This window comes from Dermochelys coriacea, chromosome 9, assembly GCF_009764565.3.
Source record: "Dermochelys coriacea isolate rDerCor1 chromosome 9, rDerCor1.pri.v4, whole genome shotgun sequence".
Taxonomy (NCBI): domain Eukaryota; kingdom Metazoa; phylum Chordata; order Testudines; family Dermochelyidae; genus Dermochelys; species Dermochelys coriacea.
This window is the reverse complement of record NC_050076.1, coordinates 77,681,125-77,753,213: the sequence shown is the minus strand read 5'-3', so window position 1 is coordinate 77,753,213 and position 72,089 is coordinate 77,681,125. Positions and strand designations below refer to the sequence as shown.

At 41.2% G+C, this 72,089-nt stretch overlaps 2 protein-coding genes and 1 long non-coding RNA gene across 7 annotated transcripts; 2 read left to right on the top strand and 1 right to left on the bottom strand.

The window, feature by feature from the left end:
- Nucleotides 1-36,675: 36,675 nt before the first annotated feature.
- LOC119861282 (putative P2Y purinoceptor 10) lies at nt 36,676-49,138 on the top strand. Of its 5 annotated transcripts, none has more exons than XM_043492928.1 (3): nt 36,689-36,831; nt 45,543-45,649; nt 45,771-49,138. In XM_043492928.1, the coding sequence occupies exon 3, from the start codon at nt 45,815-45,817 to the stop codon at nt 46,793-46,795; it is 981 nt and encodes a 326-aa protein (XP_043348863.1). In that variant the 5' UTR covers nt 36,689-36,831; nt 45,543-45,649; nt 45,771-45,814; the 3' UTR covers nt 46,796-49,138. The 5 variants fall into 5 exon arrangements, with proteins under 5 accessions (XP_038272173.1, XP_043348863.1, XP_038272171.1 ...); XM_043492929.1 differs by lacking the exon at nt 36,689-36,831 and adding an exon at nt 43,596-43,613; XM_038416245.2 differs by lacking the exon at nt 45,543-45,649 and having other exon boundaries at nt 36,676-36,831.
- A 6,731-nt stretch (nt 49,139-55,869) lies between these two features.
- On the top strand, nt 55,870-66,316 carry LOC119861346 (putative P2Y purinoceptor 10). The gene is made up of 2 exons (XM_038416382.2): nt 55,870-56,336; nt 64,306-66,316. Exon 2 carries the CDS (start codon nt 64,359-64,361, stop codon nt 65,457-65,459), a length of 1,101 nt encoding a protein of 366 aa, XP_038272310.1. The 5' UTR covers nt 55,870-56,336; nt 64,306-64,358; the 3' UTR covers nt 65,460-66,316.
- On the bottom strand, nt 65,615-70,898 carry LOC122455932. Its single transcript, XR_006274460.1, has 2 exons — nt 69,567-70,898; nt 65,615-69,387 (listed from the first exon to the last, which is right to left on the bottom strand). It is a non-coding gene; the product is annotated as an uncharacterized LOC122455932 (long non-coding RNA).
- Between the last annotated feature and the right edge of the window lie 1,191 nt (nt 70,899-72,089).

Sequence of the window (72,089 nt, the reverse complement as noted above, 5' to 3'; positions counted from 1 at the left end):
AGGTTGACCTTCAGATCCCAGGGTGAGCTTCCATGGATGGCATTTAATGATCTTTTCATCTGTAAAATGGGCTAATTTGATGCAGAAAGACAAACATAGCATCATTTCTGAAGTGGCTTTTTTCAGAGTAGAACCAGTTGAAATAATATTTATTAAACTTAATGCTACATGCAGTTGTCTTTATGAATCTTTAAATGTCACCCTAATCATATTCGATGCAAGGTGCACTAACAGTACTAATTTACGTAAGATATATGAATGCAAGAGGGAACGTCGCTGGTTTCCCCTTCAGGATTAGGCAGTTTCTGTGTGCGAGTTTTCCCAAAGACGCTGAGAAAAATCTTGCATTAGCACTTCTGTCTGTAGAATTTTGGCTATAAACATGTAAATATTATATATAATTTTATTTGGCATCTTGAGTTTTTGCAGTGTTCACTATTATATTTGTATAATGAAGAGGGAACACAGTTTGAGAAAAAATGTGGGAGTATATTCAGCAAAATAAATTAATATGAACACACAGATTAACCAGAACAACATTTAAACTGAAGCTTTTCTATAAACCATTTGAAAAAACAACATCCATCATGCAAACAGAATTTCCTGGACAGCATTAGCATGGGAATCTGGTCATTCTCATCTTGTTGTTTTATATAAATACCGAAGCCTTTTTTTGTGGTAGCACTTCATTTGCCTTAGGTCTCCAGGACCAAGCAACACTTTCTTTGATGTTGCTCTTATTCATTAAACCACTTCTGAAAGTCGGCATCATATGACCGCAGAAGTCAGATGATGAACTATCCAGAGTGGTTGCCAGAGAGAACTCATTTGATGTAGTTTATTTCCTTTACTTCCCAGCTGTCTGTCTGTCAGAGGGCAGTAGAATCAAACACATACTACACTAAAGGATCATAGCAGTGTGTTTGAAGGTCAGAGTACCATTTTGTCATCACTTGTGTAACACATTCATTTTTTCCCCCAGGATGGATCTCTGGTTTCCCCATTTCACTCCTTCTACTCCCTATTTTTGATGAATTGCTGGGGGGTGTTTCCTGTGGAGTTTGTCAATATCACTATGTAAACCAGAAAGAGGATGCTCCATAATGATAGCTGGAGATTCCTCCAACGGCAACTATTTTAGTTCTTGGCCTTTTAATTGATTTCAAGTGGAACATTGGCAAAGACCTGGCCTGAAGACTGGATTCTATTGTTCAATGAATTCTGAAGACTGTTCCAGAAATTGGATGGAATGTTACCCAAAGTCAGCATTTTGCATATGTTCTCTCTGAAAAGTGAGCTAGCAGAAAAATGACTGACCCTAAAGCAAAGATTGACCCTGAGCAGCTCTTCCATAGGGAACCTGCATTGCACTTGTAAGTTATACCAACTTCTGTGATCAAGTCATCTAGGAATAAATGGCCTTTCTGAATTATTTCCATTTTGCTAAATTCATATTAGCTGCAATAAGACTACCTGAGAGAATGCTTCACACTGGAGAATCCCATTATTCAGTGAAAAAATCAGTGAAATTAGAACATAGTTACTGAGATCATTCCAGTGTTGCCTTTTACAATAGTGTCTTTGTCTGGATGATACTCTTATACATAAGCAGAAGCACATAACTTCAACTTCTGCAAAAGGAACACTGGTGAAAGACATCCAAATCCCTGCACTTATTTACTGGTGTCAGAACTATAACATTTCAGTTGGTCATGTCAGCAGCTTTATAATATTGACAAAACGTAACCTTCCCTGTCACACTTCATATGGACAGATTAAGACGAACAGTAAATCATCAGAATAAGATCTCTAGTGATTACTGATGTCAGGTGTGATTTTGCAAAGTCCAGTACTAAACCTCCTGGCTCCAATTCTGCAAGGCTTGAGCATGCAAGTATTTAGATTTACAAATACACCCCTAAAGAAGGGCACTTAAGTATATACTCAGAATGACCTTGACATAGGGTTCAAAAATATAACAAAATTAATATCCAGCGGTAACTAAAGTGTAGCAGTACAATTTCATATAATCCACCATCAGCAAACCAGGTGATTTAAAAGCTGGAAGTCATGTCGCCCGTCAAACAATTCCGCACATTTTCAATCACTTAATCAAAAAGATGAGCTATGCAATAAGGACTTTTTTCTAGAATCCAATTCAGGTGCCTTTTTCCTAATCAAATTTTAGCAAGCAACAATGTGAGCACAGGTAAAGCCCTCCCTCCGCACTCCTGTTTGGAAAAGAGTCCTTCTGGTCTATCTGCAACATTCAACCCTCTTCCTTACCTCCTGCTTGATTAATTGGCAGGATGACAAGGGACACCTGCCAAATAAACCAACTCCTTAAACTCTGCTAATCCAAGATATAGTGCCACAGGAAGTGCAGAAGTGTTGGAGGACGTTTCCAGTGGACCAGCTGGTGTAGGGTGCTTGCAGCCCGAATAAGCAGAACCCCCCTGAATCTCAAAGGGCCTATCATACACCCCATCATACCAACCCACCACAGAACTGAACTGAACTGAAAAATAGAGTTGGCCTATAGCATTCAAATAACCCTACAGTTTTTTCTTGCCAAGTTTGTATATGTATATCAATACTTGCAACAGAATAAAGTCTGAAAACTGCTGAATGTTCCTTTTGTTATCCTGGTCACTTGGGGACATGTATCAATCAGCACATAATTCTAATGTTGGCAGGATTTTGCATTTTACATTTGCAGGTCACCTTGAATTTTCCATTTTTGCATGAGCTCATCCCAAAGATTCCCAGTCTCTCACACAAGGTGTTCAAAACGCTCTTCACAGCTCAGCAAGGGAAGGAAAACTGCACAAATATCTGAAGAAGGGACAACCCTTCCGACATGGTAATCACCATTCGACCTATCTCAACCATGCCATGTGACTTACATTTTAAATATCAAGTAATATTCACAACAAACTGGTTATGTAATCCAACCAGAAAGTAAAATAGATGGCTGAATACATTTGGATGACAAATAGATTCATGATCTTCATTTGCTCGCAGATGTTCTGCAAGCCAAAATTAATCCCAGTTTCGGCAATTACATCCTCCCTTTTTAAAAGCCTCCTGTACAATATCATCAGATATTTTTCACTTCCTATCCTATGTAGCTTAGCTGTTCACTAGTAACTAGTAGCCATATTATACTCTAGAGCACTACTGGCTCGAAAGTGTTCATTGGGGCCCCCTTGTCTATGCTCTGTCACTAAACTAAAGGTTGAAGGGAGAGTTGTGTGATTTTGTGTTGCCTCTTTTCTTGGTAATGCTTGAGAAAAAGCGTTGTTCTTTAAATAGAAAAAACAAGTCCCACATCCTTCCTGTGTGCAGGCTCATGCATATTTAGGACATAGAGCTTATCAAGCTAAGATGGGGTGAAATATCAGTAGGAGCTCATTCTTAGTGCATCATCAGTGCCCTAGATGCAGCTGCATTTCACTGGAGGGCAAGCTGATTCCAATATATTATCATAATTAAATAACAGTATTGCAATGGCATCTAGAGACCTCGATCAGGAATTGGGTCGCACTGTGCTAGGCACATCACACTCAATACAGAGGGATGGTTACTTCCGTTTGAATGGGCTGAGTAATTAAGGGCCAAGTACTGCTGTCCTTGCTCAGGCAAAATTCCTATTGATTTCAGTGAGGTTTTGGCTGGGTGAGAACTGCACAGTTTTAGAGAAGGCAGAACAATATGTTAAATGCTAAAATGGAATAGCTTTGGAGGAGGAACTCAGACTCCAGGGTGCAGATAAATAAGATACTTAAAAAAATAAAACAAAGAGTGCCTATGTGTACTTACGGAAATAAGTGATACCCATAAAAACACCTTTATATCCCCATTACTGCATCCACACTAAGGGCTTGTACCACTTTAACATCTGCTTCAAAACCAATATATTAAGTGTACAAAAGATGGGTGTAGATCATCCCTAAATAAAAATCAGTTTTTTAAAAAACGCTTAGGTCTACACTTAAAATGTATTCTAGCCTAGCGATGTTGGTTAGGGGTGTGACTTTTTTTAACTGACATACTTATACTGATGTGTGCAAGTAGGACCTCAAAGAAATGATCATGGATGTGAACAGATGGGAAGATCCCACTCAAGACCACAGCCTTTGGAAACAAGAGCTTAACAAAGGTCTCTGGAGTTACAAGAGGAAGCAGTCCAGCTTAGCAGAGGAGAAAAGAGCTTGCAGAAGGCAGAACCCAAAAGGTTGAAACATCACCTTTAGATGTGGCAGAGATTATCTCTTGTGGGTCTCTTCAGCCATGTTCGTGGCTGCCGTAAAACCAACTGAGTAAATTCTTTACCTCTCAGGGGCGCATACCCATGGTCTCTTGAGATTGAAGGATGCCTACTACTACTACTTATACTGGTATAACTCCTAGTGTAGACGCATTTACACAAGCATGGAAGTGATTTTGCCAGCGTAGCTTATCTTTCTCAAGGAACTGGTGTAAGCTATGCCAGCAGAAGCACTTTTATACTGGTATAAGTGGTGTCTACACCAGAAGGGCTTGCTTGAATATTTTTATGCCAGCAAATCTTTTCTAACTTAGACAAGGTCTTAGTTAAACCAGTGCAAACTGCTGTGGACATGCTACAGGCATGTCTACATTATGGGTACTATAGCAGCACAGCTCCAATGCTGCACTATGCCACTGTAGTGTTGGCACTTCCTTCATTGATGGAAGGGTTTGTGTCTGCTGGTGTAGATAATCCACTTCCCTGTGGGGTAGTAGCTTGGTCAACAGAAGGATTCTTCCATTGATTTAGCTGCATCTACACTGGGGATTAGATTGATTTACTAAGAATCTCATGGTGAGTGTGTGTATACACACACACACACCACTGCATCTACGGTAGGGGATTGTGTTAAGTTTGTATGTGTAGACAAAGTCAAAGAGAACATCCAAGGTAACAGTGACTTGATACAAAAAAGAAAGTGCTGAATATTGTATTTGCTTTGCATAACCCTTGTAGGCCAAGCTCCCATTAACTTCAGCTGGATTTTGATCTGTACAACAATTGCAGGATCGGACTTTCTGACTAACTAGATAGATCCATATGGTTCAGAGAATTTTTGATACTAAAACCTCCCATGTACTATGCAAGCTAACACGGTAGTAAAGCATCTAAGACTGTGTGTAGATATAGAAGTTGTACCGGTTTAAGTTAAATAGTATTTTAAAAACCAATTTAGCTAACTGCAAACTCCTTGGTGGACACTCTTTGTTCATTTCCAATTCCTAAATCAATTTATGCTAAACCAAAATAATGTTTTAAACCAAAATAATGCCCACCCAGAGGTTTGTGGTGGGTTAGCTAACTAAAGGTGTGAGATTTAAAGCAGTGCAATTTTTTTCATTTAGGCAAGGTCTAAGGAATAATGCAACTAAGCTACATTATATCAAAGTTGGCTTCTTTAGTCATTTTAATTACTGTATGCTCTGAGGCATAAATCTCTGTTGGTGACAATCCGGTCAGAGTCATCTAAACAGCTACCAGACAGAAATGATTTCAAGTCACTACCAGTCTGGTCTAGATTCCAACTGATAACAATCCATCCAATCCAGGTGAATGCCGGTGCATATAATAACTTATACGCTGAGCCATGCACTCACCTAACAAGATTATGAATCATTAGGTACAAGTGTCTCTCAGGACTGTGGTACCATGGAAGCAATATAACGGGTCTGGTCCCTTCAGAATAGTTTCAAGTAAATTTGTAAAGAACTTATGTGGTGCTGTCAGCCTGAAGAAAAAACCTAAGCATTTTGTTGACTTTAATGAGCACAGATAGCTTGCTGCCTTCACAGTACTTACAGGTTAGGACGAACCAGACATCATCACACATGGTCATTAGGTAAAAGAATGTTTACTGGTTGTGTCAGCCTTAACTTGCTCCATCAAGCCTACACTTCAGTGCTGCTCTCAGCAAGGCACCAGATTCTCACGTTATGTCTACACTGCAATAAACCACCTGCAGCTGGCTCAGGATCACAGGGCTCAGGCTGTGGGGCTATAAAATTACAGTGTAGACATCTGGCTCCAGCTGGAGCCAAGCCTCTGGGACTCTCCTCCCTCACGGGGTTCCAGAGTTCAGACTCCATCCCAAGCCTGGATGTCTACACTGCAGTTTTAGAGACCTATAGTCCAAACCCTGTGAGCTGAAGTCAGCTGATACAGGCCAGCGGTGGGTGGCTTATTGTAGTGTAGACATACCCTAAGGACTGTTTCAGAGCATGCAGGGGAACCTTCCCACCCAACCCGCAGATGGCATAAGCTTTTCTTTAGCACTCACATTCATAGATATAAGGATCATCTCACTTATCCAACCTGACCATGTCCAAATAAGAAAGTCCTCAAAATGTGAGCTATAAAGAAAAACAGAGCAAGAGGTTTAAAATAACCAGACCTTTATTTGTTCACAGATAACATTTTCTATAATCTCTCATGATTCCGGGTTTGTGATATGACTCATTTACGTGACAAAAAAGATGTTTGTTTGTGCCAACATTAGAACTCAAATTGCCCCTAAAAATGTATGGGCCTGATTCTTCTCTCCTACCAGGTTTACACCAGGCTAAATCAATGGAATTATTCCTATTTACACCACTGTCAGAGTCAGAATCAGACCTGCAATCTCAAAGAATGTGCTTCATATAATTCAATGTCATTTTTAGCTTCATTTTTGATTTCAGATAAAATAAAATTTTCAAGAGCAACTAAGGAACTTACACTCTTCTGAAAAAATATGCAGATTTCCTTTGATGGGATCACCTTAACTACAAGCTTGAATTTTAAATGGAACTAGTCAGAAGACAGTAATTTTCCAAACCAGTGCTGTGATGCAGGATCCCAGACTAGATGAAAGAATCAAACCCCCATCTCATCCATTCCCATGAGTCTGTAGTATGACACACTTAGGTGTACATTAAGCCATCTGACAATAATAGACATCTGCTTCTTTGTGTATGCAAGTTAAACAAGCTCATGCACCCTAAAATAAAACCAACCAAGCTGCAGAAGCAGTCATTTCCCTATCTAATTTCCTGCTAAGAAGCTACAATTAGTTGGCCACGCACCATGGCATTGAAAGCCCCTGTTGGTTTGCTGTAAGTGAAGAGATTTAGTTAGTAACTAAGGAAGCAAGGAATTCCTGTTTTGAAAAAAAAAATCAAATGGGACAGAAAAACAAATTAATAATAGTGTGCACATTTTCCCTTGCACTGCAGAATAAATGCAATGCTATGAACTACACCTTCTTCCTCTGCATGTCCATCACACTTTCCTTCCCTTGGCAGAATCAAGTTTAAATAAAGAAACAGCAGCAGTAACTCCGCAGCAAACGGAACCTAAATGGGTAAAGATAAATACAAGTAGCTGAGACCTTCAGTGAGGTGCAGGATACCAAATTCTTTGTGAGAAACGGGTGCCAAGCCACTTGAGCTACAGATTAGAATTGGCAAGGATTTCAAGGAAGTCACATGTCTGGCTCTGGGACTGGGATAGCGTATTGTGGTAATGAAACAGCAACCAGAGATACAATAAAGAAAAATATATATACCAGGATGATTGTGGGATAAGGGGGTTATATTTCTACAAGTCTCCTTTTTAATGCAATAAAAGCAAGAGGCTGTAAGCCAATGTATACAAACATGCAAAATAGGTTAATAATAATGTGAAGAAATCAATTTCTATTGTTAAGAGTTCAGTTAGAATTATCCTTCAACACCAGAAGGCCTCATTCTGTCTACATAAATGCTCAAGATTAGGTACTGTTTTTCTGCCCGTGTTTGCAGAGAGTCCAGCACAGCAGGTCCCCAATCCTGACAGGAGCTTTGGGCACTAGTGTATTATTATTATATTTGTATTGTGATAGCGCCTCTGAACCTCAGTCAGAGATCGGACTCCCTGTGGTGGGCACGGTACAAACACAAAATAAAAATGGTACTATCCAAAGAAGTTTACAATCTAATAGAAATGTCAAATATTTTATGTATATTTATTATTTAATAGCCCTTGTAAATTAAAATAATGTAATTGGCTGGTGATGATTATACCAACCCCACTTCCAAACATTATTTGCTAACAGTGACTACTTCCTGTTTTAGGCCTAGAGGAAAACTCTGGTCATCTCAGAAAGCACCATGCGGTCTTATAGAGAGTATAGACAAAATCTGATATTTTAATGGCAATTGCTGATGGTATTTGCCCACAGCTCCCACTCTGCTAGATATTTCACTTGAGGGTAATGCTGGAGATTGTAAAGCGGTTCCTCATAACATCAACTCAGTTTCCATAGCTCCAGCTCAGGCAGTAAACCCTCATCTGATAAAGTTAAATACACAGCTGCAGCTGGAGCAGAGTGAGACCAATGGTAGAACCTGGACAGGATATATATATATTTTTTACTAGCTTTGTTTCATTTGACTGCTATAGAAAGGAGATTGAGGGCTTGAGGATATGGTCAGAGTTTGTGTTTACTTCCTTTTGTTGTAGGTTTTAAGATGCTAGGGATGAGGTTGCTACATTTTGTAAAAGACAGTTAGTCAAAATGTTTTGTGTTTTCTTTTAAACCTATGTGAGAGGAACCGGTTGCTGTGGGGAAGGCTGAATGAAAGCACTGCACCTGGATCCATGAACGTGCCGGAGACAGTGAATGGACAGTGTCTGGCAGCTGCCTGCATCATTGGAATTATTCTGACTGGGCTGAAGTACAATCCTCTCACAAAGGTTTTGGAGCTGCACTAAATGATTTCTGGCACCTAACAATGAACTTCTGTCCAATGCTAGGAATTCAATGGAACCAATTTTAACTACAAATGTGCACAAGCCTACATGCAGGATATGAATATTTAGGAGCATTTGAAATCAGACCTGCTATCCAGATCCAAATGTTGCTAATAATTTATCTTTATCGTGGGCTGGAACCAAACCCCCAGACTGGCGGGGGCGGGAGGGGGGAGGAAAGAGGAGCGTGATAGTGTGTGTGTCAAAACCAGGATCCAAATTTTGCAGCTTGAAGTCATCTCTAATTCTGATTAGTGATAGAGGAAGTTGTGTAGTCTGACACTTCACAGTGCAGAGGAACTTAAGGTCTATCTTCAAATCACTTAGTCAGACCAGTATATTCCTGAAGCCTCAGGACTATGTTTTCCAAAATCTTCTCTCTCTAATCAATATTGTAATGATGAAGATCAACCACTTTGCAAGACTTTACTTCCCTTTTATCGTCATTCAAAAGTGTAATGCTTGCTACTGGATGTTAAAATGAGAAGTTCTGTTGCAAGAACAAGCATATTAATACTGAATAAATGCTTAATAAAATTGGCACTTCAAGATCTGTCCTAGGGCATCTACATGTACTTCTGCTTCAGTTTCCTCTTTCAGAGTCACCGGTAACTTCACCTGAGCTTTCTTGCCTCAGATATATCCTTTCTTGGGGCCAGTATATCGTAAAAACAGAGCAAAACAGTCCATAAAAAGCCCCCAACATAGTCCATTTATCACCCCAGTGTATATATCCCATGAAATGATGTCAACACACAACACTGCCTTCTGCCACATGTGGCTCTATCAATCCTCCACTGTCCATCTGCCAAGGGAGTAATCCCAGCCCTTCAAGCTAGAGTGCAACCCCACTCTTTCCAGTCGGAAACCATCCCTCTCTCCCTGTGGCCCTCTTGTTCCCCTGGGTCCGGGTTTCTAGCCCTGGTGATAGTAGCAGATAAGTCCCTCCACTGCTCCCCTGCCTTCAGCCCTCGACTCCCGCTCAGAATTCAGCAGGCAACTCCTGCTGCTGCTTTCTGGCCTTCAGATCCCCTCTGGCTCAGGGACATCAACAGCAAGCCCCTCTCAATGCTCCCCTGTCTTCAACCTTCTCCCAGGAACCACATACAATCTGCCTCTTTTCCTGGCTCTCACTCACGCATGCAGCTCTGCTTCATTGGATTTCTCTCCTTCCCACTCAGATTTTCCCTGATTCTTTATAGTCCTAGGTGCTACCCTGCCCTTTTAATTGACCAAACTGGGAGTCCCTGTCTTGGCACAGGGAAGCTAAACCTGCTTCATTTACAGGGGCCAGCCAAATGGAAAATCCAGTTTCATATATTGCCTGGTGGGGGTGCTTTGACTCTCACATATAGGCCAGAATCACCTCTGACTAAAGAACGATTCCCATAGCAATCTCCAGAAAACGCTTGGGTGTATAAGCAGGGGAATCTCGAGTAGGAGTCGGGAGGTTATACTACCTCTATATTTATCACTGGTGCGGTTGCTACTAGAATACTCTGTTCAGTTCTAGTGTCCACAATTCAAGAAGAGTTTTGTTAAATTACAGAGGTTTCAGAGAAGAGCCACGAGAATGACTGAAGGATGGGAAAAGATAGCCCTATAGTGAGAGACACCAGCAGCTCAATCTATTTAGCTTAACAAAGAGAAGGGTAAGGGGGGATATGATCACAATGTATAGCTCTTACAAAGAGAACAAAAATTAGACAGTGGGCTCTTCAGTCCAGAAGTCCAGTTCTTCTTTAGAACAAGATCTAAAAGCTGGAAGCTGAAACCAGACAAATTCTGACTGGAAATAAGATGCAAATTTTTAAGTGAGGGCAATTAACCATTGGAACCACTTACCAAGCATTGTGGTGGATTCTCTGTCAGGGTAATGTTAAAATGCAGCATGGATGTTTTTCTAAAGGATAACACTCTAGTTCAGACAGAAACTAGGCAGGGAAGTCCAATGGCCTGTGTTATGCAGGAGGTCAGACTAGCTGATCCTAGTGAACCCTTCTTGTCTGATGATCTAGGAATCACTACAGCCCTTCCGCAGCCCAACACTTCACATAGAGAATCCAGGCCTCAAAAAGTGATAGACCAAAAAATGAGTGACCTCAAATCAAGATCATGAAGGCAGCCACGGCCCGCTTAGCTTCTAAGGAAAAGGACTCCTGCGTTGGTGGATAGCCCTGGTGTCTGAGTCATTATATTTTGTGCACTGGGAGCATTAAAGGAAAGGAAGGAAGAAAGCGACATCTACATCTGGAAAACATTGTTCTAACTGAGGCAGTGAAGGATAAATTACAACAAATGGGAGGTGGGTGGATCCAGAAGCAATATGTATATTAATCTGCATCTGCTGGATCAAACTGCAGTGGCGGCCTGGAGACATTGTTATAAAATGGTTGCCTCTTGCTAGCATGACAAAGGGAAAATAGATCCACATTTAATCCTATTGCATTCCAAGTCACTTACAAACTATGTATATTATATTCCATTCCACGGTTCTCCAGAAGGAATGTGTTTGTACACAAGTGATCACTAATGAAGGAGGGTATTTGAATAAAAGCCAAGTCCACTTCTCCTGCTTGAGCCGTCATCAAATCATAATGCAGGGCTTATGGTATTATAATGGGTTGCCATGGAAATTTATTATTATGAGTTCACATCAGGACTGCACCAGAGACACATGTCATGGAGAGACCATTGTTTTAAAACACAAATATTTGTGATGAAAACTTTCAAAAAGAGGTAAGACAAATGACGAGTGCTACATGAAAACAAAATGGGTTTATTTCAAAATCTGGTCCATTACAAAAAGATTTCCCTCTGGAGGAAACCCTCTATTATAGCAACTGCAAATCCTGTGCCTGCCCTCAGCAAATTCATTTACACACCTGCACTTCACATGGAAAACATTCCTTGTGGTTCCTGTTGGGCAAGACATACTTTTCATTGGATTTTTTTTCAGGTCTTGCAGATTTTGTGTGTGTGAATCTGGCTTTAATTTTTTTTTTGTGTGTGTGTATGCAACGGAGAGCCACACAGGATCACATTGATATAAGTGTTCTCTATTTTAAGTCCTTACAGTCAGTTGCACAGGCGATGACTTTCCAATTTGCTGGGGGGGGTGCTTGACCCCCGGCTCTCTCCTAGGCCATGCTCCCACTCCATCCCTTCCCCCAAGGCCCTGCCCCACCTCTTCCTGCTGCTGCCCCATCCCCTCTCCCAAGGGCACCGCGCCCTTGCTCCTCCCCCCCGGTGCCTCCTACACACTGAGAAACAGCTGATCACGGCAGGTGATGGGTGTGGGGAAGCACTGATTGGCGGGGCTACCGGCAGGCAGGAGGCGCTGGGAGGAAGGGGGGGGCGAAGGAGAGTTGGCTGGTGATCCCAGCTCCAGAGCACCCATGGAGTCGGCACCTATGGTTTGTTGGTTGGGCTCCCTTCTGGAGTCACAATGACCTGCAGGGGAAAAGGCAGGACAGATAACAATCTTGGAAATGAATCCTCCAGGGAGAGGACTTGGATGTTCTCTATGTGCTGAAGTACTGATATTTATTTTATCTATTTAGATTTATACAGACTGTAATATATGAGCCCTCATCCGCTGCTCTGGTCACCCTAGACAATTTTAAAAACCCACTAAAATAAAGAGACCTGTCAATTCTTCCAACTCAAATATGCAGAAATAACAAATATGACTGCCTCGATATAAAGCCATGGTGCACCCACACCTTGAATACTGCATACAGTTCTGGATACCCCATCTCAAAAAGATATATTAGAATTGGAAAACATACAGAAAAGAGCAACAAAAATGATTAGGGTCATGGAACAGCTTCCGTATGAGGAGAGATTAAAATAATGGACTGTTCTGCTTAGAAAAGAGACGATTAAGGGACAGATATGATAGAAGGTTTATAAAATCATGAATACTGTGGAGAAAGTGAGTAGGGAATTATTTACCCCTTCACATAACACAATTATCAGGGTCACCTAACGAAATTAATAGGCAGCTGGTTTAAAACAAACATAAGGAAGTACTTCTTCACACAATGCACATGTCACACAATCAATTTGTGGAACTCATTTTCAGAAGATGTTGTGCAGGCCAAAAGTATAAATGGGTTAAAAAAAGAAGTAAGTTAGTTCATGGTCAGGGACACAGCACCATGCTCTGAGTGTCCCTAAACCTCTGACTGCTAGAAGCTGGGACTGGATGGCAACTGGGGATGGATCACTCAAATTACCATGTTCCAATCATTCCGAAGCATTTGGCACCGGCCACTGTCAAAAGACAAATTACTGAGCTAGATGGACCATTGGTTTGACCCATTATGACCATTCTTATGAAACTGACCCCAGACCCAGCTCTCCTCAACACCCATCTCCTCATGAGCCTCCGAGAAAAGGTGAGCCTTGTAGCATATTTGGAAGGCCAACGCGCTCAGGCTGTTATGATGAAGGGAAACAGCGAGTTCCCAAAAGCCCACGACCCAATCAAGAGCACTGTTGCATATGTACAGTATTTCAATACCACTGCTAGAGCTGGTCAGAAAATGATTATTTTTCCAGCCAACATAAAAATGACAAAAGTGGAAAAAACTTGGGGGCCAACAACTAATTTTTGTGTCAAAACCCCAAGAACTTTCAGATTTTTCCATGAAGCAGACACTTTCTGTCAAATATTGTTTTGTCAAAAACTGAGTTGTCACAGAATTTGTTTGACCAGATCCTAATCAAAGCCTTTTGGAGTCAGATATTGCCTCTTTTCCAAAGCTACCGAAAGGAAACAGGTCATTACAATTACAAACCTTCTAGTCTGGAAGCAAGGAGCACTGATTGTTCTGTCAGTTCTGTGCAGTGTCACAATAAACCCTTAACAACTAGGACTGTGTCTTTTGTCAGGGCCCTTCACAATGTCCTTGTCGGTTTTACAAAAAAGACAACCACACCAAACATGTTACAGTGTTACAGCCCATGTTCTGTGAACTCCTGTAGACTGGCCACCTGAAGAAACAACCAATCATCGACTGAGCTGAAAGGGTGGCTTCCCCAAAAAGAGCTGGTGTATGCTAGCCCCTTATTTCTCACACACATACACAGGCCCTTGAACTATATCCACAGTGGCAAAGAAGAGGCAGGGGTGTTATGTGGCAGAGGAAAAGTTGCGAGAGATAAGCACACATGGGTTCTGTTTCTCACTTTGAAAATCTGGTTCTCTTACTGTTGTGATCGGCATGTCCAGAGCATGAGCCAGTCGACATATTGGGAATACTTGTTGATGTTGAAGAGGAGGGGGAGATGTGTCTGATTTCACATTTTTGCATTTCACTGAGGTTGGGGGTGGTAGTGGGGGGGGGGGGAGATGAGGTGAGGAATATCACTCTGGCCTTCACAATTTCTTGTGGTGCTCATTATGACAGAATTAGAATAGATGCAGACTAGTATAAACAACAGGGCCCACTCTGCACACAGAACTGCCATTGACTGCTGCTTGCCTTTCTCAGTTTCCTTTAATGCCTCTGGGGTGTTGTATTTAACACTGTAGCAAACAAGAATTCAGAGCCCATCTATTTGAGGGTTTGTCTAAAGGGGCCCACTCAGAAAAATAATCTGAATTAAGAATAAACCAAATGAAGGCCACTTTAATTCTTCACAAGAGTGTCTATACAGAGGTAGAACATGGTTTAACTAATCCACTTTAAATTCATACCTTTGGTTAATTCAGATAAATGTTCCTGAACCCCATGTAAACAAGCCCTAAATCTCCCACTATAACACATGAAAAAATTCCTCTCTTTTACACTTTACGGACAAAAATCATGACATTTAGCAAAGTGATTGAAGTTTTCAGAATTAGGCAGTTGTACATTTTTTCTCAATGACATGAGGTGTCAGACTCTGGGCACGAAGGAGCATGCAATGCAGGATGACAGCACTGGCTGGTATCCATGGAAGGGAATTCCACTCCACACATCAAGTGGAGCAAGGAGAGGTCAGGTTCAAGGGTCATCCAAACACACTCCTCCTTGTCATCTACAGGTGGATCCTGAGAATCAACACATTCATCAGGACTGAACATGACATGGACTTGACAGATCCTTCACATTCCATGAATATAATTAATGTCATTCATCCACACTTAGGGCACTGCCTACAGTGTGCGTGTTGGAGGGGGATGGGGGGGGGGGAAGAGATCTTAAGACTTTCCTTAAAAGCCAAAAAAGTTTTATTGCCTCTGCTCTACCCGTGTTCCAGCCTCAGAAAATTCAGCTGGGTACTGCCACAACACAAACATCTGGAATCCCTGTGCTTGACTCTTTGCTCCCCAACCTACAACTTGAGCTGCTAAAAAATTGAGCTATATGCATTACCCCTGCTGTACATTAGGGATAGTGGCTGAGTTTAGGTCTGGATTAGCTAGTACGTGTTAGCTAAACCTAACCCAAACTCAGTCTTTAACCCAGTGAAGAAAAATCTGAAGTGGGGTCTGGAAACCTTGCATTATTACTGTACTTGCAAAAGCTGCAGACAACATTTGATGCAAGTGGAGAACTTGTATGCAACGGAGAACCACACAGGATCATATTGATATAAGTGTTCTCTATTTTAGGTCCTTACAGTCAGTTGCACAGGTAATGACTTTCCAATTTGCCGGGGGGAATGCCCGGGGGGGGGGGTGCAACGCAAGTAGAAAGGATAACATACCATAAGCTGCCTATGCAGGTGACAATGCATCTGATTTATTGCTGTGGATGCCTGGCATGTGCTCATTTGAAGGACAGGGTACGGTAATATTTGCCAAGTGTCGTTGAAAGGACAAGATTTCCCATGCTGGTCCCCGTCTCAGCAGCTAGGAGGCAGGTGAGCAGACAGCCAAGTCTTTCTTTTACCTCCCCCTTCACATTCCTCTCACTGGTTCCTATGCCCTGCAATGCTGCACAATAGGGGAGTAGGGAGTCAGGAGGAGGTGAGCACTGATTGCCTCACACTCACCTGACCACTTTCCAAACCTGAGTAACAGGAGGGAGCAAATACTTCTCCTCCCCTGGGGGGTGATGATGGAAGCGGAGAGACCCGGAGAGTGTGTGTGAATGAACTGGATAGTCTGGTTTGGACAAGTCAAGGGAAGGGAAATAAGAGGAGAGGGGGGATGGCTGAGGAGGAGAAGTAGGAAGAAAGATTATTAGCAGATGGTCAAAGAGACAATGGAGAAGCAGAAGGAGATGGTTTGGAATAGGAGGAGGAAGGTAAACACTGGAGTAGGGGACTGGCCAAATCAGAATAATCCACTTGCTGCAAAGTTACTCCTCCTCTGTCCAGCATTGTACACAGGTTACCACCTATTACGCTAGTGACCAGGAACTAGAGAAGGAAGAACACATCGCCCCCAGGGGCCCAGGAAAATCAGTGGGGCCCAGCTTCTGCTGACACCATACCTAAGAATGGATATCAGGCTAGGAGTGCAACCAATTTACAGTCTCACAACTCCTTCCCGTGGCAGAATTGCTCGGCTGCAGCCTCCCATTGAGATCAATGTAAAACTGCAAACACCAGCTTAGGGTTTTGTAGGACAGGTTACATTCTGCCCTCAGCTACACCTGGATAAGCCCTTTGTCTTCAAACTCTACCCTCATTGGCTTTCAGCAGAATTGCAGAAAATTCACTGAGACCAGGATTTGGCCCTACAAGGAGAATTTACTTTAACAAATCTATTAACAATTCACAAGTTAGACTAGAATCCAGCTCACCTTCCCATAGAGCCTAGAGGTATGAGTTCTGCAGAGTTAACAGGAGCAAAAAACCAGTGGTTAAAACCATATTTTCATCCCCAAGTGATTCTGAAAACACAGGGAGCTCTGCTGACTATGGAGGTGCCATTTTACATACTAGCTTTTCAGTGCGGAGCACACTTTCACCAATTTCAATATTATTAGATGTTTATGTTGCCGTCACATCTACAGTGCAGACAGATCAGAGCCCCAGTCCCATTGTTCTAGGTGCTGTACATACACACAGAAAATAGCCTTGAAAGATCTGCTTCTTGTAAACTCACTGCCTTCCCTAAATCCACCACGGACAGTCTCAACTTTCCCAATACTGCCACATGGATCTAGAAAGGTTAAGCATTTTAAGGTCTCCTGAAAGGCATTGGGCATTTAGTGGAAGCACCAGACTGAGCAAAATCACCAGAATTCAAAGCCGTAGCCGACATCATAGCAGAAAAAGGTCCATTAAAGTTAGGAGTAAGGACTGAATCTAGGGATGGCAGGAGGAGAAGTTAGGAAAGGATTGTGTCTTTGGACACAGGAGATGGTTATTAAGTACATTTGTTGGGGAATAAGGTCTTTTTAGTGTATATTTCATGTCAACACTTTGTGAAAGGGATTTGATTTTACATGCATTGAGTTTCACATTAAGGACTATAGGAGCTTGTAGTTTAAGTGAGCACTGCCCTCTTGTGGTCGATTTGACAAATGGAGGGAGGAAGAGTAAGAAAACTCAGTTAAGGAGTTCAGTGGGAGAAATAGCACATACTGTTGTCACGGATACTGTTTTGCAAATACTTCCAGCCATTTCAGATCATCAAATGGCTCTAGCCTTTAGAGACAGAAGGAAAAAATGCTCCATATTTACTACTCCTTATATCCATTCATTCCCAGAACAAAACCCCCTCATCTCAGCCTGTTTTCCAGGAAAGATTTAACATGGAAGTGTTGCAGTCAGTCAAGTGTCCTATAACTGAGGTCATTTAGTTTTACAATGCACTTACTAGTATGCACAGAAGCATAATGGCCACAGGCTGCATGCTTCCTCCACATTGGCATTAGCATCCCTTGACCAGGCAGAGAAGGAGTAGGAGCTGCCGCTGCCACCCCCTAAATCACTATTGCTGCCTTCCAGAGTTCTAACCTCACTCAGTACCTTCTCCAAACTGTCCCTTCATTCCTTTTCCCACCCTGCTTTATACATGGCAGCTGGGCTCACTAGGGTAATGAGCCTCAGCTGTGTCTGCTTCCCAGCCACCTAGCCTCTTTGCAGTTCCCCACACTGGCAGAACTGACTGGGCAAATGGAGAGTTTGCCTTGCTATATCTAGTAATCCTGGCTTTGCTACCCAGGCACTTTACAGGAGCCAAATATTGTGATGATGGGGCCCCATATTGATGTATGTGTAATAAACCCTGTCATAGTCACAGGCAACTAACACTATGTTGAACTTGCAAAAACTCACAAAAAGGAACCCAGTTTGTAGGGTAAATTGCTCAGCTACTGCCAGAATATTTATTGAGAAAGTTGGTGCAACACACTGTGTAAAAAGTGTGATATCAAAACCCCCAAACTGAATAAAACCACACTGAGTCAGCTGCATTTAAATGAGCCTAAAGTAGGTGATTTTTGACATCCTGGCAGGAAAATGGACCAAGATGCTTGTATACAAAATACTTAAAAACATTCAGAAACAGGGCCTGATCCAATGCCCATTGAAGTGAATGGGAGTCTGTCACTTAACTTCAGTGGGCATTGGATGAAAGCCATAGTGCTGTTTGTTCTTTTATACTCCAGTGGAAGCAGATAATATTAATATCTGAGATATAATTATTAAATAACAGCTATTTTTATTAGGGTTGCTAATTAATTACAGTTAACTCACATGATTAACTCAAAAAAAGTAATCACGATTAATCGCAGTTTTAATTGTACTATTAAACAATATAATACAAATTGAAATTTATTGAATATTTTTGGATGTATTTCTACATTTTCAAATATATTGATTTCAATTACAACACAGAATACAAAATGCACACTGCTCTTTATATTTTTTTATTACAAATATTTGCACTGTAAAAATGATAAAAAAAATAGTATTTTTCAGTTCACCTCATACAAGTACTGTAGTGCAATCTCTTTATCATGAAAATGCAACTTACCAACGTAGATTTTTTTGTTACATAACTACACTCAAAAACAAAACAATGTAAAACTTTAGAGCCTACAAGTCCACTCAGTCCTACTTCTTGTTCAGCCAATCACTAAGACAAACAAGTTTGTTTACCTTTATGGGAGATAATGCTGCCCACTTCTTATTTACAATGTCATCAGAAAGTGAGAACAGGTATTTGCATGGCATTTTTGTGGCCAGCATTGCAAGGTATTTGTGTGCCAGATCTGCTAAACATTCGTATGCCTCTTCATGCTTCAGCTTTCGGTTCCCCCATATTCTTTAACTCATCCTGCTAATACATGTGACAACTACTAACTGCCTTGTCTTCACTAAGAGTTTACCTTAAGTTAGAAGAGCTTTTTTTTCTATAGTGAAGACAAGGCCTAAAAGAGAGCTTGATACCATTGTTCTTGGTGGATTGCTATGGATGGATGTGATTTTGGAAATTTGTGAGGAGCCCAGCTGCCACACCAAGAGGCACTCAATCAGTAACTCAAACAAAATAAAGACATGAAAGTCTTTTCTCAAATCTTCTGGGAATCATTTGGCAAGGACCAAGGAATAGAAAGGCTCTTCTTGCAAGACTGCCTGCCAGAAGTCAGAGGGTGACATAATAATCCCAGAGAGGCAGGAGGCCATCACAGTAGTTTTATCTCTTTAAATATTTTCTTCATTCCAAGATTTCATCTGCTTTTTTCAAGCCAGCCCACTGTAGAAGTATAGCAGCTAATAGATCCTGACGAGAAGGGTGAGAATTTGGCTTTTAAAAGCTCTTGGTAGGAATATAGGAACTGCCAGATTGGATCAGATCCTTGGCATATCTAGTTCAGTATCCTGCATCTGACAGTGGCCAGCACCAGCTACATCTGAGGAAGGAGTAATAACCTTGCAGTGGGTAGAGGTAAATGAATTTTCACAAGAAATCTTCTGTCTTGCCAGGAGAGATTCACCAAGTAAAAATGGCTGAACACAATGATGTATGCACTTGAGTTACCCTTCTAAAGAAAGGACTGAATCAGGAATGTTAGCCAGCTCATCAGGGAATTTGCTACATAGAAACTGCATGGTGATAGTTTCTCTGCCACCCACTGAGTGCTGTTGAGAATGACATGATTCCAGGAGCTGGGGCTTCACAAAAGACACCAAATATCCTGAGAGTTGACAGTGCTGCACAAGGAGCACCAGCTGGATGTTTTCTTCTCAAGTAGCCTGAGTAGTGCAGATCATCTGGCACCCTGGGTGCAAATAGGTTGGAACAGCTCCTTTTCTGGAGGCAGAGCAGCACTAGGGCCTGTGGCAGGTTCTGTGGAAGGATCGGATGCTAATAGGTACAATGCTCATATAACAGACACAGTTGCTGAGGAGACACAATTTATGCTGTAGGCCCTGGGGAAGGATGGATTGCACTCACTGCTAGGCTCATGGCTTCATTAACTCCTGAAAACTCTCCACTTTAGACTCTCAGGAAAAGAGAAAGAAAGGAGACAAGAAGGAGGTGTTCCTGCTATTACTGCCTCTGCAATTATATTTTAATTGAAGAAAAACAAAACAAAATAGGCAGAAAGGAGAGAAAGAAATAGGACAAGAAAAAAGGAGAGGATGAAGGAAACAAAGACCCACAGGACCTAGTTCTGCTCTCAGATACTGAGGGGCAATTTACATTGACTTCAGGGCAGAACTGGGCCCATAGCTTAGCAGATTTTTAATGTCTTTATAGTCCTTCATTTCAATGAGCATCTGCAATAAATCCCTGGCTGCATGGTGCAGATGACTGTGTGAGAGGGTGGAATATGTCTGGTCTGGGGAACTGCAGTGAAATTGAAGCTTATTGTTACCAATAGTCGTGTAACTAGGTTAAAAGGATGTAAGCCTTTACAAATTCAACTTCCTTCCTCTTCTGTGTGGATATTTTGGGCAGAGGAAAGTCCTTTTGGCTGGAATTTGAAACTGAAATATCACCTACTTAAAAATAGCAACTCAGAAACAAGAAGCATGTAAGAAATCACAATTTAAAAAAATATCTGCCCAGTTAACACAGTTACATAAGAATGGGCATAGAACCCAGAGCTTTTAAAAATGTAGGCAACCAGCCTGGCACTGCCGTGTGTAAAATCATTGCCTGTATCACCAGGGCCAATCAGAGGGGGGCCAGGAGGGCCATTTGGCTTGGGCCTCAAGCTCAAAGGGGGCCTCAAATTTAGACACTTGTTAATTTTTGGCATTTGATAAGTTTTGCAACTTGTTTTTATGCGCATCCCTATCGGACCAAAATGTGACACACTCTCTCAGCTTAGAGCTGCAAATTTAAGCAAATAAGAGATGTGATTTGGTAAAAGACATAATTTTTTTGTTAACTGATATAGATTTTGTCATATTAAAGAGTTTAAAATGTTCATAAATAGTAATAAAAATATATTGGTTCTGATGGCACAAGATTAGACCATGTGTTGTCATTTTTTAATTTTTATTATGGCTAGGGGCCTCAAAAACTGGAAGAGACCTGGGCCTCTCTGGACTTCTTAGAGGGCCTGCACATCACACACAAGAAACAAACCTTCACAGGAGGCAGTCTTAGCCGAAACCAGTGATTCAATGAGCCAGGCAACGGGTCTCCAGCTGGTCCGAGCAGGTCAGGGTTGAGGCATGCTTTGTGCCCCGTGTTTGTGCTGTACCTCTTCTGCAGTGTGGCTGTCTGTCTGTCTTAGCATCTTTCAGCAGCATTAAATTCAATCAGTATTTTCAAAATGATCATTAGAGCATTAAAGGCAGCAAGAAAGTAAAAGCCAGTTTTGGAGCAGAATTCACCCTGCTGAAACTTAGAGCTGGTAGGGAAACGGGACATATTCTTTGCAAACATTTTTCTTCCAGTTGAAAAATCTCCAATTTCTAAAGCTGTTGACCAAGTCTATTGAAGATAAAAGTCTTGGATGTAACATTCACAAGATCTCTCTCTCTGCAAGCAGAGGGGATCCCCATGTCTCTGGATGATTGAGCCACTAAGAAAAAGTGTAGCCACTAACCTAAAAGTGCCATGCCCCTGTGTGGCTGACATGTTGATTCCCTATGTCAGCCAGAAAGCAAGAAATGGGCTGAGGAGCCTCAGAAGGAATCACTGGAGTCTTCACCAGGGAGGTGGCATGCAACTCACTGTGGCCATCTCAGCCAGGAAGCAGCTTTCTCATCGCCCTCTTTGGTGATCTAGTGGGGGAGGCTCCTACACTACAGTGCTTTCTCTGATGATCAGTTTCCCACCTCACTCTGTGGTAGTCTTTGGAGGGTAGTCCCCCCACTTAACTTCCTTGTGATCTGTGAAGCAGAAGCCATCCATTAGCCTTGGGCAATCTCAAAAGAGAGGAAAGCTATCTGCAGCTTTCTGTGGTGAACTGGGAGGGGCCAAGTTAGCTTAGCCCTGGTTTACACTACGAGTTTAGGTCGAATTTTGCAGCGTTAGATCGATTTAACCCTGCACCCGTCCACACAACAAAGCTGTGTCGACTTAATGGGCTCTTAAAATCGATTTCTGTACTCCTCCCTGAAAAGGGGATTAGCGCCGAAATCGACAGCACCGGGCCGAATTTGGGTTAGTGTGGACGCAATTTGACAGTATTGGCCTCTGGGAACTATCCCACAGTGCTCCATTGGAACCGCTCTGGACAGCACTCTGAACTCGGATGCACTGGCCAGGTAGACAGGAAAAACCCTGCGAACTTTTGAATTTCATTTCCTGTTTGGCTAGTGTGGCAAGCTCATCAGCAGAGGTGACCATACAGAGCTCATCAGCAGAGGTGACCATGGAGACCCAGAATCACAAAAGAGCTCCAGCGTGGACCGAACAGGAGGTACCGGATCTGATCGCTGTAGGGCGAGACGAATCCGTGCTATCAGAACTCTGTTCCAAAAGACGAAATGCCAAAATATTTGAAAAAATCTCCAGGGGCATGAAGGACAAATGCTATCACAGGGACCCGCCGTAGTGCCATGTGAAACTTAAGGAACTTAGGCAAGCCTACCAAAAACCCCAAGAGACAAACACCCTCTCGGCGTCAGAGCCCCAGACATGCCGCTTCTATGATGAGCTGCATGCAATTCTAAGGGGTGCCCCTACCACTCCCCCCCCATATGTGGACTCCTGCAAGGGGGAAGTCTCATGCAACAGGGATGAGGATTTTGAGGGCGAGGAAGATGATGAGGATGGGAAGGTTGAAGATAGCGCACACCAGACAAGCGGAGAAACCGTTCTCCCCGACAGCCAGGAACTGTTTATCATCCTGAATCCAATACCCTCTCAACCCTTCCAACCCAGGCTCCTGGACTTTGAAGGCGGAGAAGGCAGCTCTGGTGAGTGTACCGTTGTAAATATAATACATGGTTTAAAAGCAAGCGTGTTTAATGATTACTTTGCCCTGAAGACTTGGGATGCATTTGCAACCAGTACAGCTACTGGAGAAGTCTGTTAACAAGTCTAGGGATGGGGCGGAAATCCTCCAGGGACAGCTCAATGAAGCTGTTTTGGAGGTACTCCCAAAGCCTTCACAAAAGGTTTCTGGGGAGGGCAGCCTTATTGTGTCCTCCACTGTAGAATTCAGAAGGATTCTCTTTTTCACTGTTCCATAGTGCCTATTGGTTAGGTAAATGGAGGACTTCAATCTTCAATGCTCTCTGTCTGGTCCCCTTTCTTAGCATTAAATTCCATCATTGTCTTTAAAAATTGCTCCCTCCTTTTTATTCTGTGGAATGTTCAGGGGGACTTGTTTTCTTACATCTCCTTCATGAAACCAGTCTACAGTGCACAGTTACTTCTTATTCATCCATGAACACTTATGCTCCAATACGTCTGTTGGTCTATAAGATGCCACAGGACTCTTTGCCGCTTATTTATCTGGATTGTTTCATGATCAAACACACCATCGGTCACTGGAGAAACAAAGCTTAATAAAGGGAATTAAAAGTTATGTTTCAGGGCATAAACTGATCCTGATGGGGATCTGGAGGAATTCCCCTCTCCACTCCAGTGTATAACATCACACAAGTAGACAGGTACATTGTAGGCTGTTTGTTTTTTCTTCCTTTGAAGCATCAGGCATTGGCGTGTGAGGCAGGACACATGCAATGAAGTCTGATTCACTATGGCATCTCTGTTCTACCTTCATCTAATGATTGTACTCTAATAGAATAAACTTGAATTTCCTAATATGGTAAATATCTACTGCTCTTTCCAGGTGCTCGTTAAACAAGAGCATTAGTGTGACTGCTTTTTACATTCTAACACAATTGTTTTATTTATTAACTAGAATTCTCAATCCACGTTGAGAATTCACATTTTACAGAGAATTCTTTCCCAGGTGTCAGGCTGGTGGGTCTTGCCCATGTGCTCAGGCCCTAACTAGTTGTCATATTTGGGGTCAGGAAGGAATTTTCCTCTGGGGTCAGATTGGCAGAGACCCTGGGCTTTTTTTGCCTTCCTCTTCAGTATGGGGCATGGGTCACTTGCAGGTTTAAACTAGTGTAAATGGTGGATTGTCTGTAACATGAAGTCTTTAAATCATGATTTGAGGACTTCAGTAACTCAGCCAGAGGTTAAGGGTCTATTGCAACAGTGGGTGGGTGAGGTTCAGTGGTCTGAAATGGGCAGGAGGTCAGACCAGATGATAATATTGAATTTCTGACAAAGTCTATGAGTCTACGTTGCTGTACATGCTCTGACCACAGTTCGGTGGTCTGCTTAACTGTACAGTAGTTCTCAGAAAAACAGTTGTAGCAAATGTTTGCCAGATGCAACACTTTTTCAACCACAGTAGATCACACAGTGAGGTGACTTTGGTAGCCAAAGGTCGTATCACAGAGTTGCATGGCGAAAAGATGTACTCTCAATTTTTCTTTTTTTCAGAGATGCAGCAGGCATGCTGGTGGGAAATGAAAGTATGGGGGAACTGGGTGGCAGAAGGTCTTAAAAGTTACTAATAGACATGGGAGATAAACAATTGGCTTTTGCTTTGTGACAATTATACAGCAAAACTGGAAATGTTTCACGAAAGCTTTGCAAGCAAGAAAAATAAATGAGAAAATGAGAAAAGAGTTAGATTAAATTAATCAAAGTGAGATGTAATTTACCGGTCTGATCACACTAAAAGCTGCTATTGGACCCATGATTAGCATTGGTTTGAATTTAACTTATGATCATGAATCAGCAGTGGTGCCTAAGAATTTAGGGCCCAATCCAATAGCCACTGAAGTCACTGGGAATCCCTCTGTTGGCTTAGATGGGCATAGGATCAGGCCCTTTGTTTGTGTCTGGGATGTTTTGGGATGCTTGGGTTTGAGCTCTTTTTCCCCATCATGGTGACAGAGCTGAAATTGGAACCCACATCTGATTGGAGTGATGAAATGCCCATCTTCCCCAAAAGGTCATAGAGTCCCACTTTTGGGTTCAGACCCATCTGTATTCAGGGTGGTTTCTGGCCTGTTACATAAAAAAAATTACCTCTCTTCTCCTCCTAAGGAGAACACACAGTGAAATGAACATAAGTCAGTGAAATATCTCTTCTCACAGTTCTGGCATGATCAGCAGTGTGACCAGGAGGTACTTGCACTGGGCATGCACACAGCTACACAGTGGCACATATAGTACATGCTGACAGCTACATAGTTAAGTAGCAATGACCTGTGTACTAAAAGCCAAATGCATTTGCATTTTTGTATTATCTTTTGTATTGCTTTTGTATTATCTGCTCCTCTCTCTAAGGGCTCCAATCTCTCAGCAACTTCCCCCTCATTTAATTTTAGCAACCCTTTGACAGTCCTTCAAGGAACCACTATTTGCATTATTATCAGCACTCTAATTATAGGCCCTGATTTGGGAAAGCCCCAAAGCATGTACCTAAATCCCATTGACACCAAGAGAACTATCCTGAATAGTTTGAAGCCAATGGAATTACCTAGGAATAAGGTACTGCTCATGGTGAGTAAAGTTGTCACAATATGGCGCCTAATTAATCATATGAGATGTAAGTATGTATTGTATATGCTGAAAACCATTTGACAAGAACACATTTTTAGTGATATGCCAGGAACCATGGCCTAAATTTGCAAAAGTGACTAGTGATGTTGCTGCCTCGATATTTGCATAGTCAAGTAGGGGACATTTTAATTAGGTCTGATTTTCAGAGAGCAAGTGCTTGATACTTCCTGAAAATCAGGCCCCTTTAATGTGTCTTACACTAAGTACCAAACATTGTGATGCCCAAAATCAGTTGTCACTTTTGAAAAAAAATCAGGCCATGATACTTATGGGCCATAAAGGTTTAAACAAATCAATAAAAGGGCCAAGTTCTGCCCTTGGGTGCCTGCAGATCTCTCTGATTGGCTTTGGTGGATGTTATACATGTGCATTCCAGAGGCAGAATTTGGCCCGTTGTGTTTAAGGCCATGTCTACACTATGGGGACTATCGTGGCCTAGCTATGGTGCGATACCTATGTCGACATGACCCCATAATATGGATGCAGCCTACACCAACAGAAAGGTAGCCTGGCCCTGAGAAAAAGCTGGGATAGAGAGATTTGGGGCTGAGTGCTGGCTGGAAGAGTCTTGGGACTGTGAGCAAACCTACTGTTTGGTTCTTACTGTGTTCAGGGACACAGGACTTTCTGTTCATTCTTTGTAAATGAACAGGATTGCATCAGATACCTTGCTCCATCATCAGGGTCTCCTCCTAAGTGAAACAATCCACAGAGCCCTGAACTTGGTTAATCACTTAGATCAAAAAACGGTAAAATGTTTAGTGCTTGGGGCCAAGTCTGAAACAGCTACAGTTTTCCAACCTATTAATTATGTGCAAGTGGAGTTTGCACATGACTTTGACAAAGAAACCCCAGAATTACACCACAATGGCTAGATACGGCGCTATTTTCTTATGAGTCATACAGCTAGCCAGTTAGTATTATAATCTAGAGGAAAACCCCCTGAGCCAGTGCAACAGCAGCTTGAATAGGGTAAAAAGAACAAACCCTCCCCTGCCCCAAACCTAGCTACTGGGCTTTTTTCTTTGTTACCTAGAAATAATTTAGCGTGCATGAAGGCAGTAGACAAATGTATTTAGCAATGGTCAGAGTCTATAGGGTAATATGATTTCACAGCCAATACTGCAGCCTCAGAAATGTGGGGAAATGAATGACAATGCTGATCTTCTCCCTCCCTTTCTCTTTTCTTTTGTTTCCTTTGGAGATGTGCCAAAAGTTAAATTGACCCAGTGGTGTTGCTCAGAGGTGTGAAAAATCCACACCCCGAATGAGGGAGATAAGTAGACCAAGTGCCTGGTGTAGACAGCACTAGATCAATGGAAGAATTCTTCCATTGACCTAACTACCAGGAATTAACTATGGATTAACTATGGTGAGGGAAGAACCCCTCCACTGCAGCATGTTAAGTGTAGATGTAGCCTTAGAAAGAATAAAAGGGCGTGGTAAGCATGTGTGTGTGTGTGGAAACGAGATAGGAGAGAAGGTTTTAGAACGCCAGACCCCCATTCCACCTAACCCCTCTTCTTCCCTAGCCGTCTCTCCTTCCCTCCACTCCCTGTTCATGTAGGTCTTCTCCTATTTTATGACTGTTACCCCGGCCCTAACGTGGTGTGTCTATGTAGTATTGTCTGGTTTTCTATTACCTGGTCTTGCAGCCTTGACAAGTTATAAAATTGTGTACTTACATAATTCTATTGGAGAGCTGTCACCCATGAGGTATTTGGAAATATATACGAGCTATAAGACCCTTTTCATACTTTTCATTGTCTGTTTCTTTATGAAAATAAAAAATTAATCACCAAACATTTAAAATATTCTTTTGTTCTCCAAGGTACTCATAGGAAATAGGTACCTTCAAAATACTTTTCATTATTTTAAATTATTGAGTAAAGCTCACAAATAAGGAAGTGAAACACACGGTGGGTAGGCATTATCCAAATCCAGGGCCAACTCAATTTTAATTATTAATAAAAACAGACATGTATGTATACAGGGATGGATGTTTTTGAGGGGGAAAGTCTCAGCCATAGTACAACCTACTGTTGACATTATCACCATGAAAAGTGACCATTTTATCTTAGATGGCTTGGCTCTGGATTCAGGTGAATGGTGCTCCATGTGTAATACCAGAGGGTGACACATTTCATTGTTTCTGGAGGCTGAGCTCACTGCACACAACAGGGGCTTTTTGCATTCCTCCAACCCCCCTCACTTATGCCAGAAGTTCTGTGACTCTCCAATGTCACCCCCCACCATACCATTATCCCCTATTCCTCCCCTCTTGCTGGGGTTCTGTGTTCATCCCATTCCCCCATAGTACCTTCCCATATATCATTCTTATTTCTTGTTTTTCTGTATGGGAGATAAACTCTATTGGGAGGATGGGCAGAGCTAAAATGGGTGTATTGGTATTCTGGAAGGTGTTAATGGCTACAATCAACTGGTTCCTTTATCTATAGACAATTATAGAGGTGATTGAAGCTGCTGGGTCTGCTAACTAGATGCCAGGGGCACCATGTACCCCCATTTTCCCCATCTGGTTTTCTCATTTTTCACCAAAATCAGTAGGATTCTACCTAGAATATTTCTTGAAATTTTGGAATTGATTGGATGTGGCATTCACAAGGTATCACATTACAGAGACACAAACAGAGAAACGCTATGAAGTTGTGTGTAAGTCCTTGCTTCGCATGGCCAGTCAATGTGTTGTATATATAGGAATGGCTCAGAAAGGACAGGGTGTATCCCTGCAGTCTACCAGCAGGATCTGTAGGCACAGAGTGCCAGTGCTGCACAAATATCTGCTGTGGAATTCTCCTACATTAGCCACAGAAATTAGCCATTAAAATCATGCAAATTTCCGGTGGCCCAGTTTATATGTTATTGTGTGGGACAGTATTGGGTTAGTCAGCCTTTCACTTCAAGGTCAGGGCAGTTCAGTAGTGACTAGACATGGGCTTCAACTCTAAAATTCAGATACAGTTTTGAACACCATGAAACCTGGGAGTGTTTGAACTCAGAGATTTAAATGTTTTGATGAAAAAAATTAAACCAGCTTTAACCTTAACAGACTGCAACCATTATTTTCAAATATACAGATGCTAATAGGCATATTACAAAAATACACCTTCATACTTGGCACTGACTGATATTTATGTTGGCAATCTCCTCCGAGAGGCTAGGAACTTAACTACAAAGGAGTGATAACTTCCCTTTCATCCCAAAAGGTGGTACATGCAGTTGATGACAAAGGCACATTGGTGAGACAGAATGGGAGACCTGCCTAGCTATTGCTTGTGATGTATCATTTCTGTGCACAGAGACCTTCCGCTTCTAGAGGTATAACTCTGGCACCAGTCATAAACATGGTCAATTTACTAATCCTAATCTGTGTATGGGTGCCCCAAGTGGAAATGATCAGACTCAATAAAATGGGGGCATTGCTGTGGTTTTAAAGAGTTTGCTCAGATGTGTTGGTGATGGGCACGGCACAAAATGAAGATAGAATATTCAAAAATAATATGAATTTAATGAATACACTTTTGTGTCTCAGAGAATGGGGACCCAGTGAAGAGAGTATATTGTTTAGATTGCTCCGAAAATTTGAGCTTTATAGATAAAAATAAAAATAAGACACTATTTTTAAATAAAAAGACTAACAAATTTATTAGAGCATAAGCTTTCGTGAGCTACAGCTCACTTCATCGGATGCATTTGGTGGAAAAAAAAGTTTTTTTTCCCACCAAATGCATCCGATGAAGTGAGCTGTAGCTCACGAAAGCTTATGCTCTAATAAATTTGTTAGTCTCTAAGGTGCCACAAGTACTCCTTTTCTTTTTGCGAATACAGACTAACACGGCTGCTACTCTGAAACCAACCTATTTTTAAATACAATCTGACCACTGTAATACGGTAAGGATAAAGATCAGAAAATAAAAGGATGTACATAAATGAACACATATCACCTCCAGATGTCAAGGGCATGTTCTATAAGTGCTCTGTGTGTAGATAAACTGTGGAACACTATGTATTTAAACAGGATATTGAAATGTCGTACTTCCTCCCCAGGTGTGGCTTGCAAAAGAACAGAGTCCCTGATGAGCAAAGCAAGGCAGAAAAGACAATTGAAGTAGTGATTCAGGGAATAGTGGAGCACTAATGAAGATAGAAACTCTTATACTGAAGGCCAACTACAAGTCAAGAAAGCCAATAAACTACTCCTCTTGCTAAGAAACTTGAGTGCCTCATCCAGACACCACTGTTGGGGCAGACATATTTACTTGCCCCTTTCAGCACAAAGTAGGAGTAATCAGATTTTGTGAGGCAAATGAGCTGGGGGTGGCAGTGAGGGAATTCAGCCCCAACACTGAATGCAAGCCACTAGGCTACAACTCAGCCCCTTTGTAGCTATTATTCCTGCCCCTCTGCACCAGTTTCAGAACACCCAGTCCATGTACTTGTAGATTCTACAGCTACTCACTGAGTCTGTCCCCAACCCCCCTGGACCCATTTGCCCAGAGACACCTCTGAAGATCTTAGATGGGCCTGAGGACTTGTGTCAGCCAGCCACTATTTGCATTCTGGTGCTCAAACATTCCAGACTCAGTCAACACACACGGAAAGATTCAGTCTTGCCTTTCTGGGTGAATTTCAGCTTCAGAGAATTACAGAGAAAGTTAAACAGAGCATTATAAAACACCGCAGTTTAACATTCAGCTTTACCATTCAAATGTTAGGCCACTCAGATATTAAAAATTATATATTACAATGGTCTTTAAATTTAAAGATATAATCTAAAGAAAACTTGGTTACCTTGGACTATTTTATGCCCTGCGTGATTCTCCTGTCTTTTCACAGATTAACAACAAAACCCATGTTGGTTTGTGGCTAGATGCTTTGGTGTGTTGATGTTGCCAATGCCGGTTTTCAGTTTTCTTAGTGAAATCTTGTAGCAAACACAGTTGTGTGCAAAAAGAAAAGGAGTACTTGTGGCACCTTAGAGACTAACAAATTTATTAGAGCATAAGCTTTCGTGAGCTACAGCTCACTTCATCGGTGCATCAGTTTTCCCCAGTGAATCAGTCTCTCCTTGGAACCTTTTACTGAATGGGAACTGTTCAGAATAGTGCTTGAAATATAACTATTTGCCTTTGAACTCCTTATCTTGGGTGTTGCCTCAATTGGTTTCTCTGTGAATGCTTTGCTTTCTTTCACCAGGACTGAACTTTTTGCTGTCCTTAACAAGAGATTTTCCTTTTTAAAACCAACCTGTTCCATTTGCTATTACATTTTGTTGGTTAGCTGCTGTTTGCCCATTTTCACTAGTGTGAAAATCATGACATTAAAAAAAATCGTATGTCCATTCCCAAAGGTGCAGGTTATTTGATGTTATGCAGCAAGAGATTTTGGATGATAAGATGTGGCGTTCCCCAGGATGCAATCTGGACAGCTGAACAGCTGTTTCCCCTCAGTTCTCCAACCGGGTTGCTTTTTACATTGCTTCTCTGTGAGAGCAACTACTTCAGGTCTCAAATATGCTCAAATAAATTTGATAGTCTCTAAGATGCCACAAGTACTCCTTTTCTTTTTGCGAATACAGTCTAACACGGCTGCTACTTCAGGTCTGTTCACACACAGCCTCTAGCATGCAAATCACTCCCAGATATACTGTCTAAGTGCTCTGGCCAGCCACTCTGGAATTACCCTGCAACACCAGCAAAGTCCCAAACTTTCCCCCAGAAATGTGCATCTTGTCTGCCCAGCCCTCTCCTGGACAACACAAGCTCATGTAAAGTCCATCATTTTATTAATAGAAAATAATATGCATAAATCCTGTCATCTCAAAAGGCATTTCCCAAACACTTCAATCCAAGCTCACTAGCTTAAACCAATAAAACAAGTTTATTAACTACAGAAAGAAAGCTTTAAGTAATGAGGCATAAAAACCAGAACTGGTTACAAGAAAACAAAAATAAAACACAACTAATACCTAACTTAACAAACTAAGTGAATTCAAAGCAATAGTCTCTCTCACCACATGCTTTAGCACTCTTACTGGCTGAATGTTTCTCAGTCAGGATTCCTCCCCCAGGCCAGAGCTGTTTCCTTTGTTCTTCCAGGTGTTGTGGCTGCTGTGGATAGAGAGAAAAGGCAGAATAATTTGTCGCATTTGATCCCCATTCTTATACCTTTTCCTCTTCTTTGAGAATCATTGCTAGCTGGGGCTCAGGAGATAGAAAGTCTGTGGGGACAGGAATCTCCAGCAGTTTCTTTTCCAAGATGTAAATTTCTTGCTTATACCCTTTTTCCTGCCAAAGTGTGGCCACTTAACCAGGTGATGGTCCATTTGATTTCCTTGACACCTGGCTCAGGCGTCAGTTTGCTTTTTGTCTCTGAGGAACTGGTTTGTAGCTGCTTCCCTAGGTTTAGAATATGTCTTAGTAACATCATACAGTAGAAAGAAAAGGAGTACTTGTGGCACCTTAGAGACTAACAAATTTATTAGAGCATAAGCTTTCGTGAGCTACAGCTCACTTCTATGCTCTAATAAATTTGTTAGTCTCTAAGGTGCCACAAGTACTCCTTTTCTTTTTGCGAATACAGACTAACACGGCTGCTACTCTGAAACCTATCATACAGTAGAATCATGTAACTTTATGTACAATGTGGTCAGATATATTTTACCAGGACAATAATGATCAGCAAATCATGAGTTTTCAAATGATACCTTACCAGGCATAGTTTGAACAACATTTATCATAGTCGTGAAAAAGGAGTAGACATAGGGATACAGACTGTCACATAAGCATGGTCAAATAAGGTTTAATAAAGACCCCTCATGAAACTTCATCTATTTTTAGAATCCAATTTAGAACCAATCTTTTTCAGAGAATGTATATTATGTGTTTTTCCCACTTCCAGTTTCTGCCCCAAACCAGAAGTACCAAAATACCACAAATAAAAAACTCTTCTCATGGTGTGGTAGTTTTGTCTGGACCAGACTTCTTGTGAGAAAGCCTTGCTCTCCAGGTCTCAGAATTTTCATCCCAATTCTGATGATTCAAGATGCTTAGGTGGTTTGAATAAGTCTGGATAAGCATCCAAGATTTTGGGCATTCATCTGAATCTAGCTCAGACTCTGAAGCATTTGAAGTTTGTCCTGTCCATAGTTACTATAAGAGATAAGTATTATTACTACTTACAGAACAGTTTTTATATGAACAAATGGCTTTGTGATACTTTATAGCTAGGGCCCTACCAAATTCACTGTCCATTTTGGTCAATTTCATGGTCATAGGATTTTAAAAATAATCGATTTCACGATTTCAGATATTTAAATCTGAAATTTCACAATGTTGTAATTGCAGGGGTCCTGACCCAAATGGGAGCTGTGGGGGAGTCACGAGGTTATTGTGTGTGTGTTGGGGGGGGGGGTTGTGGTACTACTACCCTTACTTCTGCCCTCCTGCTGGCAGCGGTGCTGCCATCAGAGCTGGTTGGCTGGAGAGTGGCAGCTGCTGACCAAGGGCCCAGCTTTGAAGGCAGAGACGCTGCCAGCAGCAAGAAGAAAAGGAGTACTTGTGGCACCTTAGAGACTAACAAATTTATTAGAGCATAAGCTTTCGTGAGCTACAGCTCACTTCATCGGATGCATCCGATGAAGTGAGCTGTAGCTCACGAAAGCTTATGCTCTAATAAATTTGTTAGTCTCTAAGGTGCCACAAGTACTCCTTTTCTTTTTGCGAATACAGACTAACACGGCTGCTACTCTGAAACCTGCCAGCAGCAGTGCAGGAGTAAGGATAGCATGGTATGGTATTGCCACCCTTACTTCTACACTGCTGCCTGCAGAGCTGGGCCCTTGGTCAGCAGCCACCACGCTCCGGCCACCTAGCTCTGAAGGCTGTGCAGAAATAAGGGTGGCAATACTGTGACATCTCTAATATAACCTTGTGACCCTCCCCGCAACTCCCTTTTGGGTCAGAATCCTCAATTTGAGAGACTCTGGCCTCCCCCATGAAATCTGTATAGTATAGGGTAAAAGCACACAAAAGAGCAGAGTTCACGAGGGGAGACCAGATTTCACGGTCCATGACACATTTTACATGGTCGTGAATTTGGTAGTGCCCTACTTATAGCACCTCTTGCTATTCACAATAATTTGATAAAGTGTTTATGAGAGTAAATTTCAAGCTATGGGCATTTGTTCACTTTGATTATTCACTATCCATGGTGTTTGACTTAACGTAAGTCATGAGTTTTTGTGTCTGGTTCCTAACTGGACAACAGTAACTTTTAAATCAGAAGAGTAAATTTTTTTCCTTCATATGTTAGTCCTCTTGTTCATGTGAAAATATACATATCTGCGTAAAAAAACTGCTATTCCCCAAACACTTACATGAACTAAAACTCATTAATGTTGTTCCCTTTTCAATAAATAAAGCATGCACTTTTAGTCTTATATTATGGAAAGCAACACAGAAAGCAAGCATGAATGTAAAATCAGCATGAAAGAGAATGCAGAGTGTTCTATCTCTGGATGATTCCCTCACCTTGAATCCCTGCCCGCTAACAGAGTCAGATTGACTTTGTGTTCTTCTTTGCATTAAAAGCAACAAGAGCTTGTATTGAACAATTATATATTTTTTATTTAAGCTAGAGCCTACTGCAAGCTCCAGCCTGCTACAGTCTGCTCTACCTCCTGCAAAGGAGCCTGGGCTTCTGAGACTGAGCTATAATTCAAGACACAGTGTCTATTCAGCTATTTTTAACTCTGTAGCATGAGCCCTGCAATCCTGAGTCTGTCTATCTGGGCTCTGAGATTCCCTCAGTGACTAGACACACAGCAAAGTTAGTGACAGAGCCCAGGACTTAGACCTGTTAGTCGCTGGATCACTCAACCACTCCCTTTATATTTGTACGACTGTAAGTCAAACAATTGCAACTGTAATTTATCTAATGTCTTTTTTCTACAGAGAGGTTTGCCTTTGCCCAAGTAAACCAAGTCCGTTAGTGACAAACGTGAGAGGTCAAGGAGGAGTTATAACTATAAGCATGCAGACTGTAGAGCATGTGAAATAGAGCTGATAACATCTGCATTTCACAAATTGTTTCTCAGTTTCGGTAAGTGAATTATTTCTAAATAGCTGTTCCAAAATATTTTCTGCTTAGTATTCTGTTCTACTGGGTATTCTGAGGTCATTTAATTTAAAAACCAACTTCATTGGAATTCACCCAAAAGTAAATTTGTTCCCACTTCTCATGAGGAACTTAATAAAACCAAAACCAGGATTTGCAGACAAGTCACAGTACTGTCCAAAGGATTGATACCTCTCTTCAACCAAGTCATGCAAATAACTGCAAAGCAAACTTCTTACAATAAATTTCCAGTTCTTACCAACCTTCTCAACAACTCTTTGAAACAGAGAGGTTTATAAACCAGAGATCTATGTGTTAAAGGGTATTAGTGGAATTACATGCCATTACTTTTAGCTCTTTTTTAGTCTCAGATAGTAAAGCATCAGTAATGGCAGAGTTGTTTACAAAGCCACAGTAATTTATAATTCAGCCCAGTTCCCAGAGCAAAGGTGTAGTATGTGTGCTGTTGGTTGAAAGGGGTGTGGCCCGCCATCTGCAAGGCTGATGTGAAGAGGGAGGGATTATTCCCACCTCCTTTGCATAGCTCCGTCTTTGGGGTGATTTGCACCCCGAGAGCACAAGGAGGAAGAATTGTACTGGGGACTCAGGTGAGGCGGGGGGAAAGAAGAGGAAGGCTTTTGCACATTCATCCTCCCTTGTATATGTATCAGGTATAGATACAGTATGGCCCTTAGACTTCTGAGCAGACAGATCAATGACTAAGTTGTTGTTCCATGAGAAAACAGAACTTGGGATGTTCTCGCCAGTGCTCTAATGCTGTGCCCTAAACAGGATGCAGAAAGAGAATTTACTGCTGACACATAGTGACAGTTACATGCTACAAACCACAGGTCTGATTCTGCAGCACCTGCACAGACAAAACTCCACTGACTTCCCAAAGGGACTGCATGCTTGGGCCCTCTGACACTTTAAACTCAGTGATCTTGGGTGAACTCCTGGCCCCACAGAAGTGATGGGAGTTTTGCCATTTACTTCACTGGTGCCCGGATTCCACCCGTTAGCTTGATATATTTCAGGATGGTTACAGATTCTCATTTCTAGTGCTGGGTTGCCACCATAAATTTAAAACTGTTTTAATTTCTCTGTTTATTAAGGTTGATGGGTCAGCTCCTGCTCCCACTGAGCTGCTGGGAACTTTGCCATTGACATCAGTGGGAGCAGAAGTAGGCCCTGTACATAACAATCACATGGAACAAGAAATAAACACTGCACAAACAGCAGGGACAAATACAAGGCACTAGCTGGATACATTCTGTGACTAGGTGCCCCTGCCCCCCAAAAATAAATACCTCGGGCCAAATGTTAACTTCACTTTGGAGAGTGAGGTGAGGCCCTGGGAACTCTGTAAACATCAGCTCAGAGTTAGGCCTGTAGAGGAGGGCAGGAGGTGCAAATCCCAGCCTCAGGGACCTACAGGGGCCCTCCTGGCCCACAGAAGAGCTTTCTCCCTGGGTGATAGCTCTGCCTGGTCTTCCGTGGCAGTCTGGCTCCTGGAAGGGTGACATTGGGAGGCTTCACAGGAACAGTCCTGGAGAGAGAGCTCATGAGAGCTAATGGAATAGTGTAGAAGTTAGTGGGAATGAGAGTTGTGAGCACAGGCAATAAGCACTTTGTACAGGTTACCACAAAGTACGTGAGACTGACACGTCTTGATTTCAAGCGCATATATAGTCTGAGTTGTGTGCACCAATTCTAATGTGTGCTCAGTGAAATTTGTTACAGCAACATTGGATGCGGTCACAGTCTAACCATATGTCAACCAGTCAGTGGCATCATTATTGAAATTTTCTTAGATGTAAACAAGCTTTCTGTATTGTGCGTAGAGTCATATTTTACTTCCTCTTCTAACTGCACAAGTCTACAGTTATCAGCAGGATTGCGGTGCAATAAGGTAAGGCTGTTTTTCAAGCTGTCCCTTCATGTATTAAAACAAAAACTAATGAACCTGCACTGTTGGAATATGCTACATTAAAATAGTGCTTTTCTTGTGCTTTTCATTGTGGACATCCCCTTGTCAAAGCAGGAAAATTACAATGAGATAAGCTTGTAGTAGCACACTTTGTTTTACTAACTTTATAGTGTAAAAAAATATTTGCAGTGAATGTTTTCTCAAGATAGCTTTTCCATAAAGATAAAGATACAGACAGAGATTTCAGAAGCACAGGCAAAAACACTATGGTGATTTGATCTGTTTGCATACCACATTTTTGCAAGCATGGAAGAGCTAAAGTAGTAGCTGTAATAAACCACTGGTGTCAGAGAGAGTGAAATTTTATGCTTTTGCAATTAATAATACCTTAATTACTATCAAATGTTGTTACAAGAGGTTAGTTTGTTCTGTGGTGTAATTTCTGAGTCAAAATCAGTACAAATCTTTTATTTTTAAATTGTATTTGATGATAACGGAAATTCCAGCAGACCTCTATTTCATCTAGCAAAGGATTTTTATTAGACGGAAAATATTTCTTGTTCTAGCTGTTGTTTATATGTAATCTGTGATGCTTTGTAATTAAATTGTGAGCACAGAATGATAGCGTTCCTTTGAGCTGGAGATGGAAAACACAATGTGACAAAAGTCTAAAGGGTGCAGATCAATGTTCTCAGAGACTATCAGGCAATTGCCACTGATATGGAAACTGCAGCATAGATTAGGATTGCAATTATTAAACTGGATTAGACATAGCTTGATCTCTGATGGATGCATTTAAATCATGCTTTTTAAAGCTTGTTTATTTAAGACTCCTTAATACTGTGGCAATCGCTCCAACAGGTGGCTAGAGATCGGAGGGAATTTAATACTGCAATCCTCTGTCTGGTGACTGGTGACTAACAGTTTGTGCATCCTGAAGGTAACTACAGACAAAACGCAGCAGCACAGCTGGGTTCCAAAGCTAAGTAAATGAAAAGGAATTCCTCTTTTGGTGAGTCAGTAAGCATGCAAAGCCAGTCTTGCCACAGACTCAAGTGGGAGAGACCTTTAGCTTTAGCATGAGATTTTAGCATATGAAATAAGGATGTTGGGTTTTTCTTTTAAAAAACCATAAAGCAGTGGTTCTCAACCTGTGGCCCAGTCAGCACAAAGCTGCGTACCATGTGAAATCCTCCAGGCCATACTGGTAGTATTGGATATGGCCCATATAACACATTGGGGGTCATGTATGCAGCCCACAATAGTAAATAGGTTGAGAACCACTGGCATAAAGTCTATTGTTGAAATATGGCTCAATGGATGGTGCTCAGAACTTTAATCCTGTCAGAGCAAATGGGCCAAATTCATCCCGGGAATAACTCCACTTCATACAATGATGAATTTGTCCCAGCATGGTAGAAGTGTTATGGCAAGGTATCTGGGAAGGTGCATGCACTTGTGTGGGTGCTGAGGGGACAGTGGCACAAACTTTTCCCTATCAGTATCAGTGACCAGTGGAATAATGGAGATGCATGATTGATGAGGTAATATATTTTATTGGACCAAGTTCTGTTGATGAGAGAGACAAGCTTTTGAACCACACCGAGCTCTTCTTCAGGTCTGGGAAAGGTACTCCTTGTGTCACAGCAAAATGCCAAGTGGATCAGATTGTTTAGCGTAAGTAGTTCGCACATATTGTAAGGGACCAAATAAGATAGGAGTAGTCCATTAACAATGGGGGTAAAAACCTAACTGGCTCCAAGACTGATCTTGATAAGTTTAAGGAGGGGTTGGTGTGATGACATTGCCTACAATGGTACATAGCCGGTCTGTGACTGCTAGTAGCAAATATCCTCCAACAGCCGGTGATGGAACACTAGATGGGGAGGGCTGTGATGCTCTGTACCTCAGGGGAACTCCCTGTACCCCCATGTTAATCCTTATAATATGATTGTGTGGTATCCAATGCAAAGTTTGTCATGTCAGGTGTCTTCAGAAGGCTCATGATGCACTGAGCATTGTTGTTATAGTAATGTTATAGGTTGTAATTTCATGTATGTAGTTATGAGGCTGAAAATGTGTCCTCATGGCTTAAAACAAGCCCAGGCAAAAACTCTTCAAGAGCAGAGGGGCAATTCACTCCTCATCAGGGCATGTATGGGACCATCCCAGCCCAGCCTCACAGGAACAAAGGACACTGGCCTAGGCAGCAACAAAGGATCTGTTGCACTCTCGAGTGAGTCACCCCCCTTCTCTTGGTCATTTTGGGACTACGATGAGGTAATGCTTATCTGCCTCTGAAGGCGGGGAGGGGGACAAAGCCAAGAGGAAAGAAAGGACATGATAAAGGGAGAGACATTTGCATGCTCTCTCTCTCTTCCACCCCCATCTATAGACACCACCACCAAGTGACTGAAGCTCTGATCAAAGGGGAGAGCCTGGCTGAAGGGCAACCAGCCAGCCTGTGGTGAGAAGCACCTACGTTTGTAAGAGCAATGAAAGTGTTAAGATCATCTTAGAATGCATTTTGCTTTCATTTCAGTGACCAAACCTGATTTGTTGTGCTTGGCTTATAATCACATAAAATATATCTTTTGTAGTTAATACATTTGTTTGTTTCTTCTACCTAAAGCAGTGCATTTGGTTTGAAGCATGTCAGAGACTCCCCTTGGGATAACAAGCCTGGTACATATCAATTTATTTGTTAAATTGACAGACTCATATAAGCTTGCAGCATCCAGGGCATAACTGAACACTGCAAGACAGAGGACTCTGCACTTGTCCATGTTGAACCTCATCAGATTTTTTTTGGCCCAATCCTCTAATTTGTCTCGGTCACTCTGGACCCTATCCCTACCCTCCAGCTTATCTACCTCTCACCCCAACTTAATGTCATCTGCAGACTTGCTGAGGATGCAATTCATCCCATCATCCAGATCGTTAATGAAGATGTTGAACAAAACCTGCCCCAGGACCGACCCCTGGGGCCAGTTCCACTTGATATTGGCTGCCAACTAGACATCAAGCCATTGATCACTACTTATTGAGCCCGATGATCTAGCCAGCTTTCTATCCACCTTATAGTCCATTCATCCAATCCATAGTTCTTTAATTTGCTGGCAAGACTACTGTGGGAGACTGTCTCAAAAGCTTTGCTAAAGTCAAGATATATCATGTCCACCACTTTCCCCATATCCACAGAACCAGTTATCTCATCATAGAAGGCAATCAGGTTGGTCAGGCATGACTTGCCCTTGGTGAATCCATGTTGACTGTTCCTGATCCACTTCCGCTCCTCTAAGCATTCCTTCTTCCCTTTTTTAAAGTTGGGCACTATATTTGCCTTTTTCCAGTTGTCCAGGATCTCCCCCAATCGCCATGAGTTTTCAAAGATAATGGCCAGTGGCTCTACAATCACATCAGCCAACTCCCTAAGCACCCTCAGATGCGTCGCATCCAGCCCCATGGACTTGTGTATGTCCAGCTTTTCTAAATAGTCCTTAACCACTGAGGGCTGCTCACCTCCTCCCCATACTGTGGGTCCCTTCTGGCATTAAAGTCTATGAGTTATGAGTCTCTCTAATTTCCTGGGACCAATATGGCTACAACTACACTGCCTAGTGGAATAATGGAATACATTAGTGGACATTTGATTCATATTGACACTTGTGTCCTAATGGGCATCCAGCTATGGTCATTTAATTAGGATAAACTGCAAAGAATGGGACAGACAATCCCCATAAAGCTTGTGGATATTCCAATACTTAGATTTATCAAGCCAACATAAAACAGATTCTTTATTACCTTACTGATTACTCAGAAGTCAAAACAACACAGTTCCCTTAAAATGATCCAGCCTCATGCCTCCATCCAGGTACCCACATCAAATATGGTGAAAATTTCTGTAAATCTTATTTCATCATATAAAAGAAAAGGTTCTACCAATCCCAAAGGATCAGACACATTACCTCCCAGGTTATTGAATGTTTCAGATCTTACCCAAATACACGCTATCACCAATTCTTATTAACTAAACTAAAATTTATTAAAAAACAAAAGAGAAAGAGAGTATGGTTAAAAGATCAATATACATACAGACATGAGTTCAATTAATTGAGGTTCAGATTCATAGAGAGATGGTGAGCTTTGTAGTTGCAAAGAGTTCTTTCAGAAATAGTTCATAGGTTATAGTCCAATGTCCAAATCTCATATTCAGGGCATACCAGCATAACTGGGACCTCAGTCTTGCGACTCAAACTTCCCCTGATTGAAGCCTAAGCAGATCTGAGATGACAAAATCGGGCCCCAAGGATCTTTTATACAGTGTTCTAGCATCCACTTGACCACACAGTTCTGGTTAACCAATAGGCTTTTGATGTAATCTTTTGCTTTCTAAACACTACCAGTAATTAGTTACACAAATTAACACAGGTCAATTTATCCATTAGGCAGTCTATTACAAACTTCAAATATAGACAATGACATTATTTTACCCAAGATTCATCCAAATGTTAATATTCCCTTTTGATCTCTGAATCAGTGACAGACAGGAATTGTCTGTTTCCAGGTGACACCTAAGATACATACAATTAGTATTACTTCTAATCCGATGAAATGAGCTGTAGCTCATGAAAGCTTATGCTCTAATAAATTTGTTAGTCTCTAAGGTGCCACAAGTACTCCTTTTCTTTTTGCGAATATAGGTTTGGATTTCAAAGTTCTAGCCTATTTAGCATGAATGGCTCTAATTATCATTTGCACACCTTTCTAACATGACTTTAAAGGTGAGCTTTGGGTCATTCAGCCTGCAAGCTGTTAACCCTTTCTAGCCATGCGTCACTACACTGTAAGACATACATATTTATCAGAGCTAAGCATTCAGCCAGAGGAAGCCTCCCTTTTGATTCAGCTGTAGAGCTTTTCACTGCTGACTGTGAGGGTTTCTGTTTTCATTGTGACCCCAGCAATGTGCAAGATACAAGAACACTCACAGAGGGGCAATTCTACAGGGAGGATTTTGCAACATAGTTAAATCAGTTCTAGTATCTGGACACCACTTGATGACCCCCCAAAAAACAGCAGAGTCAAGGAATGACAGTCCTACACTTGTTGGTCTCAGCTTGACCATTCCTTTTTTGATATTGCCATGGAAATAATATTTTGCAGACTTCCGTCTACAAGTAACCAGGTAATAGTTTGTACCAGTACAGAGCATTTCTTTCCTTGTTACCATAGTCTTACAAATGCAAATCAATTAAGCAAACATCAATATTGTATTTATTCATTATTGATTTTATTGAAATGGCATGTTCTGAAGAAAATGATCCAGTAGGAATTTGTTTTAGCAGAGGCTTTCACTGTCCTCTTGTGACTTCCAAACTACTGTGATATGTCTTCATTATAAGGGAAAAAAGATAATTGAATGGAATATGTTAGCTTGCCACCTGTGCTATGCAATATACTGTTGGTGCCCTTGCTTTGTCATTAGCTTTGTAGTGAGGGTCCAGTCCTGCCAGGTGTTTAGCAGGATCCTTCTGTATTTTAGCTTAGAGGATAGTTTTAAATAAAGTGATTCATTATTGGCAAGCCTAGTGAATTGGTGTGTGAGAATGCTCTATACTTGAGCATTGTTATCATATAAATGTTACCCATGATTTTGCACTCCCAATCATTTCACTCTCCTCAGTCCATATTTCATCATATAGAGCCTGACCCAGAGCCCACTGAAATCAATAAAGAGCCTTTTACAAGCCCATCGTTCAATTGCTAATTTAATACAGATGTTTAATTTTTATTTTTTGTCAACCACATTTTAAGGGTATTTTTGTAACCATGTGGCTGTGGCCACAATGATTCTGATTCAAAAAGAATCTATTTAATTTCCCTAAATCAGGACTTTCCCCTAATTATAACATCAAGAAGTTAGGGGATTTTTCTCTGAAATTATTCTGGTATCAATTGTCAAAAATCAGAACAAAAGCTTTTCAATTTGGGACAATCCCAGAAGACATTAAGATACACAAAACCAATAAAACATAATTTAAAAGTAATCATACCATATCTATCTAGGTGTCTATGTGGCCCTCAACACCATAGTATCTCAACACTTTATTTTCTCTTACCAGAGTCAGAAATCTCTCTCAAAGAAAAGGCAAAAAGAAATGAAAGGTTGTCTAAATCTGACACCATGTGGCCAATTAAAGAACAGATTATAGGGTGGGATGAAAACTATGGCACAAAAAATGCCATTATTCTCTAACCATCAGCAATGCTAGACCTGCATCATTCTGCACCTATATCTTTTATCTGAGAAAACACGATTCCAACCAGCCAAGAAGCAACTCAAACAGTAAGAAACCCTTTGAGGGATAGGTATTTTTTCATATCTGGAATGCTTGTAAGAAGGTATATTTTGCCATTAGAAAATGAAGGCTGTGTTACTGGAAATCACTTGTGTAGACAATGCTTTACTGAAGCAGGGATGATAATATGTTTTCTGCTTATTTAATACATGGGTTCTTTTTAAGACCTGCAGTAGGAGTGGTCTCACTGGTGAGCCAGGAGGTTGTGCTTGATTACATCAAAAGTGCTTATGAACTCTAATTCCTTAGTTATTACATAAAATGTAATGAAAGCTAACTGCATCTAGGGGCATCTGCATGCAAAGGGACTGTAACCGAAATATCCCATAATGATTTAATTTCAGGTAATTATGGAATTGAAGTTCATGTAACAACAGCAGTCCATGGGCCAGATTGCTAATGGTATTTAGATGCCTAAAGACATGGATTGAGTCAGTGGTATTTTCAAAAAAGGCCTAACTCCCACTTATCTCAGTCAGCCATTTCAGTGGGCTGTTTCCTGGGTGGAGTGTAGGTGTGGCTGTTAGTGCTGTATGGCGTTAATCCATTGCTGGGCTACTGTTTAAGACCATGAGAAAAGAAAAGCCAGAGGAATAGAAACACATTTCAAACGAAGGGCAAAAAAGAGAGTGAGCAACAACTGCTGCTCCCAGGGCCTGCTGGCACAGAAAACGGGTGGCCATAGGTGGTGTTGGCATAAGCAGGCCAATGGTGAATTTGGATCATACCCTGTAGTAGACCATCTGCTTCTTACTCATGTATGAGTAACATGCTACAAATTACCAGGCCAGCATCTGCTTACGGAGACACTTCTGCTGGCAGATGCCTCCTGTAGGTGGTACTTTGCAGAAAATGAGTCATTGGCAGTGAATCAGTATCCCCAATGCTATATCCTCATAGTAAAACTCCATCCAGGGAACTAAGATGGAGAAAATTTCCTCACAGAATCCCTCCATCATCATTCCATTGGGATGCCCACCTCTATACCTAGAAGATCCAATGGATTCTCGTGGATCATAGGGGAATGGGAATCAGCAGAAGGCCTGCAACTGCCATGCAGAAAGTCTGTGCTTTCATACTGGCTCTGTGCCTCTGGTGCTCCTCACTCCCTGGCAAAAGGGAGACAATAAAATCCTGCTGTCAGGGAATTCCCTAAGTGGAGCCATGGAAGGAATGTAGAAAAGCAGCTGGGAATCTCAGCCCTTTCTTCAGCCACTCTGTGACATTTACATGGAAACAGGAAGCCAGTCTTCATTTTTACCCTTACATTGGATGAGCTGGTAAAGCAACTCACCCAGGATTTTGAGTTAACAGGAATATCCCCAAACTGAACTTTTCCTGCCTGTATTACCCCCTCTGAGGAGAAGTCCCAGTCTGGTTTAAAGAAGGAAAAATACACCTAATTTAACAGTTTAATCTGAAGTTCCTCACCCCACCCTGATCAGTCTGAAGTTTGAATCAAAGGAGAGTCTGAAAAAGGAAAATATCATCTCAAAATTAAACAGCTCAATTAAAAATTATGGCCCAGATTTGTGTTGTGGTGATGGGGAGACCCAGGATGACCACATTTTAAGTGTAATTCAATGTGTTTGGTGAGCAGTAAGAAAGTAAATTCCATTTGTCTAGCCCAGACTGTAGGTTATCCTGGGCTGTCAGAGATAGGGACTTTTTCTAGCCTGGGTAGCAATCAATCCCATATTCATTGATGGCTATGACTTTGTCAGGGTCCCATTACTGCTTCAGTGACATGGACATGGCTCACTTAGAGAAGAATGATTAAGTGGTTAGGGAACTAGACTGATACTTGCAGTGCTTAATTTGTGCCAGGGCAGAGCCCCAGCACCTGTAGGCTTAGCAGTTCATAGTCCCGGCACCTCTGGGCCTGCTGCATCACTTATGAAAGTAAAAAATTGCTTGAGCTCCAGCAATTAAGCACTGGATACTTGGGACACCCAACTTCAATTCTTTGACCTACAACAGACTTCCTGTGTGACCCTGGCTAAGTTGCTTAGTCTTGCCGTGCCTCATTTTCCCCACTGTAAAATGGGGGTAATAGCACTTCTCTAGCTCACCAAGGCGTTATTGATTGTAAGGTGCTCAGATACTATGGTAATGGGGACAAGGTAAATACCTTAGATAGAGGGAAATAGTCTTTGAGGTTTCATAACCCCCAAAGTATCTTACTGCTTGTGAAAAAGCATTGAAAAGCGAGAAGGAGATTTACAGAGGACATGTTCTAGGCTGTACATTCTACTAAATGTACTAATATAAGTAGTGCACATGAGGCAAATAGTAATATTGATCAATCTTGCATTTCCTTTGCCTTTACAGCAATTGTTTTGGGAGGCACTGTGGCTTAGTGGCTAGAACAGTAGACTGAGACTCAGGAGACTGGGTTCCATTCCAGACTCTGCCACTGGCTGGCTAGGAGACCTTAGGCAAGTCACTTTTACCTCCCTGAGCCTCAGTTTCCCAATGTGCAAAATGGGGATCATGATCTACTGATGCAAAATGCTATATAAGAGATAGATGTCATGATTATTTTTTTACTCTTTACAGAAATCTTCCATCCAGTCCCAAATGATTGCTCAGACACACTCAAGATGCAGAGCAATGGATCTTCAGAAAACTGTACTGATCCTAATATAACATTTAAAAACTCTCTATACGCAACCACTTACACCATAATATTCATACCTGGCCTCCTGGCAAACAGTGCTGCATTATGGGTTTTATGTCGCTTCATCAGCAAGAAAAACAAAGCTGTCATTTTTATGATTAATTTGGCTATAGCTGATCTTGCTCACGTTCTCTCGTTACCGCTACGAATATATTATTATATAAACCACATGTGGCCTTTTGGGAAATTTCTCTGCTTGTTATGTTTCTACCTGAAGTATCTCAACATGTACGCAAGCATTTGTTTCCTTACCTGCATAAGTATTCAAAGGTACTACTTCCTCCACCATCCATTCAAAGCCAAAGATTGGAAGCGCAGGTATGACGTCGCCATTAGTGCTGTGGTATGGATTGTGGTTGGGGCTGCTTGCTTACCATTTCCAGTTATGAGAAACCCTGACTTAATTAACCATTCAAATTCCTGCTTTGCAGATCTCGGAGTCAGGAAAATTGACAGTAAGACAGCTTCTGTGATTATGGTAATGATAGCTGAGCTTTTAGGATTCTTGGGCCCTCTAATTATTATTGTATACTGTACCTGGAAAACAAAAGAGTCACTTCAGCAATATGAAATGCCTTTGCAAAATACAAGTGAAAAACAGAGAGCTTTACGCATGATTTCTATGTGTGCAGCTGTGTTCTTTGTATGTTTCACACCGTATCACATAAATTTCTTTTTCTACATGATGGTGAAAGAGAATGTTATTACACACTGCACCATACGCCGAAGCACTCTTTACTCTCAGCCCTTTTGCTTAAGCCTGGCAAGCCTGGACTGTTGTTTGGATCCAATCCTGTACTTCTTTACAACATCAGAATTTCAGGATCAGTTATCAAGACACAGCAGCGCAATCATTAGGAGTCGCCTGATGAGCAAGGAGAGCGCCTCATCAGTTAAGGAATAAAAACCATGAGCATTTTTTTTAACCTAATTACATATGAAATCTTGGACTGCTCTATAACTCTGTAGTCAAATAGGTAAAATAGAAACACCTGCAGCTTTATTTGATGGGGTTTGTGATGCTGAAAGTCTTTTGAAATATAGAAGACAATACTCATTTAAGATCAGCAATCAAATGTTATGGGTGTTTGAGACTGGAAAACCCCTGACTGGAGTGAACTGGTGAAGTGCCATATCTGGTCTACCTGAACTAGAAAATACTGTAGGGACCAGTGCTGCCTTTGCAGGGCGATGGCCTGACTGGCCTAGTTGCTCTTTCCTAACTTGTGTGGTTCTGTGATCAAGCCAAAGACACTCCAAACACTGATGTCCAATATGCTCTCCTCTCAGCAACTTCTCTTCTGCCACAGAAATACAGCACAACATGAGAAATAATTAACAAACAAAACCAAGCTTGCATTAGGTCAAAGCACACAGAGACACAAAGTGGAGCCTCCTCAGGGCTTGCAGCTTGATTCAATATGGCGACCACGTTTCCAAAGGTACACAGTTGCCCTGTCTACACTATGGTGTCTCTAGTGGATCAAAATCCTGTACTATTAGAGCCTGCTGTTGGCATTAAGCATATTGTGTTATTCACAACACATTTCTATCTCTATTTCACATTTTCTTTCCATCTTTTCTTGTTCTCTCCTTCCATTTCTTTATATCCTTCTCTTCTTCCATCTCAAACATCTTCTTTTTAGTCAAACATAGGAGTGACTGTGTATCCTTCCCCTCCCCCTCCTCCTCATGCCCTCCCTCACCAGCCTGTGCCAGGACAGAAGTCAGGACTCGTCAACTAAGTTCTTCAGCTGACCTCCACAAACAGTGCGGCCTGTACATCAAAGAGTGGGCTCTTCACCTGCTGCCAGCTGCCTCCTTCTCAGCTGCTTACAGTCAAAGTGTGCTATACGATGCAGGACCTTCACATCAGGACTGCAGGCCCCATCGTTCCCTGTTGCACACGACCCTCTTCCGTTAAGCACTTTGCAGTTGATCCATGTTGTAAAAAGATTGATTTAGTAAATTCAACTAACAAATAAATTAGCAGGAAGAGTGATCTGCCCACAATCGTTCCACTAGTTGAAAAAAAAAAAAAAGAGAGAGAGAGGTCTAGTTAATTGAGTAAATAATTAATAATTCCCTCAGCTCTAATGGTGACCTCAATGTGAGTACCCCCATAAATACATTAGCTATTAAAACAGTCAAGCAAATTGCAAAGTATTATTTCACAGAATGCAGAAATTAGCACCACTAAAAATGGGTCAAATTCATCCTACAGTAACTCCACTGATTTCAGTGGTCTTATACCTGGGATTGATTCGGTCAGATGTGCGTGTACCGATTTAGCCACTTTGTAAACATGTTGATTTTGAAATGAATTTTAAGACAAAAATTGTCATTAAGTAGCAGCAACAGCAACAGCATCTACATCTTGCAAAAGTAAGCCTTATGTGTAGCTATAAAACACAAACAAAAGTAGCTGTAACTACCTGAATTTCATTTTATTTCTTTTTGGCCCAGCCAAAAATGCCTTTCCATTTAGTGTCTCCCAGGTCTGAGGGAGCTGAGGTTGGGGACTATCGCTTGGGTTTAAATAATGATTACACTGGGTATTATCTTTAATGGCAAATGATTACATTATATTGACAATAAGCGAGGTAGCTCACCTACCATTTTTTAAAGATAAATGTTATAGTTTATATACATGCAGCTATTTGTAAAGGGATATTTCAGTATTCACATGCATAACAAGGAAATATATTTTAATTAAGGGAATTATTCCTAGCTTCTTAGTGACAAATTTGTTCAATAAGTTACCAGTCAATGCCCACTGAAATCAGTGGAAAGACTTCCATTGCCTTAACTAGGCACACACGCTTTTTGCCAAAGACGTACATACACGCTTAACTTTATGCATTACAAGCTCTCCAGCTGAAACAACTTTAAACACATGCATAAGTCTTTAGAGGACTTGGGCCTAAGTGCATATTCAAGCCTGTACAATGCAATTTTTATTAGTTTTTTTTGGTCAATCAGGTTTCTTTCTCCTGTGCGATCAACTGTTCAATTTACTGTCCTATGTGGATTCAGCCTATAGTTGTAATTATTTCTCTGAGAATTTTTATATATCTTGGTCACCTATTGTGAAGTGTTTTTGTGTAATTTCCTTCAAGCTACTGTTTTGCGCTGTGTTTGGTGGAGACACAAATGTTTAAGGTATCACAATGACATATGAACAGCTTGTCTTCCATTTTCTTTGCAAAATCATGCTTTAAAAATAAATACACTTTTGCAAATGTAACACAAGTTCCACAAAGGTGTGTTAATGTCTCAGACAACAATGTGTTTTCTGATCCTTGGTTATTTGCAATACAGTTTTGCTGGCGAGTTCCAACAGCCTATTCACTATGAGTGAAATTCTTCCTCCTCTTCCCTGTGGAGAAGGCCAGCTCAGGACCAATGCAAAAATTAAGTCCCACTTAAGCCCTTAGAATAGGACTGGGGCCAGCACTCAGTCATATAGGCCAAAGACTGCAAAGGGCTACAAATTTGATTTACTACGAACCTTAGCTGCATTTAAACTGTCTACAAACAGTTTTTATATCAATTTAACTACTTCTATTAGGAAGTTGCATTTTCTACCAAAATAGTTAAATTGGTGCAACCCCTAATGTGGATTTCAGGTTCTTTTTACCGGTATTCCTTATTGCCTTTCTTCTGCAGGAATAGCAATCATATCAGAGAAATTCTGGAGTGGGGTGAGAGTGGTGTCAACATGTAGAATGTTATATGTGGTTATGTTATAAGTTGCAAAGTCTTTGGGTGGGGAGTGGGAAGTGAAGCATATAGCCCTATGGAAAGTCTGACAGTGGAGGAGAAGCTGTTCCTCTCCCTTCTTCTCTCCCGCGCCACAGGAAGTGACACCCCGAATAGCAGAACTAGTATCAGCACTTTTATACAGATATAGACACCAGTGGGGGTTATATTATTTTAACTACAGCAGTATTGTTAAAGCAGTGGAGTTTTTGTGTGAAGACAAGGCCTCAGCAGTGAAAGGGTCCGTATTTGGAGTGACAATCCGTGAAGATCAGAATCTGTGTCGCTGCAGAAACAGCAGTGTTTCAATTGTGGTTTTAAAAAATGTATTAACATCACTTCAAATAAAGTGGAGATTGCTAAAATATAGAAAAACAAAGTTATAGGCTGATCTCTTGAGGGAGAACGTTTGCTTTTATTTGCTCTAAAGAGAATTTTGATGACTTCTCTTAATGTTACAATTTCTGTGGCAGCAAATAAAATTGCCCATTCTTATTCTTGCCCTGTTGTCCAAAGGCCCTTTGTGAGTGCCAGGAGAACTGAAGATGAAGCTTCTTGTCTGTGAGACTTGAGATCTCTTGCCATTTTCTTCACCATGGTCTGAGAGCAGCCATCCCAGTAATAGCTTCTGACATGTTGTCTCGTCTTTTTCACTTGCTTTTTATAGATCTTCAGGTGAAAAGTGTATTTTCTTAAAAAGTTTCCTCAACACTGGTAAATTGATGTGCTCTCTGCCCTGATTCCTGTGGGTTATGGGCCTACATTGCTCTAAAGGCTAACAGCTTGATAGCCTTTGCAAGGGATAACCTCTCCTTCCACTGTGACCACACTCCCAGTGCACCAGCCTCTTCTCAAAGCCGCTGCTCCTCTCTCTCTGCCTGCCTCATTCCCTGGCTTGCATAATGGACTTGGAAGATATCATATATTGTCTCTATATAGACTAAAGTAAAAGTGACTCCTGTCATATATCACAATCCACACCAATATTTGAATATGACATGAGATGTATGTCTTTCCCCATGGGAAAACACCTGACTTCTCTCCCCTCCCACTTCTGGAAAGTCCCATCTACAGATTTGCACTGATTTCCTTTTGCTCTGAAATTTGAAAGTAAAAATCAGGAGTTAAAGGGTTTTTATTCGGTTTAGACTTAAAACATTAAACAGCATCCCCAACTCATTTGCTGCTTAGGCCCAGACCTCATGACCCTTTTGGTTAGTATGGCTCACACTTCAAGGGGTAAGCATTTCCACTGCCTACTTGGTTGAGAGATGATGGTTCACGAATGGAAATGGTAATCACATTATCTAGAACCACACATCCTATGGGTGAGACCTTGTGGGTTGCATCAGTGGGTTTACTTGTCAGTTCCTCCACTCCTTTTACAGTAAGTTTGCTTCATATGCAATCTGAAAATTGCTTTCATAGTCAGTTTCCTGGGACCATGCTAGGTTTATAGTATTGTAACAGTAGAAAGCATTCCAGGGAATCTGCCATGTTCCATTCTGTGAGGATTCCTTTCATGAACTGTCTACATCCTTGCTCCTGGGCTCCCCAGTGAGTGCATGGCAATTAAGATGGCTTTGTGTTTCCTCAAGAAACACACCAAAAAACCAAAACAAATGGCCCTCCCCCAAACTCAACTAGTTTTCATCGTGACTCCTCAGATGGGCCCACTCCAAAATCCTGGGTCTGATCAGGTCTAAACTTCGGGTAGTTGGAATCTGGAACTTTTCACCTTCCCCCACTGCTAGAGAAAACTTAATGTAGAGTCAGGTTGAAGAACTGGCCACTATCCAAGTAACGTAACAAGTTATCTGAATTGCTCACGTAGATAAAAAATATATCACATATCAACAAGGCTATCTAAGGGTGTGGAAGGTCAGCAACAGCAATGCAATAAGACACTCCTTCACGGGTGAATGCTTGTTGGGTGAAAAAATGTCCAATAGGAACAGGTAATGATCTGTGTTATGTAGGGTGACCAGATGAAACGGACAAAATATCGGGACACATGGGGGAAGCAACAACAACAAAAAGCGGCTGGAGCCGAGTTGCCGAAGCAAAAAACAACAAAACCACTGGAGCGGCCAAAGCCGCAATATCAGGACGCGGGACAAAGAACTAAAAATCAGGAGAGTCCCAATTTTATCGGGATGTCTGGTCACCTAGTGTTATGTATATGGACATTTTGATTAAGAGCACGTGTTGCTTGATCTATTGATCAGTTAAAAATTTCCAGTTAAAACTCTGAGGTTTGGCAGGTTCTCGTCCCAAGATCAGACCCAATATTCTGAGCATTTCTGTTCAGCTGGAAACCCTGATGTTCATGGTTACAACACTCACGCGTAAGAAAAACCTTCTATATTTATAATATTTTATTAACACAGTTAGTAAAGTTACAAACACTCCAACCCAGCAAGGTAGATAGACATAACACAGAATGTATGTCTGAGCATCCATATGCTCACACCATCGCTTGAAAAAAGACCCGAAGTGTTAGTCAGCGTCAGCATCACCAGTGGCTGTCATCCTGGCATCTTCCAAGAGTTACCTTTTCCCAATGCATACAGGCTGGAATACAACTTTTATAATGTGTTGTGCTGACGCCACTGTGCCTAATGCATAGTCAGTAGGAGTTTTACCCTTTTTTCTTATTTGTACTTCCTTACTGTATTAATGTTGGGGTGCCCTTCTCACATAGGTTATGAGTCCATTTGCCTCAAGCTTATTAGCATATACATCATTAGTTACCATGGCATTCTTGTGGTCAGACATCTGTTGATGTTCCTAAAATAAAATCTCACAAACAGGTACAAACTAGTAAACTTGGGGTTACCTGTCAGCAGTTCAGTCACTCCAGCCTTCTATCTTGTGATATTTTACAATCTACAGTTACTCCTGGTTAGCTGCTTATGCTAAGGCTTTTGGGGCCTCATGCCTTGTTTAGCTAAGCTATTGTCTTGTTTTACATGCCTTGTAGGCTCAGTACATTACTGCCTTAACTTATACCCATGCCTTACCTAGAAAATACCTACACCAAAAGGTTACTTATGAGAGGGCTTGTTCCTTGCAGGTTTGATACACGATCCTTCACCTGACGTGCCCTTTTATTTCAGTAGTACCTGGTGAAATACTACCAGTATTTCAGAAGTAAGTGGTGGTCCTCTCCCCCAAAAGATCAGAACCCTGTTGTGCTCGGCAATGTATACATAGAATAAGAGAACGTTGCAGTGTTGCCAACTGACAATTTTATTATGGATGTCACACTATTTGGTGTTTTTCTTCAAGCTGCTGCTACTGGAGTCAAGGGTTTTGGTGAGAAGCTCAGCTTTATTTATTTTTTAAAATGCAAGTTTCTAGCCCTTGTTGCAGAGAAAAGCTCTGAAAATGTGCCCTGAGTGCACCTTTCAAGCTCATCACCTATTAGGTAAATAAAAAGAACCCCAAATTTATTTATTTATTAAAATCTCATGCTTTTTAAGATGATCTCATGATTTGTGGGGCCTGACTCGTGATTTGTGAATGCTTGAGGTTGGTAATTCTGCAGTTCCTGACCCAAAGTGTGTGCAAGTATCAAAACCCAAAAGGTAAATAACAACTCTGGCCATTACTCACTTTAAAATAAATCTAAGTCTAAATGAATGCCACTTCTGTAAACACTGTTTATACAATTTATGGTGAACTTCACCCCTTGTCAGAGGGTCTATACATGGCATATGCACCACTTGACTCATGAAAATCAGGTTTAAGTGGGCTCTAAGTAGTGCATGGGCTTCATGCCAGGACTCCCCGGAGTGGTGAATTTCACTTGATATGAGTAAAACCCCTTCCTTCAGAAAAGTACAACTTTGTTTTACATACATCCTTCAGGTGCATCCTGTTTGATATGTAAAAATGTTCTCAGTTTAGAGAAATGTCGATATGCATTTGTCCTTCTGCCCACAAAATACCAGTTTATAGACTCAAAAGGACATACATTTAATTTCACTGCCACTTTAAACTTCCTTGTACCTTCTGTCAGAGTTTATAAAAGCAGAAGTCAGACCCTGTAAAATGTGCACTTGTGTAGAACTATACTTAAGCAAGGATAGTTAAGCAAAAACATACATACATACAGTTTATTCAATCCATTAGAAGAGAAATAATTATACACTTTAATGTATGGCAATGGCTTTTTAAAATTAATATCTGTGGGCAAGATTGTCAACCTGTGTAACTTTGGTTGTCAGTGATGTCACATAATAGTGCATTTTGTGATGCTTTTAATGACCTAGAATGTGTGAAAAGTTTTCAGAGGGCCAAATAAACTAAGAGGTAAAATACAACTACAGGGGAAAAGCCCACATTTTAAAACTCTCTCAATTCGACTGTGTTTCCACCCCTTTGGCTTTTGTGGACATTTTAGGGAATGAGTGTGACATTTCTTTGCTGAAACAGCCACTTTGAAGCAAATACTGGAGAAGTTGCACAGAAAACAAATTTTGAATTTGTAAACCTGATCACTGTCTTCCCAACACTGAGATTGAAAGCTCCCAGTGAGTGCAGGAAGCTCATAACTTTGCTGACTCTTATTCATATACAGATCTAACTGAAGTGATTAACAAGCAGGAATAATTCAGGACTCCATAGATCTGTCTATGAGTTTTAAAATATAAGCACTTAGGGCTGAACCATGGACCTGCACAAAGCTCTTTTCTTTTTTTTTTTTTTTAAAGACTAGATATTCATAGAATATCAGGGTTGGAAGGGACCTCAGGAGGTCATCTAGTCCAACCCCCTGCTCAAAGCAGGACCAATCCCCAATTTTTGCCGTGGATCCCTAAATGGCACCCTCAAGGATTGAACTCACAACCCTGTGTTTAGCAGGCCAATGCTCAAGCCACTGAGCTATCCCTCCCCCCAAAAATTGCATAGATATTATTATTGTTAATCATAGAATATCAGGGTTAGAAGGGACCTCAGGAGGTCATCTAGTTCAACCTCCTGCTCAAAGCAGGACCAATCACCAATTTTTGCCCCAGATCCCTAAATGGCCCCCCTCAAGGATTGAACTCACAACCCTAGGTTTAGCAGGCCAATGCTCAAACCACTGAGCTATCCCTCCCCCTTCTAAGGGTTGGAAGGGACCTCAGAAGGCCATCTAGTCCAACCCCCTGCTCAAAGCAGGACCAATCCCCAAATTTTGCTCCAGATCCCCAAATGGCCCCCTCAAGGATTGAACTCACAACCCTGGGTTTAGCAGGCCAATGCTCAAACCACTGAGATAGAGCTTTTCCCTTGTGCAGGCTACAGAAAGCAAGTACACACTTGGGGTTGTAATAGCAATTGCTGCCTCTTCCCCCACTTGGAGGTTTGGGCTAGTGGATCCATGTAATTGCAAATATACAGGCTACATTCCCACTTCATCTAAACAACCCTTCCCCCTACAGCTATTTTCTACTGCTTCAGAGAGAACCACCATGAAGCACAGCTTCATGGGCCATGGAGGGCTGGATCCAATAGTGCATGTTCACTGTAGCTGTTACCTTCCCCTGCACAGAGGAATTATGGTGGAACCACTGCATTAAGGATTTTATGTGTTCAAATGCAGTGGGGTGGGGAGGGAAAGGATCAGGATTTGCCCCTCAGCAATTGCCAGAGGATTTAAGCAACAAATTATTGTAGATTATACCTTTTCTTCTTCTTCTTCCATCTTGGTACCCCAGTGTGCATCTGCTTGTTTTGAGTGACCCACCCAACATGGGAAAGAATATATTTCAATTTAGTCAGCATCTATACTAAGAACTGAGAACACTATACCAACTCTACAGTGCTGCCGTGTTATCTCTGCAGATGCTGGGACATGATATGTGATGTACATCTTCATATCACAACATTCAGCAGGAAACAATGCAACTGATAGTAACTCATATTGCAATGTACACATGCCATTTTCTGACAACCCAGAAAGTAATATGTCATCACCTCTGCATGAAGTACCATGCTTAAGGAAAGGATATCTTATACACACATGGAAAAGGAATTGAATGAGGCAGAGAAGGGAAAGCTATATCTGGAATACATGACACTGGACATTACATGCCTGTATAAGAAGAGAGTACTTTTAGAACATTCAAGCTATAAACCATCATATATTTTGGATATGGAAGCTAAACCAAAATTTCACACCTTTCACTCATTTTGAAATACTTAGATCTATATATTTTTCAGTTATATTTTAGTATTTGCTCACGAGCAGATTTTTGTGTGTGCACAGTTTTAACAAACAGATGGAGTCTACAATGACAAAACGTCACAGGCAAAAGTAAAGTATAGCTCGACTGAGGGCATGCATAGAACATAGCAGAAACTCCAATTCTGTGCAAAATTAAAGCCTGAGTTGCATTAAAATAATATCATCTGAATTATTTTACTGTCAGGAGCTGAAAACATGTTAGATGGCTAAGTGAAAAAAAAATAGAGGATTTCCTGTTATTCAGTCACTGCATCAGTCTGCAGATGTCAGCAGATTTCGGAGCACTAGGACAAGAGGGTGAAAATTCTCTCCATGTGAGAAGTTTTTAAAAATATCTCTATCGTTGGAACCTACAGCATAAACTGCAGCTAATAGAAACCATTTTGCTTTTTCTCTACCCTTCACTGTGGATATTTCCTTCTTGAAGAATGGAAGTTAGAATGAGGTAAGATATATTTTTGCTGCACATTTCCTTTTGTAAATCCAAGCCCTAACAATATTCAGCAATACCATCATATGCTTTTTTCAAGAGAAACTTCAAACTAATACTTATACTGGTAGGCTGTCCTCGGCAGACTTTGATAGAAGAGCAATTTGTTGTTTTATTTCTGAGTGGGTGGGTAAGTAGAAAGCAATACACTGTGACAGAAAGACTGTATGAGAAAACAGTTGAAATGTGTTCTACAGAAAATATTATGTTGATTGACAGGATATTCAACAGATCATTCAGTTCTGTTTCACATATTCTTTCAGTTGCATGTGTTAAAAAGCTAATGATAATTACTATTTAAACAAAAGCTGTAGAAAGTCTTGTCTACTTAAATCAGAAACTCTAGAAAACTATTTTAAGTCATCAAGTGAATTTTTATTAAAAAGATGAATTTCCCCACCCTGCCATATTTGACTATAATTCTAAAGAGGAACCTTTGCCATAAAGTTCAGATTCGGGTTTGGAACTGAGTTTCCCCAAAGTTTGGGGTTGTTTGGATCTGGAATTAGGGCTGCCTCTATATAACTCATAAATAAATAAATAATAATAAAAACGAAAATACTACATTCTTATTGTCTCTTTGAATTTGGAAATTCTAAGCACAATACCATAGAAATGTAGGACTGGGTGGGGCACACAGTGAGTCAGAATAATGATAATTCCGGCAATTTCCATTGATGCCTACTGTAATAAAGACCATATAAGTACATAGCAAAAAGCTGTAGTGCTGATATATTAGTGCTTCTTTGCATTTATGTATATTTTAATTATTGGCTTAACCTGCTAATTGAGCACACAGCTACTCTGTATAACCCAAGTTGCTATCACCTTTACCTACATCTTCCCTCCCCATTCATTGTAATGATGCCCATTTTTTGTTTCCAGTCTTCAGTTACCCTGTAAACCCTTCACAACAGGAACAGATTGTTAGTATGCATTTATTTAGCATATAGTATAATGGTACCTTGAACCTGCTTGAAACCTCTAGGCACTACTGCAATAACAATACCAAAATGGAAAATATATTTAAATGATTAATAGCTACAATACATTAATATTTTCCCAAGGTCTTAGAAAATATCACTGGGTCATAACATCACTGTCTTTACCCAGGTGTAGATGAGGGCAGCACTTAGAAAGAGTCAAAGGGGCCAGAGACAGAAAGGCAAGAGAGAAAATTCACCAGAGGTTCAGCTGTGAACACACACAAAGTAAAAATCACTTATTTCAGGGAGTATTTTATTGAAGAGAACTGGATTTAATCCAAATTGACAGCAGCTTGTCAACAGGTTCTAGCTGCATTCATTCCATATGTGTGTTACAACCAATAGACTTCAAAACAAAAAACCAAGTACAAGCCAGCCAGAGTAGCACATACGTTTTCCCCACGTTCGAGTCTGGTCAGCACAATCTCTTTGTTTTTTTTTTTTAACGTCTTGAGGTAAAAAAAATCTCAGCTGCATTTAATTAGCTCCTGGCTGGTTCCTGAGCTGCCTCTAAGCCCTTGATGCAAATTTTCCCCCAAGCCCAATGTCATTGGTTAGCTTGACAGGGCTTCCTTATGAGGACAACATGGAGGTCAGGTATGTTAGGATTTGGGGGCCTCCCCAAGAGGCACCAAAAAGTCTGTACACCCTTTCACAGAAAGCCACACCCAAAATGACACTATAGGACATCATACTAGCCTCAAAGAAAGTGGGGCCTTCAAAAAGTGTAAAGTTAGATACGAATATCTGATTTCTCTGTGAACCACCTAGCAATTTCCCCCTCCATATCTTCCTCAGAAATACAGGGCCAAGGCTTCACAATTACTTGCCATCAGGCAGAGAAATGGCTTCCTTGGATTCAAAAAGCAGTTTTTACCAGTAAAGCAAGGGTTTAATTAACATTGATTGTCTTCAGGCAGCCTTCATGTCTGGTGTGAGATGGAGTTAATCAGTTCATCAATATTGAACTCTGTCTTGGGAAGACCACTACCCAGAAAGACACTACATTTCATCAGGGAGTTGGGGATTGTGGGGACTTTTAAAGAGGACAGTTGAGCCCTAGAACTCAAAGGGCGTGATGCTGACTTCACTGACTCTGCTGTAAATCAGAAGTAAAGTAATGATACGGTACTGACAGTAGCCAGGAAAAGGTGCTAGCAATTTATGACTGTTCACTGGTCTGTTTAGAATAAAGTTTAATTTAGTGTATTTATCAATTTTTTATGTAAAAAAAATGTGCCCAATTACACATGTACCTAGTTAAAGATCAAAATACAGCCTCCCGTACAAAAAATGCAAAGCAAGCCCAAACACATTCTCAGGTGCGAGGTTGAGAAAAGAGATGGACATGCCAAGTCACTGAACATCGGCTCTGCTGGACAACTTGGAAAGTGAATTCCACAGTTAAGGGCCTCCACTGACTAAGCCCTGATAGCAGGCCCTGTCGGGTTACGTTTTGAGAGTTTGCTTGAGTGCCCTAGATGACCCCATCCTCCCTCTGGCCAGTGCCATACTGCTTCCTGAACCAGACTCACCGCCTGCCCACTCACCCTTCTTGGAGGTGAGCAGTCCTGAAAGCAAGGAGCAAGATGGATGTGGCTATAGAGGGGACTGGTAAGATGAGCCAGTAACCTTGGTGACAGCAAATACCTCAAGTGCTCTGAGACCATTAACAGCAACAGCCCCAAGCATAAGGGGTCACCTCCCTCATAGCTATTGCCAGCACAGACCCCATGGCAGGATCCGTGAGGAATAAAAGAAGTAGATGATCAATAGCCTAATGCAGACAAGCACATCAAGGACAGCTTAACCCATGCAGCCTGCTGCCTTTTCTCTGACCACTGACGGCAGCACTCCCCGCCCAATGGTCATCTCTTTCTCAGGATGAGGCTCCACTGAGGAGCTTCAGCAGCAATTACTTTGTTCACTATCAGAACCATTCACATGAAGCTACACACAACTTTTCCAAGGACATCTATTGTGTATATTTTAAAATACACATTTTTGATTTTGAAAAACAAAAGCACGCTAGCCCACACTAACATCTACTTTGCCAAAGTTAATGGTCAAAACTTGACCTACTTTCCCCACATGAGCAAAGGTCATGTATATTTATCTACAGGAGCATTTTTTTCTTTCAATCTTGAACATGCTTTAGTGCATTTTTGAAAGAATGACAGGAGAGAAGAATAAACTCTCAAAAATTGGAAAGTGGAATAAGTAAGAACTTCAAAAAATGATGACAAATACCTTGACAGTGTTTTTTGTTGTTGTTGTTTATTAATACTGTAAGGCCCTGTTGTCATAGCTCCAGACAACAGGATATTGGCACCCTTGCTAAATATAGTCAGCATTATTTCCTCCTAACTACATTGGTCACCCTTAGAAACATGCCAGTTTTGCTTCAGATAATGGTTACTTTAGCATTTGCAGTAATATCTAAATTTCCCTATGCTTATTTTAAGGAACAGCAAAATTCTGCAGAGATCGGAGTAAAGTTACTCTGGGTTTAATTCTCAGAAGTGCAAAGTACCCACAACTACAGTTGAAGATAATGGAAGCTGTGGATATTTAGAACCTCTGAAAAAAAATATCAGGCCCTTAGTCACCCAAGGCGAAAAACTCTCCAGTATTTAAAGCTGAGCCCAGTATTTAGGGCGGAGATTAAAGATAATCTAAGCATGGCCCAAAAACCTAAACAAATATTTTGCCCCAGTTTTTAATAAGAGTAATGAGAAGCTTAGGGGCAGTGGCAGGGTAGGTAATTGAAGGAAGGATATGGAAGTAGAAATTACCCCATCTGATGTGGAAGTCAAACTCAAAAATCTTCATGGGACCAAATTGGAGGGTACAGATAATCTCCATCCAAGAATATTAAAGGAACTGGCACATGCAATTGCAAACCCAATAGAAAGGATTTTTAATAGATCTGTAAACTTGGAGTCATACCCTATGACTGGAAAATTGCTAATAAAGTACCTATTTTTAAGAAAGGGAACAAAGAGATCCAAAAAGTACAGGCCCATTAATTTGACATCATTTGTATGCACAGGCTTGGAACAAATTTTGAAAGAGAAAGTATTTAAGGACAGAATTAATTGATAATCGGAATAAAATACAACATGGTTTTTACAAAAGGTAGATTGTGCCAGACTAACTTGATTTTATTTTTTTTTGAGACGATAACTGATATTTTAGACAAAGAAAATGCAGTGGATCTAATCTACCTGGATTTCAGTAAGGCATTTCATACAGTTCCACATGGGAAATTATTAGTTTCATTGGAGAAGATGGGGATTAATATAAGAATTGAAAGGTGGGTAAGGAGCTGGTTAAAGGGGAGTCTACAACGGGTCATATGAAAGATGAACTGTAATGCTGTTACTAGTGCAATTCCTCAGGGATCAGTCTTGGGAGCAAACTTATTTAACTTTTTCATTCATGACGTTGGCACAACAAGTGGGAGTGTGCTAATAAAATTTGCAGATGACAAAAAGTTGGGAGGTATTGCCAACAGGTAGGAGGACCAGAATATAATACAAGAAGATCTGGATAACCTTGAAAACTGGAATAATAGAAATGGGATGAAATTTAATAGTACAAAGTACAAGGGCATGCATTTAGGGACTAACAGCAAATTTTTTTGCTGTAAACTGGGGATGTATCAGCTGGAAAAGACACAGGAGGAGAAAGACTTGGGCATATTGGCTGATCACAGGATAACTTATGGCTGTGAAAAAAGAACTAGTACAATCCTAGGATATATCAGGCAAAGTATTTCCAGAAGAGATAAGGAAGTGTTATTGCCATTATACAAGACACTGGTGAGACCTCATCAGGAATACTGTCTCTCATGTTTAAAAAAGATTAATTCAAATTTGAACAGGTACAGAGAAGGGCTGTTAGGATGATCAGAGGAATGGAAACTCTACCTTCTGAGAGGCGACTCAGGCAGCTTGGCTTGTTTAGCCTAACGAAACAAAGGCTGAGGAGAGAGATGACTGGTCTCTATAAATACATCAGAGGGATAAATACCAGGGAGGGAAAGGTGTTATTTAAGTTAAGCACCAATGTTGACACAAGAACAAATGGATATAAACCAGCCCTCAATAAGTTTAGGCATGAAATTAGACAAAGGTTTCCAATCATCAGAGGAGTGAAGTTCTGGAACAGTCTTCCAAGGGGAATAGTAGGAGCAAAAACCTAACTGGCTTCAAGACCAAGCTTGATAAGTTTATGAAGGTGATGGTGTGATGAGAATGCCTACAATGGTGTGTGGCCCATCTGCAACTACTAATAGCAAAAATCCCTAATGGCTGGGATGGGGCACTAGATAGGGAGGGCTCTGAGTTACTACAGAGAATTCTCTCCCAGGTGTCTGGCTGCTGGATCTTGCCCACATGCTCAGAGTGCAACTGACTGCCATATTTAGGGTTGGGAAGGAATTTGCCCCCGGCTCAGATTAGCAGAAACCCTGTTTTTGCCCCCCATGTTTCTCTGCAGCATGAGGTCACTTGCTGGTTTAAACTAGCAAGTAAATGATGGATTCTCTGTAATGAGAGGTCTTTAAATCTTTAAATCTTGATATGAGGACTTCAGTAACTCAGCCAGAGGTTATGGGTCTATTCCATGAGTGGGTGGGCGAGGTTCTATGGCTTGCAATGTGCAGGAGGTCAGATTAGATGATCACAATGGTCCTTTCTGGCCTTAAAGTCTATGAGTCTGTGAATAAAAGGTAAGGGCATCATACTGCAAACACTACTAAACATAGGCTGGTATTGTCAGGAGGACTCAGCACACACAACTGGGGCCAGAGTTCTCAGTTCCTATTTAGAAATCAAAATTTGTGGCTAGAACTTCAGAAGAGCTCAGCATGTGCATGGTGGGTGCTGAGCTCTTCTGAAAATCATGCTCCTGGATCCAGAGCTCCTTTGAAATTTTTCAGTGGGAGCTCCTGGGTCCAGAGCTCCTTTGAAAATTTGATCCCAACTGTGGGTTCTGAGCTCTTGGAAATCTGACCAGGAGCTTTTTAGAAAATTCTAGCCAGGCGGCTTACAAGTGTGAGCAGTCTTATTGACACCAAAATCATGTCTTCATTCATTACACATTGTCATCAATGCCAAACTGATTTTCAAGCACTATGATAAAGATTTTGCAAGATCAGGCCTGATTTCATGTCTACACTTACCTCCGGAGCAATCGATCCAGCAGGGGTCGATTTATTGTGTCTAGTGAAGACGTGATAAATTGACCACCGAGCGCTCTCTCGTGGACTCCAGTACTCCACCGGAGTGGGAGGTGCAGGTGGAGTTGATGGGGGAGTGTCAGCAGTCGACTTACCTTAGTGAAGACACTGAGGTAAGTAGATCTAAGTACGTCGACTTCAGCTACATTATTCATGTAGCTGAAGTTGCGTAACTTAGATCGCCCCCCGCTCCTCCGCCAGTGTAGATCCAGGCCTTAGAGAGAAGCAAAAGAGATATTAACTCTGATCCAGCTGTGACACCTTGTGGTCAATTTAAAAATTGAATTCATAGCATTTGGTGCTAGGGTGAAAATTACATGGTTTAGTCTTAAATGATGGTGTTAGCTGTGCCTCATTTTATAACCTGCTGCATGAGCAGTAATCCCTTTGCCTAAGAAAATGTTTCCTCATAAAAGTACTCAGGAAGAGTGAAATTCATCACAGTAAAGAAGGCCTGCACAAGTACCTCTGCACCATTTAAGTCCTCAATGTTGGGCATATGTGGCACATAGAGATTTGTGCAGGTGCATATGGGTGAATGTCACCCAAATTGGGAGACCTTCTAGGGTAACTGAAGAGAGATATTTTCCCCATCATGTCTGGAATGGTTAGTTGTTATTTTCTGTTATTACAAAATAATGACTGCATTATGCCATGTGTGTAGTAATGCATTTCCAATACCGACATAGAAACTGACGCACATTTGGTCAGATATTAGTTTATAAATCTAGTCCTAAATACGGAGCCGGAGCTCGGATGGATCTGTCTGCTCCTTTCCATCACAGACCTCCACAGTCTGCTGTCTGCTAGCCTTGTCCCTTATTTAAGCTGTTTATTGTGTTACTTATGGTAATCTAATACAAGACCTGTATGCCGGTTGTTAAAGATGCTCAGACCGTCTCAGTTAATTCAAAACTATATTTATTTAATCTCTTGTTGGAGACGTCTGTAGGTCTGCATGAGGGCACTAATTCGATAGGCGTTTGAATACATTGTGTAATGAATGAAGTCAAATGTTATGGAGAACCTAGAGATCTGAAGAGTAGCCTGGCAGTGGACAACAAGCTGATTAATAGTGTCACTGTGGTATTAGGACACTGTCAGAGTAGGTTTACATTCTGGATGGAATTCCATAGGACTACCTCAAGTCAAGGCTGGGTGGATGATACACTGGATCAGCACATCTAAGAGATGGTCCAGTTCTTTATCCTTCCTAGTCAACCCGCACAACTTTCTGATCAGTGCTGGCTGGCTATGGGACCCTGGCAGAGTTGGGTTTCTGGATAGCTTGTGTGTCTATACCCAAATCCCAGAAGACTTTGGGCTGCTGAATGACTGGAATTGATGAGTGAATGGGACCCAAAGTTGCAGATGTTCCAGAAACAGCTACTCATGCTGGGTTGGCTACAGAGTCATCCCACTGATAACTGTATTGGGAGCTTGTTCAAGTGACAATCTCTTTTACAGCCCTACTACTGATGGTAAAAGCATCCTCTTTGCTTGTCATTTTAATCTCAGTTTCTGTAATGGAGTGAAAAACAAAGCTTTTCTTTACATTCCTTTCTTTTCAATAGGTATTTACTATGTGTAAGGTCTCATTTAAATGTATTTGTCTGAATTAGAAAATACAAACATCAATATTAATAAACACTGAACAGTTTTTGCTTTTACTGTCTTTGTTTTTACTCTACAGAAATCTTTCTTCCATTCCATCATTTCCTAAATGAATGTGCAGATACATTCAAGATGCCGAAAAACAGATCTTCAGGAAATTGCACCGATCCTCATATGGGATTTCAGTCCTCCCTATACGCAACCACTTACACCATAATATTCATACCTGGTCTTCTGGCAAACAGTGTTGCATTATGGGTTTTATGTCGCTTCATCAGTAAGAAAAACAAAGCTGTTATTTTTATGATTAATTTGGCTGTAGCTGATCTTGCTCACGTTCTCTCGTTACCGCTACGAATATATTATTATATAAACCACATGTGGCCTTTTGGGAAATTTCTCTGCTTGTTATGTTTCTACCTGAAGTATCTCAACATGTACGCAAGCATTTGTTTCCTTACCTGCATAAGTATTCAAAGGTACCTTTTCCTCCTCCATCCATTCAAAGCAAAAGACTGGAAGTGTAGGTATGATGTCACCATTAGTGCTGTTGTGTGGATCATTGTTGGGGCTGCTTGCTTACCAGTTCCAATCCTGAGAAGTCCTATCTTATCCAACAATACAAACACCTGCTTTGCAGATCTTGAAGTGAAGCAAATGACTATGGGAGCTTTTATTACTTCGGTAACAATAGCTGAATTATTAGGGTTTGTGGTCCCCCTAGTTATTATTGCATATTGCACTTGGAAAATGAGACAATCTCTACAGGAATGTCAAGTGCCCTTGCAACAGAGAAATGAGAAAGAGAAAGCTTTACGGATGATTCTGATGTGTGCAGCTGTATTCTTCATATGTTTTACACCATATCATATAAACTTTCCTTTATTTATGATGGTGAAACAGAATGTTATTACAAACTGCTCCATATGCAGAAGTACTCTTCATTTCCATCCAGTTTCTTTATGTCTTGCAAGTTTGAACTGTTGTCTGGATCCAATCCTCTACTACTTTATCACATCAGAGTTTCAGAACAAATTATTGCGATGTAGTGGCTTTGCCCTCAGGAGTTGTCTCATGGACAAAGAGAGTGACTTATCTTTCCAAGATAACAGCGATGATATTAAAACACAAAAGCCCTTTTCACATTTTAAATTTCGGTCTCTTCCAAAACTCTGGTCAAATAAATACATGGAAACTCCTCCAACTGAACCAGAGGGGCTTTTACTACAATAAACCTTTTGAAACTCAAGACAGTTTGTTTTACATAGGTGTAGTCCAAAGCTCATATGGAGATCACATGAAGCCCAGGAATATGTATTTAATAATGTCCCTGGCCATTATGTCCAAGGTATCCAGCACAGAAAGACATTTTAACTTTTTTTTTTTCAAATGTCATCCATCCCAATCACTACAACCTCCCCATGCAAAATTTTCTCACACTTCTTGGGTCACCTGTTACATCCCATAATTTATCTTTCTTAAAAGACACTCCTAGCAGTGTATTGAATCTATGTATTGAAATACCATTGACCATTACGGGAATTCCAGCCACTGAACAGTTACAAAACAGCTACAGCATAGGTAGCTCCCCCAGTCCTGCAGGCTGTTTCCATCTCTGACGTTGATGCAGCTATGAAAATGTACCTCATGGTTATGTCTCTGCTTTTAGATAATCCTTGCCCTAAAGAACTCTTACTCAAGGTACATTTAGAATATCTGGTATATCTGTGAATACATTTTTAAATCATTAAATTAATGTTTTCTATTGAAAATAGTAGCATGGTTTGAGTCCTGATTAACACAATTGTTTCAATGTATTCCAATAGAAAAGGAATAATTTCTGATCAGATAAAATGTCTGACATTCTTGAAAATCCTATTAATGTTCTGGGTTGTTGGGAAGGTTTCAATTTTTGCTTGAATTAATAGCAAAAATACAACCCTCCAAATGACAATTTATTCAGGAACAAGAGTGAATTAAACTTCAACTTAAATACTAAGTCCAAAAAATTCTAAGCTGCAGAAGCTCTGGAAAATTATAGATACTAGGCTGCACTTGTTCAGCAGAGAGGTCAGTTTATTGAGAAATTTTTTAAAAAATGCTTTCAAGCAACTCTGCTCTTCAGAAGGATTCACCATGAACTACTCAAGCCTTGTTTAGACTAGGGAAAAAAGATTGTTTTTTTAACCTCCACTAAGTTAGCTCATTTAAATAGTTAAGTCCATTAAAAGCCCCAGTTAATGTCACTGTAGGCGCAGCTTAAAACCTTTAGCTCAGTTTTTGCAAGCTATGTCTTAGGCTATGTTTTCCCTGGAAAAATGTGTGCCTTTATGTCAAGATAACTCTATCAATGTAAAATCCTAGTGGAGACAATACACAGGTAGTTTTTACCTCAGTGTAGCTAGTTGAGGTCAACCCCAGGTAGAGGGCATAGTATTGAACCTCAGCTACCTACACTGAGGTAAAAATCACCCATTCATTGTCTCTGCTAGGATTTTACATTAAGGTTGCAAACTCAAGTCAGTTACCTCCGTGTAAAAACATACCTCTTTTAGTGATGAAGACAGCCTTAGAGTCCTGCTTAGACTATAATTTAATCTGCTAAAAATCAAGCTAAAGATGTCTACATGGGTTAAGTGGGGGTTTCAGTTGAGTTGAATTAGCTCAACTGAGTACACTCTATTGAAAAAAGCACCTTTTTCGTCATCTAGACAAGGCCTTGGACACTCCATCGCCTCTTCTGTTCAGAATTGTAGCTGTGGTGGCCCATAGGACTTCTGGGGAATGGCAGATGCTGAGATGGTTATTTACTAGATGAACATTAAAGGACAGATTAAGTGTGCAAAGGGGGATAAGGAAGAGGGACCACAGAGCCTTCTCCATAACTTGTTTACCCTTGTAGAGACCAGGTACAGTGGCAATGGGGAGCTCTACGAACCAGCATTCCCAACTCTCATGATTTTATCGCAAGTCTAATGAGATTTGGCATTTTACTTAAAGCCCTAGCTCCTGAAGTCATGTTAAAACACTGAGATTCTCTTATAAATAAGTTTCCAGCCCATGTAGTTTCAGAGAAAAGCTTAAAAATATGATCTGTGTGCACGCTAAAGGCTCAGAAACCAAGAGGCACATAAAGAGAACACAAAATGTGTTATTTTAAAAAAATAGCATGAGTCTTAAACCAATCTCATGGTTTGGGGCCTAATTGATGATTTTTTGAACGTTTGTCTTTGGCACTACTGAGCAATGTTCCCAGCTAGCATTGCCAATGGTGCAAACAGAAACACAGTGAGAGTGTGTCCATAGTCATGGCAGAGGGCCCTGAATGAGGGGACGGAACAGCTTGTATTTGTTTAAAGAGTGCATAGGCCAGCCCTATAATATAGAGAAGCAGAGCCCAGCAGAGAGGCTGGATCCTGGTTCTATATTTTACAGGGCTGATGCTGTGAACTGCTCAATATCTCCTGTAGGGGCGGAATCCCTCACCACACAAAGCAATGGGAATTGAAGGTAGATAGCTCCTCTTGAGGCACTCGGTAAATGTCAGCACAACCCTGGGCTGAATCTAATTCAGATACAGCACTAGTAAACAAAAAAGAAGGGATCTCCCAAGCATGCAGCCTGGGACTGTGGGACCGCTGTGCTCCCTTAACTCTCTCCAGCCAGGGCTGTCTCTCACAGTGCCTTGCTAGTGACCAGCAGCAAACCCCTCCAGGCACCGTGATCACTCAGCACAACAGCATGTGGAGCCCCACACCCAGCTAGATTGCATGGATGATCCCAGAGCCACTTATGAATCACACAGAGAAAGGCACCAGCCAAATCTGCCCTCTGGCCCCCTCTCCCCCACGCAGCTCCAAGTACTGTACCCCAGGAATATACCATCTAATTTATTAATTGGTTCACCACTTCAGCAACGGAAAGTGGACATACACCAGCCTTTGTCAAACCTGAGCAGATTTGCCCCCACACTTCATACCAACTCACTGGTAAAAAAAAAATTAAACAAATTTGTTGACTATAAAAGATAGATTTTAAGTGATAGTAGGTGATAGGCAAAAATTCAGAGTTAGTTACCAAAAGAAATAAAATATAAGCACGCAGTCTAAATTCTCAATCCTATTAGACTGGGCAACATCTAGATAAAGCAGTTTTTCTCACCCCACTGGATATTGCAGTCCATAGTATACAGATTTCACCTTTGAAATGTGTGTGGCCCAGTATGTGTCCACTCTGTCTGTTTTATACCCTAGTCCATGTGCTTGGAAAACACAAGCCCATGCATATCTGGGGGTATTGCTGAGTCTCTCCAAGCAAGGTTGAGCAATTCCCCTGGTGTGACCTCATGCAGGTGAGTCATTGCATTGTAGCTCCCTTGCTGGACAATGACTGTTGATGGATTGTTTCACACCCCGCCCGGGAGTTGGTTACTTTCCTTGCTGTTGCCTCTGGGGAGCTAATATCTAGCTGATTCCCCAACTTACAGAGTGTTTTGACAACCATACAACACAATTCTTATAACTTCATATGCATTACTGATATACATATATGGATAGAGAAATGACTTTCATCAGATCATAACCTTTCCCCTGATACATATAAAGCATGGCTTGTAAAGTAATATCACAATTAGATGCAGATGAGGAATATGGGGGGTTACAGGGTGCTCCCCCAAGGTACAGAATGTCACAATCATATAGTCATGATTGGGCAAAATGTCTGAAGATGACAAAAAGTATATGCTGCCAACTGCTGCTCAGTACAGAGGCAGCAGTTGTAATGTTTTGTACTAATTTCCTCCAGCCCACAGCATGCACTACTCTCAGGCAAATTTAGTTTAGCCATCCTTTTTATCTGCCAACTGTGCTCACATTCTGATCTTAATGAATTATATATTTTGGAGTGGAGTGCAAAGAACACACTTTTCTATTGATCTTGGCCAGAACAAAATTCACACCAGTGCAGAGGAACTATGCAAAGCCCTGCACACCAATTAAACCATCGGACATGTTGCCAATAAAGTTGGTTCTCCATACATCAAGAAGTTGCTGCTGCCAACAAACAGAAGTGATAGAACAAAATGCAGGTTGAGGGTATACATTTTTAAAAGTTAGGCTCCCATTTAATTTTAAGACTAAGTGTAGAATAGTTTCACTGATAACTTTCTATCTCATAAAGAAAAGGAGTACTTGTGGCACCTTAGAGACTAACAAATTTATTAGAGCATAAGTTTTCGTGAGCTACAGCTACGAAAGCTTATGCTCTAATAAATTGGTTAGTCTCTAAGGTGCCACAAGTATTCCTTTTCTTTTTGCGAATACAGACTAACACGGCTGCTACTCTGAAACCTTTCTATCTCATGTTTCACTTCTGGTAAAAAGCAGCGCTTTCTCTGCAATTCACTGCTCACGTTTGCCAAAGCAATTCTGAGAAAGATCAGAGGAAACCCAGACAACTTGAGAGACTGTCATATATGCAGTTAGGACCTCTAACCTGAATCGCCTTCAAAGAAACATCAGTGTTTTGCTCACTTCCTTGCTTTTCAGAAATGCTGAGAATTTTCAGAGATGAAACCAGGCATCTGGGAGAGTTTACAAAGGATAGAACAAAGCCCTAAGCACTGAAAGCTGAACACAGGAAACCGAAGACAAAGACGTTTGCTTAATTCAAATGAAAAGCTGTGTTTGTATAACTGCATCTATTCTAGGGCTTTTATTGGCATAGCTATGTTGCAAAAGAAATCACATTGTTAACCAGCATAGTTATGCTGGTAAAACTTTTTAAGTGTAGACAAGTCCTAAGATAAACTACAAATGTGTGTGTCCTGGAACAAATATTTGGGGAGTGTCTATGCTGGCTTTTCGGCCAACCTTGTGAGTCCTTACACTCAACTCAATGGCATTTGTTTGTCTGTCTTCTTAAATTTTTCCTAGCTACTTAGGTTCAGGTCACCAGATCAGTCTTTTCCAGGCTTGTCGGTCCAACAATCACTCCATATCAACTCTGTCCTCCTGTACACAGTCTATCCACTGATTTCTTGGCCAGCCTCTTGTTCTCTGCCCAAGAACTCTAGTCTCAAATGCCTTCCTAAGAGGATTCCCTTCTATGACGTTGCACTCCATAATGTTTTCTGGATATATGCTTATGAATGTGAATATAATATAACTGGAATATGCTTTATGCAAAAGGTCTCTTGCAAGGTATCATTACAAAGCTTATAATCTACAGAGTATATTCATCCTATTTGTATGAATGTATCATTCTTGTATCTGAAACTAGGAATATAAAGTATAACTCTGGGGTACTACTGTAATTATGCAAAGTGTGGGCCATTGTTGATGGTTTAGAATCTTGATGGCTCCCATTGACTAGGACAACTGAGAAAGCCCCTGCTTTTCACCTAAGATGCCTGCTGGAACTAACAAGGACTGTATCCAGAGGATTGGGGGAAAGGATTGGGCCCAGACTAGGAAGAAGTCTAGTCTGTGAAAGAAGCTTATTGGAACATCTCTGAGAGTGAGATTTACCTGTAAACAGTTTCTTAATGTATTAGGCTTAGACTTGCATGTTTTGTTATTTTGCTTGGTAACTTACTTTGTTCTGTCTGTTATTACTTGAAACCACTTAAATCCTACTTTTTATACTTAATAAAATCACTTTTGTTTATTAATTTACCCAAAGTAAGTGATTAATACCTGGGGCAACAAACATATCTCTCTATCAGTGATATAGAGGGTGAACAATTTATGAGTTTACTCTGTATAAGCTTTATACAGAGTAAAATGGATTTATTTGGGGTTTGGATCCCATTGGGGAGCTGGTGTCTGAGTGCTGAAAACAAGTAACCTGCTGAGCAGTTTTTAGTTAAAGTTTGCAGCTTTCGGGGTGTGGACCAGATCTGGGCCTGCTTTGCAGCAGGCTAGCATGTCTGGCTCAACAAGGCAGGGTTCTGGAGTCCCAAGCTGATGGGGAAAATGGGCTCAGAGGTAATTTCAGCACATCAGGTGACAGTCCCAAGGGGGTCTCTGTGATCGAGACCGTCACACCTTCATCCATCCTTTGTATTTGACAATACCATCTCAGCCATCTCCTTGCAGCTTCTCTCTAATACCGCAGACCTTGGTCTCACTCCTGATGACATTATATGCATGTGGTCCAGCAACATCAACCCTCTCACTTCCCTCAAACATCTCATTTCAATAGCTTCCAGTCTTCTCAAGTGCCTCTCTTTGGTTGCCTATTTCTCTGATCCATGCAGAAGAACTGGTTTTACCACAGTATTGCATAGTTATCTATCTGTTTATATGAAACAAGATAATTAGATGTGGGCTTCAAAAGTTAACTCAAAAATTTCAGGAAATGATCTACACATTAATGGCCAGAATCCTATTGATTTTGGGGACAATTAAAACAACATAAAAGGGAAAGTAAAGGACACATGGAACTGCTGTCATCACTTGATGTCACCCATTAATGCCTTCCAGCATAACAATACCCCTGCTCATCTTGACAGTAGAATTTAATATGTTGACACCTGAATAACAGTTGAGAAAAAATTGTTCTCCCTGCTGGGAACTTGGGGGGAGATCCTCAGCCAGCAGGGATAGCCAGGGAGAGAGAAAAAAGGAGGCTTCATTCCTTCCCTCCTCTCCCCCATCCACTTCTGCCTCCAAAAAGCCTGCTCCAGATAGGAAAGAGAGGGCACCAGCCATCCACTCCTTCCCATCCAATAATTTGGAGGTGTGGTGGGGAAGGAAAAAGAGAGGCCCCCTGGCAAAGTAAGGGGAATGAGGGACCCCAGTATGTAGGTCTTACAGAACTCCTGCCACAGAGAAATTGGGAGAAAGTTGCAAGGACTCCCTG

Excerpts from the sequence above, each read along its gene's own strand:
- LOC119861346 (XM_038416382.2), top strand. The coding sequence starts at position 64,359 with ATGCCGAAAAACAGATCTTCAGGAAATTGCACCGATCCTCATATGGGA.
- LOC119861282 (XM_038416243.2), top strand. The coding sequence starts at position 37,840 with ATGAAAAGGAATTCCTCTTTTG. Across the intron at positions 37,862-45,770 it reads GAAAAGGAATTCCTCTTTTG|AAATCTTCCATCCAGTCCCA; the intron begins GTGAGTCAGTAA and ends TACTCTTTACAG.